Source organism: Melopsittacus undulatus, chromosome 7 (assembly GCF_012275295.1).
Source record: "Melopsittacus undulatus isolate bMelUnd1 chromosome 7, bMelUnd1.mat.Z, whole genome shotgun sequence".
NCBI classification, from domain to species: domain Eukaryota; kingdom Metazoa; phylum Chordata; class Aves; order Psittaciformes; family Psittaculidae; genus Melopsittacus; species Melopsittacus undulatus.
The window spans coordinates 67,720,219-67,792,307 of record NC_047533.1 but is presented as its reverse complement, the minus strand read 5'-3'; the positions used below and the strand labels follow the sequence as shown (position 1 = coordinate 67,792,307).

Genomic DNA, 72,089 nt, shown 5'->3' with positions numbered 1-72,089 from the left:
TCACCTAAGGACAACTGGAATTGTAAACCTATTAATACTTTCAAAAGGTAAGTTTTTTCTCTTTATTGAAGTCAAGAGGATTTAGTTGTCTACAATCACTCAGTGCAGTGCCTTATCTGTATATGGCCAAGAACAACCCTTTATAAAACAATCCTTTAACTTTAAAAGGAAGCTAGACATATTTAGTATAGTTCCAAGCAAGCCTTGCCAAGTGGCTGTCAGATCAGAATGCTGTGCAGAATGCTTGACAGAAAAGCTAATATAGTAACAGGAAACCAACCCAGGATTTAGTACTGGAATAATTCAAACACTGCCAGAAGAACCACACAATAAGTGTACCCTCTAACAGAGCTTTTGGGATTCTTACTCATGTGCATCTAGACTCTCACAATTATGATTGGTTATCCTGTTGTTTCAGGGGCTCCTAAAATTTAGCTTTAAGAGTTATACTTAGGCTGTTCCTCATAAAAAAATATGTGTTTTAGAATAGTGAGAAAAGGACTGAAAATATGGAAAAAATCCATCACCCCCAAATGCTTGAAACAATAGGACTGTAGGAGTATGACAGTCATACTATACAACTACTCTAATCCGTATGATTAGAACATTTTTCACAGATCCAAGCAGATTTTCCCATTTTTAATTCAAGGCTATTTACACTGCACTTAATGCACTTCCCTTTCCCACCTGGCCCTCTCCCTGCCTCTGCTGAAGTTGTGAACTAAGATATAGGCACATCATATTAGTGTGAAACCAGTCACATTACCTGGATTAGTCACTCTGATGCATATTCTGTTTTGCAGTGCATCTGTATTAGGCAAATGCATTTATATTAATGAAAACACCTTACTTAAAACATAAACTAAAAGGAAAATACAAATATCTCAGTGATTAGAACAAGAAAACATCTCAAGGTGAGGCATTAAATACAAGAGGACAGGAGTCATAAGTCAAGTTAGCTTCAGGGCTTAACTTCACCCCTGGAATGAAGTGGTTTTCACTGTTGGAAATACAAAGCAGACTCTGACAAGTCCAATTAACGAATAGAATTCTTGTGCCTTTTACAATAGACCTTTAAACCCTTCCTACTCAGCAGGCGCAAAATGATTTCACTGGGGGGTACAGGGGATATTGAGCTGAAATAGCAGCTGTTTTGCTCAGCTCCCCTCAAGTCATGCCGGAATCCCAATGAGTTTTGCATTGTATGCTAGCATCCATCTTGCCCCTCCCTGCCAAAAAGTAAACTTAATCATAATATCCAAATGAAAAACTCAGGAAACTGCTCACATCTGTGTGCTGTTTAACGAACTTCAAAGATACTAAAGCAGGCTTCAGGGTCTACTTTCCCCTCCCCGATCTTGCCCAGGCATGCACCAGTGAAATACAACCTTCGCATGTTCACAAATTCCCATATTCATAACTACTAAGATGGAAGGCTGTAACAAAGACTGTTTCATGTTTAGGTTTTCATGCAGGGATTAAACATTTTCTGAACCCTGTAAAGAGCACTAAACTAAGACAGGTCATCTAAAGCTTATTACAGCATCTGTGTGTTCCAGCATGGAGTTCACAAATCTTGAACGCAACATTATTCATCCAATTTAACAAGATCAGCAAGCCTGCTTTTTCCACTTTCTGTCATTTTTTTCTCCCATAACAAGCTCACTTGTAGCTAAGGGAAGCCAAGCCCTTTTAAAGCTTTATTCTTTCCCAGCTAGTAAAGTACAGCATTTACAATTGGGAGCCATCATGTCAGAAGCACAGTAGTTTCTCACGGGTCATTCAAAGTGTGCTACGCAAGCCTAAAACAAGAAAATAGAAAGGAGACCAGGAAGAAAGGAGACTAATTAACAGTTCTAAATTTTAGTTAAACTCTGTTCAACCTTCTGCTTCTGAGCTCCAGCTAGACAGCTAATAAGCCTTGTGGAATTCCGGCTCTTAATTAACACACAATTATTTTCCCAAAAGGATTAGAAGTTTCACCGAACGCTCAAGAAGTCAGTTTCTACAGCTGAAATTAGATTACTGCCTACATTTAGGAGCAAGGGTTACTGCTCTATATTCTGTTTGTAACAGACTTTTAATGCAATCACATCGTTAAAGGATGCCTGCATTTTCATTGCACAAAGCTTCCTTCTTCCTACATGAGCCAATAATCCAATCCCAGCCAATAATTCAGTCACTTGACATGAAAAGGTAACAGCCATTAATGTAAGCATCCTAGTTATACCTTAACAGCTTAAAAGCAGAACTATCTGTGAGCAAACACCTTTCTGAAAGCTAATCAAACAGTTTTTAGGACAAGGCCTGAGACTCTCTGCTCCCCACCAAGTCACAGATCATCACAGGCAAAATGCTAAGCAAAGCAAAACCAGTTGCACCAGCAGCTTACACAACTAACTTCCACCAATGCAAATGATGCATTATAAATATCACCCTTCCCAAGGCAGTTTACCTTCTTTGCTGGCAATTAGTCCTTCTTTGATTTCTGGCTAAGCACACACAGTGCATTTTAAAGCCCTGCCTCAGTTCTGTGAGAGCAGAAGGTGTGAATTTTAAATCACAATAGTGAAGCACCTGCCCTTAATGAGACCATCAGCCCCCAGACTTTATCTTACTCCCCTCCACCCCATCTACAGCTGTCTTCAAGCCAAAGCCAACCATCATAGTCTTCTGATGACACAGTTTTGTTTCCTTGGAGTAGAAGAGCACAACCATCTACTCTAAACATGCTAGCTTTCTTTTGTTCTTTCTGGCTGCAACTTTACTTTGTCAAGGAAAGCGGCTCTATGCTGCAAACTAATACATATTGTCTTAGAATATCACTTCGGATATTAGAGCACACTGTACTGCAAAGGCTTAGCAGACTGACATTTAAACTTTAAAACACAACTGGACTAAGCTCCCCCCATGGCAGCAACATGGAAACAGTTAGGCCCTACATCTTGTAGCTGCATGCAGAACCATCAGCCTTTCACACCTCTATTCTAAACCAGCTGCAAGTAGCACACAGCACCACAGAGCTAGTGGCCGTTCTTCATTGCAGAGGTGAATGTGATCAGGCTCTACAGGTAGGAAAGTTGTGACAGAGACAGACTTGACTTCACTTCTCTGCCTTTCCTCTTCGTTGAGGTTTCTGTGCAACTTGCTCCCTCAAAAGGGGAGCTCATGTGCCTCCAATAATGCTTGAATTTGCCACTTACCCCTGCACATTTTTAGGACACTTTGCACATTTTTCTTGCAAATTTTTGTTATTTGGATGTTTTCTGTGCTCAAACACACTCATTTTTATTGCCCCTTTTGTAACTACCTTAGTTATAAGTTGTATCTAGCCATACATCAGTTAAACCTTAGCATGCTCTATTTGGGTTGAAGGCAAAGTAACATTAATTATATCCTAAACAATGCACTTATAATTTGTAGGTGGCATAAGCTGTTGCTTTAGCTACTTCTAGATATACAACTCCCAGGGTAAACAGGTGCACTTCTACCTCTGGTAGTGAAGAATTTCTCCTACAACCTGTGCTATACATAGCTTATCTTCATACTGGCAGAGAAAGTTTAATATGATACAGGTAAAACTGATTATAGGACAAAAGTACAAAAAAGAGAAAAGCTATATCTTTTTCTTCTGAGAACTCAAAAAAAAGCCAACCTGAAGATCCTTTTGAAAGCAATGTGTTATTTCTGATACTGTAATCTAGAAAGAAGCACAAATTGACACTGTATTTACACTATTAATACTCAAGAGTTCCTCCTACCCAACGCTGATATGGTCTGCTATTTTGGAGTATTAGCATCCTTATTTCATCCATAGACTCATTCTTCAAACCCATGAAATACAGTAACACAGTAATAATGTTTTGTGTAGTATATTTTGTCTATGACTTACCTACTGTGATGAGTGACACCAACACTAAGCAAACAAAAAAAGTCTTTTCTACTATTCCTACTTTGGCATCAACTGTTTTATCTCTTTCTTATTTCCCCACATCCATAAGCATATTATAAACACAGCTCCTACTGCAGAAAAGGAACAAGTCTTTGGCCCACATTTTGAAGGCTCATTGTTTATTGTCACCCGCCACACACACAGCCCCGAAATACAGGCATGGAGTTTGGATAACTTTAAATGTTTAAAACAGAATAAGGAAAATCGATTCTTTGCAAGGAAATTAAACAGATACTGATTATCTTCAGTCTTTCTAATGCCATCTAATTAATTTAACACTACATACTTTTTATTTCCATTACACCAGTTTCAATGTGGCCTGCCAACAACACTTTCAAGCTTAAGGTCCTGGACCTTGTTGAGTTTGTCTTCAGAAACACACAAAGTTTGATGAAGAAACAGAAACAGGACCAGTCTTTGAACAGAGAATCTCTGGGACCAGTATTACAGTTGCTGAGGCCCCAGCAAAAACACAGAGAAAGAAAACTAAAAACTAAAACATGACTGCTTGGATGACAGCTTTCCAAATAAGCTGATACATAGAGTGCCCTTGTAAAGTGAGGACTTTGCTCCAAGCACAACTCAATACCTACTCAAGCCTCTAAACAGAAATAGTTGCTCATATAACTAACAAATATAAAAGCCAATGCACACAAACATCTAAGTTTGCCATAAAAAATGTACAGGGTAATTTGTACCCTCTAAGCCTGTCCCCAGAACCCTTTTTCACCCCTGCCCCGGCTAAGCCAGCCACTAATGCCACCAGAGGCTGCTGGCTATAGACCAACCACTGTGGGTATACTTGAGCCAGCTGAAGAGACACAAAACTCTATTTTGGGAATCCTGGGCACCTGAATGAGGCAGCTATAAAAGGTTTTTTGGCTGCTCAGTGCTTGGAGAAGTCCAGATCCTGAAGATTTATCTCCAAAACTGTCAGCATGACTCATGATCCCAAGACTGACATCTTGAGGAAGCACACCCACCTTGACATTCCTGGTGGTCAAGCCCTAAACCCTCACCACCCACCACAAGTGTCTGTATGTCAGTTCTGACACAGTCTCTAATGCTTGGCCATCTGCTAAAACCAGAAAACACATGTATCAAGCCAAGTCATCAACTAGAGGAAATACATGGATCCAGGCACACATTTCCAAGCTCTCTGAACCCTGTGGAATACAGGAGCTCCCCAACCACAACTGTGGCAAAAGGACCCGACTTTCTGCAGCCACAGCCTCACACTGGCCATGAGCAGAGCCTGTCACAATGGCCATGCAACCACTGGATCCTTGCCTGTGACCACGAGCACCCAGCTGCAGCATGGGCACAAGGGACCCGCACCGAGAGGCTACCTCAGCCTGTGTAACATACTGCACATTACAAGATTTGACATGACAGAATTCTGCTGTCCTGCATGACAGCTCTGTAGGCTTAGCAAGCATCTGAATTCAGCCCTGGGTTACACTTAGAAAGGCCAATTTTATCCTCCTTCACCTTCTGCTCAACTCACATGGCCAGCAACAAGGACCATTTTGGCTGAAAGCAGCACCCTCTGAGACAGTCACTGGCCCTGGATTCAAAGAGCCTGCACATACAGCAGAGACTTGTCATCGTCCAGCTGACAAAGGATCCAGCCATCCTTGGCACAACATGATGCTTGCAAAGAGCATGCTGGTGAGAATACATGCTGCCACTGCACCAGCTCTCTCTACAACTCTGTCTAGGGTGCTGTTAGCCCCTGTCTAACAGCACCAGGGTACCCTTAGCTTTCAACTCTGAAATAAAAACACCAATGTAGAAAGATATATAATCCTAAAACAAAGTCCCTAACAAACATACTAGGAAACCTAGCCTGGCTAGCCAGACATACCAAATGAGGTAAGCAGCACTAAAGTACCTGCTTCAGGAAGTCACCAAAACCTTTCCCCCTCAGCCAATGCCTACACAGAGAGCAAACTCTCCCAAGATGCCTTATCAAGCATGGTCATTAGTGCCCAAATACATTTCATGTGTGTTGATCAATAAATAATTGCTTTATACTCTCAAGTTGTGTATATCCCACTTGCAGAGCACCTCTGCACCTGGCTACAGGCACCCAAATAAATTAGCCCAGAAGGGAAGTGATAACTTGTAGTCAGGTGGTTAAAAAAAATCACCTTCTCTGAAACAACCATGTTTGGCCATGAATCTGCCATTGTCTTCATTAGGTATCGCTAAATAATTCATGTACACAGGACACAGCTGAAACCCATCACAGCATTTTCACTTATCTAAAAGACAAGCACCACCAGAGTGTGTCCTGGCATCACTTCCCATGTAAAAGTAGGGTGCCAAGCACCTCTTTGTCTGCCCAACCACTGATGCTACTGCAATGCTGGCCAGCCACAGAAATAAATGAAAAACCTACGTGCAGGCATGGGTCGCTCAGCCACTGAGTTTGGTGCATCAGGTGTGAAGGAACATAGACACTGTGGCTGTAGTTGTCACACCCGATAGAAATAACTACTGTGAGCTGATGGCTGCTCTAGATTATTGTTATTTTTAATGCATGTAGGCATATACTGAAAGTTCAACTTCTGGTTCTTCTTTATTTTTAAGCAGTGACCAGTACCTTTATTTAATTATAAGCACCTTCCGAATACTGTTTATGAAAACTTACTAATTTTCCATAGTACCTTGTGGGTACCTTCCCATTAGCATTTCTTAGGCTTTCCATAAAGGTGTGATTTATGGCCTTATTCTACAACCACCCAATGGAGGGATTTTGAATTCACTGAGACAATCTGCATGGGTAAATGTTACTCATGTATATTAGTGGTTTCCAAGTCAGGCAATTAACTCACAAATGTTTGCAGGCTCTTTCATACCATAGTCAGGCACAGTATTAATATCCAGTATAGACTCTAATAAGATTTCCATTACCTTCTGGGGTTAATAATGAACACAGCAGGGACAAAATCAGTATCACTGTATTAACTATCATTAAATAGGGTATCTAAACATCAGCATCATAGCAAGTGAAAATCTTAGCGTACACTAAAAATTTGTAATTGTCTACTTATCTCATTTGAATTCTAACTTCTACATTAAGCCTTGGCTTTTAAAATTAGTAATGTGCAAACACATTGTGCATGGTCAATTAAACTGTACTATTTCACATAATTGCAGAAACTGTGAAAGCCAGAAGTAAACTTCATTCAAGTCAGTTTCAAACAAGTATTTTGGTTTTTTTTCATGAATGAAAAAAAAATCATCTGAATCAATCAATTTTAAATATGGAATTCTCTTAAGAATCTGACTCTATGTAAGACTATTACACCCTAAAAAATGAATCTATACTACATACTACAAATTTAACTGTTTGTGTGGACAAGCAGGCTCCATGCAGCCTGCCAAGCCAGCAAAGAAATACAAACCTAAATCATGTAAGTCTGCAAATCACCTCCACTCATGATAAAATGATGGCAGAATCACATCTGGGGGGAAGAAAGAAAGGAAAAAGAGAAAAAGCCCCTTTGTTTAGGAGAAGGTCAATAAAACAGGAAAGGACACACAAGGGATCCCAGTTCCCCATGTGAAAGCGAGTACGGCAGACCTAACATCTGCAGCCTTCTCCCACTACAGACTCAGGATTCAGCCCACAGGTTGCACAGGGTAAACACAGCCCAAACTTCAATGATGCCTATGCATAGCTCTTCACTGTTAAAAGCTTGATGATGGAAGGAGAGGCACCACATGAGTGCTAATTAACCTCAAAATGTACAAATCTGCACAGTTCTGGTCTGAGAAAGTCTATTTGTGGTTGATCCTTACTTGGGAAGACCCACTTCCAGCTCATACTGTTGCTACAAACTGCAGCCACTCCAGTTTTAACGCTGTTCTTAATACGAAACACACACCAACGTACTAATTCATACTAGTTGGCATTTATTAGCAGTTTGAGATATAAGACAGTCTATGGGTTTAGAGTGTATCCTTACGTGTGGCCTCTTAAGGCAGGCCTCTTCAGAAAAAAATGAGGTAACACAGCAGAGAAATGCAATGAGACTTTGCTTACAGCTTCATAATCTGCTGTATTCAAAATTGGATCCACAGGTGAAATAACACAGAGCAATAAGATAAACTTTCCAGTATTAAATCAAGACCGTCCTTGAATACTAAACATCTTGTAAAATACACAATTAAAATGAAATAGTTTCTTAAGTATCACAATTTATCTTCCCACATAAATGAGAAGAAAATTAGTTTTAAATATCCCAGAAGCAGATTTTTCTCCTCCTTCAGAATCAAACGGGGCGGAGGACTTTCTGAACAAAGGGATTGACAGCAAATACCTCCAAGCATCTGTAGCCACCTGCATTTCTCATTTACAGCTTTATTTTTCTCCTTCCTCAAAGTAATTTAAATCCTCCTTTCGCTGGAAGGTCTTCAGGGAGGGAGTCATTGCAGGGAAGTTGCTTTGAGAGACAAGTCCTGAAGGTGAACAGACTTCCTCCAGGTTCCTGGTCAGCATCATCTCCACTGTACTGCTAGCAGTGCAGAGCTCCTGCTAAACCTTTCTTGGTGTTGCCTCAAAAGACACCAGTGGCATGTGGAAATAACATTTCCATTGCTTAGTGGACTGAATCCAGGTTTGTGCCTCTGCCCAAGGGCTTACTCACTCAACTGACTTCCACCCTGACTGACCCAGACCCATTTCGTCTGCAAGAGTCAAGCTGTACTTTAGGTAAGTGCAGCTAAATTTGGGAGATGATAACTTTATTTCTGCACGTCCACTTAAACAACCTGTCAGTGATAATAATTCTCCAAGAATTACCAATTAAATCATACACTTAAAATTGTTTTCTAAAACCTCCTGTTGTTATCCGGAACTCTGACAGTGAATCTTGTCATTACAGCCGGTTACCCTTCAGCATCATCGCATCCAAAACATGTATTTTGGTTTTCGTTGTTCATTTGCAGGAGTGTAAATGTAGTGAAGGTGTTCTTCATATTCTGTTACTTATTTGCTAGAACTTCCTTCACCTAATTTTCCCTCTTGGACCTTTGCAAACATATATTATTCTTTTAAGGTATTTTCTTCAATTCCTCCTCGCCTCCATTATTACTATGGAAATTATTCACTGCCTTTCCCTTTCTATTTTGTAAAACCCTAATTTCTCTCCCCACCCCAAACTGTGTAAGGGCTTTTACTTCTGGTTTATATCAGATAGGCTAAAGATCTAATTTTCTGTGTTGCTTAATCCTAATTAAACTTCTGGCCCACATACAAATGATGCCTTTTACCTCTGTGGCAGCTTTTGCTTTTGACTAACCTAGAAATACTCATTTTCCTATATATTTTGTACTAAAGGAAGCTGTCTTTAAAGATGAGCAACTTTGCTCTTCAAACACTTAATCAGTGAATACCATGCAGAGATGTAATCTGCCTTCATCCAGCCCTCCCTGCATCAATCCAAGATGAGGTGTTACGTACTACCTATGAGCCAGAAGACTATTTAAGACCATTCAACCACAACAGGACATAAGTATTCAGATTACAAAAAATAAGTGAATTGAGAAGATAAAAAAAAAGAAAAAGAAAAAAAACAACCAAGAGAGAAAATTAATCCTGATATAAAGCCAGCTAGTTAAACTGTATACTAGCTATATAGCCGCCATTAGCCAACCCCTGCAGTTTCCAGATGTTTATTACAGGATATGTCTGGACAAATCTTCTTTCACAAAAGCTCTTTGACACAAAGACATTAAACTTTAAGTACCTTAACACAAAAGCAGACCTTTTAAAGTGGATTTACTTGAATTTTTTATATACAAAAACAGCTGGAAAGGGAACAGAATGAATAGAATGACAATGAAGTAAAACAATACTTACAGACAACCAGTTAGTAAATCTCCACCTTCTTCACCTTTAGGCACAAAAGTGAACTCCATATACCATCAGCACCACGTATGCAGTAGTCCTGTTAAGCCCACCATTTTCTAGAAGATTAAGGGCCTGATAAAAAGAACACTGAAATTGCTGGAAATCTCACTATTTGCTAAAACAACTCTGGATCTAGTCCACATCAGCTCCATAAGAGTAACTGCTCATAACAACTCAGCTTAAACCTGTACAAAAGCAACTCTGGTTACAACCTCTATAAAAGTACAATAAAAAAGGAACACATGCTTCTGATCTATTTACTTTACTTTCCATAATTTTTAAAATGGAACTTCCAGCATTTTGCTCCACAATACAAACCAATTCATTTGGTCTGAGGAAACAGAAGGAAAATACAACAAGGCATAGAAGTTTGCTTCCCTATTCTGAGATGTACCATTATTCACAGTGAAAAGAACTACTAATTTATCGCTCAGTTTGATGCTGAAGCAAAATTATTTGCCAAAAGCTGGAGGGATGGTGGGACGTACTTTTTGTTTCTAGAAAATGCTCCATGTATTGATGGTTCTGGGGTCCCAGTTCTGCATTTCTTCCATGACCCAACTACGTATAGACTTTTCATCACAATTTCACATGTTCACTAAATGCAAGGTCAGACTTCTGTAACTGACAGTTTTAATTCCATTTCAATGTATGCATGTGTGTGCTTGCATATGTATTGTAGAGTAAGGCCAAAAAAAAATTTATATATTATGAAATGTTAAAAACAGGGAACTTGATTCCAAAACTAAAACTTAAGCTGGTTAGATACTGACCCTTCCTAATTTCAGACAAGGCTTCTACTGTCTGCAGTGAGTGCCAGGGAAAATGTGTTTCTATTATTCCTGTAAGAGAAAAAAAGGAAATCAAACCCCAAAGAACATAAAGAACGGTTGTCCACTGGCTAACAAACACACACAGGTTTTCAGGACAAATGAAGCCATGTCTGCAAGCAGGATCTCATCTTACCCCAAGTAAAAAAAATCTGTGTCAAAAACTCCACTGATTTAAGTGGGACTAGAACAGATGCCAAAGTTATGATGTTCTTATGGCCAGAAAGGGTAAAGTCTTTTATACATTTTTTTCTATCACTCTCACAGACTTAAAGCTATTACTGCTTAATGCCATCTTTGGCATCCAGATGGTGCTGAGGAAACCTCTATTCCAATTTTACAGGTATTTTAATAAATTCATGCTAATCTTTTTAGATCAGTAAGCTATGATTAGCATATTGTATACATGAGAAGATAGATCATACACATATACATATACATGTACATATACATATACATACACATACACATTCTATATGATCACCCAGCAATAACAAGCTGGATCAGGTTCAAGTTAATCAGACAACCACAACCCTAGCAGATTAAACAAATCAAGCAATATGGAACCTCTACCAACTTCTTCCGAGTTAAGACAGATGTTACCCATGATCCAGCATATAGGAGACAATCAGCAAACCTTGCCACTACAGAATTAACTTCTATATATATTCTGAAGACATTTGAATAAGACAAACATGTTTATAACAGGCTGTATTTTGGCCATGGCCACAGCATTTCTGATGCATCACTGGAAGCTCTAACACTGCATTTTTCATACTGCCAAACTACACCAAGCTCCTACAAAAAGTTCCCAAACTTCTGCTGGTCAGATGCCCAAGGCAGATATTTTTGTCTCATTTCAGTAGGCACGCTTACAGAAAACCCTTCTCAGATTGGACTCATGCACAGTGACGAAGTCCAGTTCCTGCAGAGGAACTTTTTTCTCATGGATTCAATTCATTCTTTTCATAGGGCAGAAACAATATTACACTTATTATGTATAAAGACTGAGGCATGGAAAAGTAAAGTTCTTTCAAATCAACACCACTAGCAAGGCAAGAGCACAGTCCTGTCTTCTAACTTTGGTACTACATCAAATGGCAATTTTCCCCTAACCCCATTTTTTATGATTTCTCAGAGTATTAATCAGGTATTATCCTCCCTCTTCTTCTTAACACAAAGTGGTTATTTATTGCCTATTGAAAATTCTTAAAGGGGCATTAAGATTTACAGTTTATATACACAGTTCTATAGATAAAGGACTTCTGATGATGCTGTAATTTTTTGAATTCTGGTCAAGGATATTCAGTTAATATCCTTCAATACTGCCCTGTAAACCCTTAGTTACACTGAGAAATCAATGTATACAACTATTATTTGGCCTTTCTATCTTTGCTTTTAACAAGAACCAGGTTTCTGAAGCTATTTATTCGCACTGTGGTAATGCCATGAAGGCTATTTCTTCCTTCTTAATTGTGCTCTTGTTCCTTTCTGTGCTGAGCAAAATAAGGCCAAGGGTCAAAAGTATATATCGTTTCTTTCCAGCAAATTGAACTTTATAAACTAGTTTCCTGGTCACCTCCAGATTCTTGGAAGCTACAGTCATGGAAACTGGGGGACACAAGTGCTCTCCAGATCCCTACCGCCCAACATTACAGCAGCATGGGACAGCGGCACAAAACTTCCTAACATTCTTCCAGAAGAGGCTTTCCCAGTTAAAGCCAATAGTAGGACACAACTAGTAATAGCAAGAAGTTGTTCCAAAATATTCCCACTCTGCTCTTGATGCTGCCTTTTAAGGGAGCAACAATCCCCTTTCACCAAGTTTTCCCCAATTACAGGGAAATCTGTGAGAATCACTGAAAGCCAGCAAGCTCTCGAATGCTTTTCAAAGCTAAGAAAATCCAAGCCTTCCTACAAGATTTCTATCAGCTTCCCACTCTGCCCTAGATCACATTTACATGGCTCATTCTTACATTTTACACCTCCCACAACTTCAGTCCTTCCTGCCTTCTCTTCCTTCTCCCTCCTTTTCCTTCAAGTCTCTTTACTTGCAAGCTTAGTTCACATAGAGTTATCAGTGCCAGTGTTATATTTTTTCCCCACTGAAATGATCGCTTCTCTAAGTCAGTTCTCTGCCTTCAGGACGGAGACACTCCGCTTGTGACCACACAGCAGTGCAGATTACTATGCAACAGCATGCTGCATCACTACTTCCACTTGTGAAAAGCGCAGCTCCTCTTTCTGCATGGGCACTACATTGCTTTCTCTGCAGTCCAGCTGCCTCCCACAGCTGTAGGATCTGCCGGACCATCCCTTGGAAGCAGCAGCTGCTGCAGCTGGCAGCTCTCTGGGAGCACCAAGCACAGCAGGGGTGCAGAAAGGCTGCTGCTGCAGAAAGGATGCTCTCCCTGCCTGCACAGCGGGGCCCTGCACTGGTACTTGGCAGCTGGGAAGAGCAGCCACCAAGGCCATCCAGCTGCTGTGCTGAGCTCCACCACTGCAGCATGACCCTGCCCGCCATGGGGGTAGCTTTTCACTGTCTCAAGCTTCAGAGGTGATCAGCTCTCCCGAGAGCTTGCAAGTGCATTGAATTCAAAGATGTTGCCCTTCACAGAGGCAGGATCAGGTTTGTATTGGCCCTTGCTCCTGCTGAACTCAATTGCAGCTGTGTTCCCCTCTCCCCCTGCCCACGCACATCTTGCAGTACTGTCATTCCTTTCCAAGCTCAACATCAAGGTTCATGTAATTATATATAAGCGTATGTATATGATTGTATATGCATGCGTTACTTCAAAAAGATTTGCATAGTAAAGCCTGAAAAATGAGAAAACGCTGGTATTAAAGGAAGCAGGTGTGATTCAGCAGCTTGTTGTGAGCATGTTAGAAGACAGACACATGTGGCTGCAGACTTCTTTATTGCGTATTGTGCCAGCCCTCCACTTCCTATGCAATTGTAATCACCTCCGGATTTCTCCTCATCATGCTCAATTGATTTGCAAGTATTCACCCATTCATGTCAAAATACATTCAGCAGTACTGTCATAGCCCTTCTTAAAGTGAAGGCGCTGGGGCATACGTTACATATGTTAACACACAATAGTATATAGCATTCAACGTATTTGTCTACAATATCTTTCCTTCCTCATGCATTGCATGCTCTAGCAGAAGTCCTGCAGGTACTAACCAGCTGTTTCCACATCAGCAGAGCTGCTCATTGTGTACCCTGATCAAACGACAAGAGCTTTCATGGAAAACATCTTGTCCCAGGATAAAAATCTGGTACCATTCGAGTCCCTCATTCCAAGGAATAAACTGCAGGACTGATGGGAAGCACAGAGTGACCTTTTAGTAACAGACCACCACAACACACAGGCTTATTAGAAGCATCATCATAAGTTTGAAATCAAACGTTTCTTAAGTCTGATTATGCAACCTGCATACTTTGTTAATAACTTTCCCCAAGTTCTGCTGAGTGAGGCATACCATCCCTGTCCCCCATAGCTGCAAGATCCTGCTGAGCAGAGCAACCTTGCAGCTACCTGAGGCAGTGGCTGTGGGGCCCTCACAGCCCCCCGGGGCCTGAGTTTAGCACAGACTTTTGTTGTGAGACAGTCCTTTGGTTTGGTTTCTTAATTGAAAAACTGTAATTGTAGCAACAGCAGGCCCCAACCTGCATACAAATAGAATGTGGACCATTGAGATCTATAGCACAGACTACCTCCTACTTCACCTAATTAACTAGTAGTTGTGAGCTTGTCCATATGCATATGTAAATCCTGCTGATAAAAGGGAAATGAGAACTGTAACTCCAGCTTTATTGTTGTTAGGCTGCAGGACCTTAAGAAGCTGCTGAAAGGTCTGGGATATTTAGCTTTGTGTTCATAGTCTGATTGCTTTTGCTTTCAAGTCTAAACACTCTTTCAATGTTTCTCTCTTCTTGTTTTGCTGCACTTATACTTTTAGTTTAATTTCTCCATGCTTTAGTACTTCTGACCTCCTTTTTCTGCTGTTCCGTGTTTTTTCTATATGTATGCTTTTCTTTTTTGACTTTCTCCTACTTCCCTACCACTGGTGGGAGTAGTAAGTGTATGGATGATAAGTGTACACATGCTTCAAATCTATATCCAGCTCTACAGAGGAGCTTGCAGTATCCTGGAAATAATTATTCTGAGAAAAATGGTGTTCATCCTCCACAGCAATTGTGTGGAACATATGAACTTGCACAGTTTCTGTCATGCAGTCCAGCCACTAAGCAGGAGCTGTGAGAGGAGGCATCTAGTACAGATTTGTCAAGGACCAACTTATAAATTTCTAGGACTGTGGAAGCTGAGGCTTTTCAAGGACTTATCACTTGGGAGCATCTTCCTGAGGCTGGCAAAAAGCACTTTTGAGACCTCCATCTGCTAAAGTCACTCTTCCAAAATGTGGAGGTGGTAAAATTTCTGAATTGAATTTTGCAATATTTTTAGTATAGGAAAAAAAAGTGTTTTCCTCGATTATTGCCTTATAAATTACTAAACTGCTTTCCAATTGGAACTTTCTCAGTTCTCAAATTGAGGTGGGTAACACTATGGGAAAGCTGGCACTATCCAGATGTTATTTGAGGAGAAAAAGCAATACCTGAGTGTAAGGTCTTAGCATGTGAAGACTCAAAGAGGTAAAACAGAGGTCTCACCTATTGGTAGTCTAAGTAGGTCCATCTAAACAGGTACAAAAATACAGATGTGTGCTCTCTTCCTAAGTGACTACATAACTATAACATCATTTTTCCCATATTTCTCCCTTCCCTTCCTAGTTGATGCTATTGTTATCAGCTGTGTAGTTGGTATGATGACTCAGATGATAGAATTATGCTGGAGATTATATAAACATGGAACACTGAGGCCCAAGAATGCAAACTGTTCTGGGCAAACAATCCAGGGGGTTTGTGGTATTTATTCTACCAAGCACTACACATACAGTATTGTAAGGCTCAGAATGAAATGTTTTATAGTTTTAACTATTGCTTTAAAGCTGAACCTCAAAACAAGCTATGCTTTAGTTTAAGGTTTGAACTTGCTGTTGAAAAGAAAGCGAACAGAGCAATTTTCTTTATAGTGAGTAACTACATCTACCTATGGCTTTGAGTGTATAATAAGAAGATTACAAAGTCTCAAGCAACTGGAGTTTTCCACTGCAGCTTTGTCCTCATTTGCTCTAGTAATCATTCAAGCTTAGCAGCATTTGTTGAATTCAGATACAGGTCAACCGTATTTCGATCAAGTTCAAAGAAATAGGTGCAGCTGATTGAGCCATATCATAAAAAAAGAAATGTATACAGAAAATAGTGTTTGGTTTACGCCTGTATTGATAAATGTGACACTATTTTGCCTCTCAGCTGATGAAATACTAGGTTTCTAACTATGGAGTAAACTATCTTTATGAAAATCCTAGTTAGATGGTAAGAAACTCACCTTATTGAAAAGTATTTTGTCAAGCAACATCTTCTGTAAGGTAAGTTAGATACAGTTGCCATCCCTCGTCTGCAAGTAAACTGATAAATTAAAAGGAATATGTATTTTTGAACTGATCACCTTGTGTAAGGTCATTTTGGTTGGTCTACAATGCATCTGTAGCACTACAATAAGCGTTAAGTTCAGGGTTGTCTAATTAATAGATTGAAAATGATGAGACATGAGAAAAACTTATAGGAATTTGGCTCAGTGTATGTTAGTGTAAAGCCATGCATACAGAAATAAGTGTTTTGAAGTGACCAGGACCTTGGCTGGACTGATCTGGACACTGTAAAAAGGCCTGATTGCTAGAAAATGATGACAGCTTAACTGTGGAAACAATAGATTTTTCCTATAATTATTTCAATACAGACTTATATCAGCTAAAACCACAAGTCATTAAAACAGGCTGGGATTACTGTTTTGTTTTTTAATAAACATTATGATAGACTCTGAAAGCTGAAGAAGGTGGGATAATAGCAATGAACTGCGTCAGTCTGGTGTTTCCGACTGAACAGCCTCTTGCTGCGTGAATGATTTCCCTGAAATCTGTATGAATTTGGGGGAGCAAGGGAAAGGAGACAGAAAGGTCCTACAGAAACCGCTATAGGATGCATCCACTGTAATTCTGCTCTGTTCTGTGGTGCATCCACAACAATTCTTATTCAGAAAGACTCCTGGCACCTTCTGGAGAGGTTCCATCGCATCTGATCACCAGCGCAGCAGCACAGAGCATGTAATGAAGTAATACTTCATCTTCATTTATTAAAACAGCTGTCTAAGGTCATAAATACAACGAGTTGTTTTTATCACCAGGAGTACTCCCATAAGCATGAGGATGATGATTAACATCATCTCCCCAGCTCTGCTTACATTTGCAACCTCGCGGCAGATGCTTGGCTCCAGTGTTGTTTAAAAGCCATCAGAAAATGTCTTAATCACTGGTGATCTCCGCAAAGAACTTTGGTGGCTGCTACATCGATCTGACCCAAGGAGTGCTCCTCAGGTCAACATGAAGGCAGGCTTCTTTCTTATTGATTAGCCAAATTGTCTAGCCTTCCTGTTTTGTCTCCTCATTGGCAATTAAGGGAGAAATCCATTGAGGGAGTGGTGGCAGTGAACCTTTCTCTCTGATACAAATAACTTTAATCAGGCCTCTTAGTTAATTTCTGTGTTGATCTCTGTTTGAAGCAGGATTTTCATCCTACAGGAGTCAGTAAAGCATACACATCTTACTGCTGGCAAAGCAAGCTTTTCCTGATGGTGACATCTTTCCCTTCTTATATAGAATCCTAATCACAGCACTGATTCCAGTAATCTTTTCTGCACTAAGAGCTGTTACTAATTCTCTCGAAGGAGAACCTGGGTGTTTTGTGTTGGGGCAGTTTAAAACCTAGATAATCAAAATTAAACCAAGTAATGATAATCCAGGGGTGGGGGTGGGGAGGTAGGGGAGTGGTGTGTGTCCAATTTTCAGTTTGATTTTAACATTCAGACAGTACAGAGGCCGTGATGTTCCTCAGCCTAAAACCAATACTGATACCTAAAACAGAACCAAAAGATCGTTTTGGTGGCTCAACTGAACAATGGGGATTAGCTTTCTACACCCAAATCCAAGTTAGAAAAGTGATTGCTTAATCCAAACCTCAGCATTTAGGCATTTCCTTACTTGTGTGACTCCTTTTCTGTCTGAACAATGACAATGTTACACTTTGGTAATGAGAAATGAAGCATTTCCTCACCTCTTCCCCAACAATCGCGGATTTAAACCCCACCCCACTCCCCCAAATGAATACATAAATCCTTTATCTCCACCTTCCCCATTTCTGTTTCATATGTTTCATGAAAGGGCAGGACCTGTTTTTCGTTCTTAAGGACAAGTGGTATTTTAGAGTAGGAACTACTGAAATAATTGGGGATGTTCACAGCTTATGTCACTATGACTTCATTGCTACTCTGTGATGAAGGGCAAAAGAACATGGTTATGGGAGCAGGAGACTGGTCTTGGGACACTAATGCAGTCTGAAATGGGGGTGAAGCCCCCTCCCTAGCCGACAGCTTTCCCTCCCCTTATGCACATGTACTCAGTCTGGCGTGCTGATTCCTTCTCCCAGCGTGTGCCAGTTACACACAGAGTTTTTTACTTTTAATCCGTGAAATCTGGTAAACGGAGATGCTAGGGAAGTTCTGTTTGAGCAGGAGTATTATCTGCCATACGTTCTCCTTGCTAGAAAATGCCCCTTTGCACTTGGGGTGCCAAAGACGTGCGTGAGGATTTTGGCAGGGAGGAAAAGTCTGACTTACCCAGGTGCTATCCCCAGCAGCGCAGTGGCTTTACAAACCTGATGTCATCTATTTACATTTGTAAATCACAGTATGGAGCAAAATGCAGCAATATGAAAGATTAGTCTTCATTTGGCAAAGTAACTGCCAAATTAAATGATGACAGATGGAAAAACTAAGTGCTGTGGTGTCAAGGGTCTGGTGACGGCCCTCTGCTTTAGTAAGAGGTAAATATATAAACCTCAGCTGGTGCCTGCAGAAGATACACGTCCAACCTAAAGACAGCACTCGGATCTTGTTTTATTTAATCAATACCCCCTATTGAAGAGAGCAGCGTACGGCATTAGAACTAAAACAGTGTTATTAGAAAATGATATACTGCACATTAGGATGTATAATTCATGTCGCCTTCATTTGCTCAGGCCGTCGTGAAAATCCATAAATCATTTTCTCGTTCATGCACCGCCGAAGTGCCATTTGTCATTCCGCGTTAGAGGGCTGCCTCAGAGCTCCGCCGCTCTGCGGAGCCAACCGCTCCCGCAGCAAAATGGAGGGGAGCGGAGCCGGGGGGGGGTAATCGCATCTCTGGGGCTGTGCCCGTGGGGAGGGAGGGAAGGAGGAGGGAGGCGGCTCCCCTGCACCTACATATGACTATATGCATATATACGTATGGCCCGCGCGGTTATTGCCCTCGGAATTGCGAAGCGCTGCGCGGGGATCGCCCCGACGCCGCCTCCGCGGGGTGGAATGGGAATTGGTGGATGTGCCGCGCCGGCAGCCCGGACCCCCGCCTCCCGCTTACCTCCGGTCCCCCCCCGGTGGGGAAAAGGGGTTCGGCCCCAAGCGGGCGGGCAGGGGCCCCTCTTCTGGCAAGGTCCCCCGGGCTCGGCTGGTCGCGCCCGGGCTGACCGCTTTCCTCGAAGTGGACAGACGTCGCCGCTGCCGGAGCCGGCAGCGGGGAGGGTTTAGAGCTAGGCTGCTTCGGGCCACGGCAAATCGCTGGAGGCGGCCGTGTCTCGAACGCACCAGCCCCTTGCACCGACGCGCAAGAAAGGCACGAATTCGGAGGGCCGTGTCTGAGGCTGGTGCGGGGGAAGCACACCCGGCTCCCTTACGCATCCACTGGACAGCGCCGGCCAGGCTTTTCCTGACGGAATCCGTTTTATCGGGAAGCCCTCACCGCAGCCGCCCCGCGGAGGTGCCTTGCCCCGCTATAAGCGCTGGGCAAGCCAGTGTACCAAGGGGGTATTTTTCCGCCTGCCGCGGCGGGCAACACCGGTGTCTCCCCCGCGCACACGCACGGCTGCCGCTGTCCTGCCTCTGTCACACTCCAGCGGCGCGGCAGCACCCGGTACGGCCAGGCCGAGCTTCTGAGCCGCGTAGCAGCGGCAACAGGGGAGCTGCGGGCGGCGGGGAACACACGGGGATGCTGGCGACGAGAGACGGGGACCCGGGTCCGGCGGGGACCCCGCGGAGCGGAGCCGGTGCCGCTGCCCGGGCGCAATGTGCCGCTGCCGCCGCTGGGGGGTGCCCGCAGCCCGTGATTACGGCCGCTGGCGGGGGGCGGGGCCGGTAGCAGGGAGCCCGTAGCAGCCGCAGGGCCGGACCGAGCAGCGGCCGTACCCTCGGGGCTGTGCCCCCGGTGCGCCGTGACCCGCTTCGTTCCACGAGCTGCTGGGCCGGGAGCGGCCCTTGAGTGATGCCGAGGTCGGTTTGGGTGCGGTGGCGTGAGCTTGGTTGTGCCCTCGCCGCCGGTGGCCCCGAGCTCCCCTCCCCGGGGTAGGAGCGCGGTGGCAGGGGTGGGAGCGCGGTGACAGGCGTGCGGCACGCACAAGTTTGGGGATGCGAGGAGCTGCGTTTCCGCGAGGGAAAACGCATCCGAGCGTACAGTTCATTGATATGTGTGGAAGGGAGCCGGTGCCTGCCGAGGGATTAGAGATGGGGTCAGAGCAGCAGCTGCTAGTACCTGCTTTGTGTTGCTCTTCATAAACAATAAAACAACATTTCTGAGGAAAAATACGAGTATTTCATCCTTTTTACTGTTACTTTCTCCATTTTGTGAAGTTTCGGACTTGGCTTCTCAGCTGTGCAGGGCCCATGGGCACCCCCCCCCATCTCGCCACCCCCGAGCACTGGCAGAGGTTTGGACTCCACCCGCGAACCCCCGCCTTGATCCCCCTCCCCCCGGGTGCGACGCTCTCCGCAGTGCCAGTGCGGCTTCGCAGCCAAAGGCATCGATCACAAACGTGTCAGCCGAGCACCTGACGTGCGATAGACACCATTGGTAGATGGACTTTATTTAGCACGGAGCTGCCTCCTCGCTGTCTGAGAAGGGGAAGCGGAGCCGGGCGGGAGGGTAGCCGGCTCGGGTTACCGACATCCGCAAGCCCAGAGCCCTCGGTGTAGGTTCGGAGCCTCCAGTGCCGTTAACAGCTTCGGCAGCGGGGAAAGCGGGTGTACAGTGAGCACCAACACTGGAAAACCACCAGACCAGGGGCCGTGAGCCCCCGCGGAGGCTCCCTGCCCGGCCCCGCCGCACCCGCGGGACCCAGTGACAGAATATATGACATGCCCGGCTTCCCTCTTCCGTTACGTTCGTGGAAGTTCCGAAGTGTAAATCAGGGGGAAAAAATAGGCGCAGGCTCATGGTACTTTAAATTGGCTGGAGCTGGAAACATTGCACTGATGGAAAGTTGCACTTTCTTCCATTGACTAATGAGCTAAGGCAGCCCGCTGCGGGTGTGTGTAAATAATCTCATGTTTCCCCTTGTTTATGCTCTAAAAACGTTAACAGCGCCCGACCTGGGGTAGGAGAGTTAGAACTGGTGGAAATTCCTTCTCCAAGGAGAGGGCTGTTAACGATTACCCGTGTGTCTGCGCTGACGACGTGCGGTGATCTCCCTGCCCAGCGGCTGCGGTGGGAGAACGAACGTTCTTGGAGGCGGAAAGAGCCTCGGGAGCTGCAGGGTTAGCGTCGCTCTGCCTGCCTGCCTGCCTGCCTGCCTGCCTGCCTGCCTGCCTGCCTGCCTGCCTGCCTGCCTGCCTGCCTCCCTGCCTGCCTGCCTTGCCCGTCTTCCCTGCCTGCGCGCTCGCCCGCTCTCCTATCTCTGACGCAAGATACTCGACGTGCTCCGCGGCCAATAGGGTGCCGCCCCCGGGGGCGTTGCTGCCGCCTGATTGGTTGGCAGGAGCAGAGCGCTGCGCAAAAACAGAAAAGCCGAGCGCTACCGGCTCAGAAACTGTCGGCAGAGATCAGAGGAGCTGGAGCCGGAGCGGGGGCCGGGACCGGGACCGGAGCCGGGACGGGAGGCGAGCGGCGGCAGCAGCAAGCAGAAAGACAGACACAGAGAGAGGGGCTAGACGCAAAAGCAGCAAGAGAGGAAAAAAAACTCATCAGCACGTCCATAAAAAGCAGAGTGATGATGAACATAATAATAAAAGAAGAAAATGAAAGACTATTAATAGAAGAAAGAAACAATTAAAATCTTTAAATAAATAAGAGGAAAGCCCTGAGAAATCGGGGAATGAAAGTTTTGGGTAGCAAAGCTGAGCTCTGCCTTTTTTTTACATGAAATCTTTTTGCGGGGTATAATTTTTATTTATTTTTTTTTTTTAATTTCGCGGGTTTCTGCATTTTCCTTGCATCTGAAGAGGGCATGTCCGCCGGCTCCTCCAGCAGCACCTACCCCTCCGGCTCCCATCAGGAAGACAAACCGAGGACAATCTTGAAATATATAACAATTTGCTCCTTGGGATTTGCTGCTGCTGCCTCCGCCGCTGCTGCTGCCGCGGTGCAGTGCCAAGACTCTCGGAATAAATAAAAGCGGGCTACTGTGTATCTCTAGATCCAACCAGCTAATAGCTATTATTAGTTGTCCATTTATTTCGAAGATCACAGATGAAGTGGGGACGCCTGTCTTCTTCATTGGGTCAGCGTGTGAAACAATAATACTCGTAACAAAAAGAAGGGAGATGGGGGAGAAAAAAAATCCTAACATGAATCAGAAGAAATAATATCTAGCATCCCCCCCCCTAAATCAACCACTTCCCCCCTCCCTTTCCTTCCCCCTCCCCCGATCCCTCTCTCCACACGCTCGCAGGCGCGGACACACACACACACACACACACACAGAGCTAGACACGCAGAGGCACACACGCTGTAGTGTGTATTTTCGGAGGAGGAGGTGGTGGTGGCTTTTGGAAAAAGAGGAAGAGGTGGTGTTGGGGAGGGGGGATCTCTTTCCCCGTTTGGAGATGATTGTGCTATTCCTCTTTGCCTTGCTCTGGATGGTGGAGGGGGCCCTTTGCCAGCTCCATTACACGGTGCAAGAAGAGCAGGAGCATGGCACGTTCGTGGGGAATATCGCCGAGGATCTGGGCTTGGACATTACAAAACTTTCGGCTCGCCGCTTCCAGACGGCGCCCAACTCCCGCAGCCCTTACCTGGAGCTCAACCTGGAGACCGGGGTGCTCTACGTGAACGAGAAGATAGACCGGGAGCAGATTTGCAAGCAGAGCCCCTCCTGCCTGCTGCATCTGGAGGTCTTCCTGGAGAACCCCCTCGAGCTGTTCCGGGTGGAGATCGAGGTGCTGGACATCAACGATAATCCTCCCTCTTTCCCGGAGCCCGACCTCACCGTGGAGATCTCAGAAAGCGCCACGCCGGGCACCCGCTTCCCGCTGGAGAGCGCATTCGACCCCGACGTGGGCACCAACTCGCTGCGCACCTACGAGATCACCCCCAACAGCTACTTCTCCCTCGACGTGCAGACGCAGGGCGACGGCAACCGCTTCGCCGAGCTGGTGCTGGACAAGCCCCTGGACCGGGAGCAGCAAGCAGTGCACCGCTACGTGCTGACAGCGGTGGACGGCGGGCAGCCCCAGCAGCGCACCGGCACCGCCCTGCTCACCATCAGGGTGCTGGACTCCAACGACAACGTCCCCGCCTTTGAGCAACCCGTTTACACCGTGTCGCTGCCGGAGAACTCGCCGCCGGGCACCCTGGTGCTGCAGCTCAACGCCACTGACCCCGACGAGGGTCAGAATGGCGAGGTGATCTACTCCTTCAGCAGCCACATCTCGGCCCGCGCCCGGGAGCTCTTCGGCATTGCGCCGCGCACAGGGCGGCTGGAGGTGAGCGGCGAGCTGGACTACGAGGAGAGCAGCGTGTACCAGGTGTACGTGCAAGCCAAAGACCTGGGGCCCAACGCCGTGCCGGCGCACTGCAAGGTGCTAGTACGGGTTCTGGACGCCAATGACAACGCGCCCGAAATCAGCTTCTCCACCGTCAAAGAGGCGGTGAGCGAGGCGGCGGCACCGGGCACCGTGGTGGCCCTCTTCAGCGTCTCGGACCGCGACTCGGAGGAGAATGGGCAAGTGCAGTGCGAGCTACTGCAGGGAGACGCTCCCTTCCGCCTCAAGAGCTCCTTCAAGAACTACTACACCATCGTCACCGAGGGGCCGCTGGACCGCGAGCAGCCGGGGGGCGACGCTTACACCCTCACCGTGGTGGCCCGGGACCGTGGCGAGCCGCCGCTGAGCACCAGCAAGTCCATTCAGGTGCGGGTGAGCGACGTGAACGACAACGCTCCGCGCTTCAGCCAGCCCGTCTACCAGGTCTACGTGAGTGAGAACAACGTGCCCGGCGCCTACATCTACGCCGTCAGCGCCACCGACCGGGACCAGGGCGCCAACGCCCAACTCGCCTACTCCATCCTGGAGAGTCAGATCCAGGGCATGTCCGTCTTCACCTACGTCTCCATCAACTCTGAGAACGGCTTTCTCTACGCCCTCCGCTCCTTCGACTACGAGCAGCTCAAGGAGTTCAGCTTCCAGGTGGAGGCCCGCGACGCCGGTGAGGAGCCTCAGCCTCTGGCCGGCAACGCCACCGTCAACATCATCGTGGTGGACCAGAACGACAACGCTCCGGCCATTGTCAGCCCCCTGCCCGGCCGGAACGGCACCCCGGCGAGGGAGGCGCTGCCCCGCGGCGCTGAGCCGGGCTACCTGGTGAGCCGGGTGACAGCGGTGGACGCCGACGACGGGGAGAACGCCCGCCTCACCTACAGCATCGTGCGGGGCAATGAGGCCAGCCTCTTCCGCATGGACTGGCGCACCGGGGAGCTGCGGACGGCGCGCAGGGTGCCGGCCAAGCGCGACCCCCAGCGCCCCTACGAGCTGGTCATCGAGGTGCGCGACCACGGGCAGCCGCCGCTCTCCTCCACCGCCGCCATCCAGGTGGTGCTGGTGGACGGCGCGGCCGAGCGGCCCGGCGGCGGTGGCGGCCTGGGAGTGGGAGCGGGAGCGGGCGCGGGGGGCGGCGGCGGCGGGTCCGGCGAGCATCGCCCCAGCCGCTCTGGGGGGGACAGCTCACTCGACCTCACCCTTATCCTTATCATAGCCCTGGGCTCCGTCTCCTTCATCTTCCTGCTGGCCATGATCGTGCTGGCAGTGCGCTGCCAGAAGGAGAAGAAGCTCAACATCTACACCTGCCTGGCCAGCGACTGCTGCCTGGGCTGCTGCTGCTGTTGCCCTTGCTGCAGCCGCCAGGCGCGGGCCCGCAAGAAGAAGCTCAGCAAGTCGGACATCATGTTGGTTCAGAGCTCCAACGTGCCCAGCAACCCGGCGCAGGTGCCGGTGGAGGAGTCGGGGAGCTTCGGATCCCACCACCACAACCAGAACTACTGCTACCAGGTCTGCCTCACCCCCGAGTCCGCCAAGACCGACCTGATGTTCCTCAAGCCCTGCAGCCCCTCCCGCAGCACCGATGCCGAGCACAACCCCTGCGGGGCAATCGTCACCGGCTACGCCGACCAGCAGCCCGACATCATCTCCAACGGCAGCATCTTGTCCAGCGAGGTAAGGCCCGGCCGTGCCCCCCCCTCCCCTCAGCCACCCACTTCCATGCGGGCCGATGAGGGACCCTTGCCGGCCGGCCGTGCCCCGCCGCTGCACCGTGGGCTTTCCCCCAGGCCCTCGGAGCTTCCTCGGAGCTCCCACCCCCCCTCTCCCTGCGCTTTGATTCCCACCTCGTCCTTCTTCCCCCCCCCCCTTTTATCCATTCCGCCGCCTCTCTCCTATTTTGCATCTGACACTTGGGAGGCTGCAGCGGCAGGAGGGGGGAGTGCGGCCCCCCGCTTATGGTTCCTTCTCCGTCGGGCTCTGGTACCGCTGCAGCCAAGCGCGTCCCCCCTCTCCGGTGGGTGTGAGGGAAGCTGGCCCCGGCCGGGCAGCGTCGGGTCGCGTCGTGGCACAGCGATCCTCCGGTACCCTTAGCTGCAAAGGGGTAGCCTCTGGGTTGGGCCAGGGGGGAGTGGGTTGCTGAGCTCAGAGGCGTAATCACAGGGGTTTCTGAAGCAACGCTTTAAACCTGTGTCTTTCTTTTCTTTTTCTTCTTGAAATCTTTGGATGTGCGATTAAGGCTTTGGGGGAACCCCCCTCTGGGACTGTGACAATCTCTACAGTTAGCAGCAACTTTAATTAATTTGTGGATTAGGGTTTACTAATTGACTTTTCTTTCCTCTATCTGAACAGCTCTTTATAACCCAAAGCTGAGTTCACAAAGGAAAGCATCAAGAGTTTCCGTGAAATTATATGCAGAGACTTAACATCCCCTCCCGTTAAACATGTTGCCTGTATTGTGTTACCTCGTGTGTAGAAAATTTCTATCAAAGCATACGCCATGCCATAATACTACTCTGCTAATCATTTTCTACTGGATTAGCTCATACAAGCTCTCAGTACCTCTCTGCCTGTGCACTAGTGAAAGCAACATGTTCCCTATCAACATGAATACTGAAACATGAATACTGCCCAGCTTGGCAAAAGTGGTTTGAGTGACAGTTTTTACAGTGTTAAGTTTTGCAGCAAAATTCCTAATATGGGCTTGTAAGATTGACCTTTCCTCAAAATATCTATGAAACTCTGTTTTCCGTTGCCTTTTTAAGGGCTTGAGGGTATGTCAATGTATTTTCTTTCTTAGGGTGCAGTAACTGTACTGTCTCCCTCTATTTTTATACCCTTGGAATTAAAACCAGGCTGAAAACTAGATGACAGTAAGTTTTCTCTCAGACTAAGTAGTACACAACTCTAGAAATAGTTCTGCTGGGTTTTGTGGGAGTCCTTGTGTTGCTCGACAACATGCACTGTGAGAAAACGTGTCAGAATCTCACCCCAGAAAAGCTCAGGAAAAAATCCTTCATGCCTTCCCATCTGTGCGAGTAAGAGCTGTGTTTTTCGCCCCCTTAACATCCTAGAAACAGCTTGTGTAGGCCTACCCACAGCTAAACATTACCATTTATAGTGAATATGGTGAGGCTCTCTGGTATATTTTCTGAGGTTGGTTATAGAAATATCAAAGAGTTAAAATACTTCCCAATATTTTCTTTTCCTAGACAAAACATCAGCGTGCTGAGCTCAGTTATCTAGTTGACAGACCCCGACGAGTAAACAGGTATGAGCCCCTTAGCTTTGTTTTCCTTGTGCATGCTTTAGCAAGTCTGAATGGGGTGCAGAATTGTGTTTACTGCAGATGTAAAATACCAGTAAAGCCATGGGAAATGGAGTGTGTAGTTGTACTAAATAAAACACTATCGACTAAAGGAGTTTGAATTACAGCTTTTCTGAACTGGTTTCAAAACCAGCTGAAAAGAGAACAAATCTCATATTGTATCAGTCTAAAATGTGCTTTAAATACTTAAGAATGGTTCTGTAGGGTCATCCAGAAAACATTGGGCTTCCTTGAGGTAAAGTGGAGCTATCCATATTGAGTAAAAGCTGCCAAATTCTTTATACCGATTACATGAAAACCAGGCAGAGTGATAACACTTGGTGTCCATTTCAGCTAGCCTGCCGAGGTCCAAAAAATGCCAGTTTTGTTAATGGTGGGCAGAGCATCTCTGCAGCAACAGTGCAGCAGGCAGGAGGGGGTGAATGCAGCACCGTGTTTGGCCATGTGATGGCAGAAGAATGTTTTATGAGTTCCTCTTTCATGATTCTAATGTGAAGATGTTTCTGTGTCTAGTTCTGCATTCCAGGAAGCAGACATAGTAAGCTCTAAGGACAGTGGTCATGGAGACAGTGAGCAAGGAGACAGTGATCATGATGCCACTAATCGAGGTCAATCCTCTGGTAAGTCTGAAAAGAGAATGGAAATAGTAGCTCTTTAGGTAGAGACCCTAGAAAGAACAGTTATTTATAGGAATATAATACAAGAGTGGCATAAATAATGTGGGCATATTGTATGGGAGGCTGGGTTTAAGTCAGCTTACTACTACACCTACTTGGGCAAGGAGATGATTTTCAACCCGTTTTATTCATGGGGCAGAGTTTATTTTACTCCTTTGGGGGGAAGAGGGGAAAGCTGGGGTTAGTGTGTTATTCTGAATCATTTGCTGTAGCAAAACTTCCTGCACATTAAAACAAAGTTGTTGCTACCTTTTGTAATGCATTTTTTTCCAGCAGCAGCCTTGCAGGAATTCAGAGCACTAGGCAATTTTGTTTAGTAGGCACTTCAGCTGGCATAGCAGTGTGAAGTGCAGGGGGAGTTCCCAAGGGAAAGAATGAACCCAGGGTTTGAATGACAGCCAGATTGTGAGGACTTTCGCTGGGGATCAGTGGAGACACATTGGGTGCTCTGAATGTGTAATACTGTAGCATTTTTGAGGATTGTTTTTTAATTCAAATTGAGGCGCCATATAGTGTAAGTGATCTCCATGTTAATAAGGCCAAGGTATTCCTAAGTACATCTGTCTCAGTCCTGAGAAAGGAAATAAGAGCTTTAAAAGATTGTGATTTGATTCACCTAGAAAATATATACATTGCTGTGTTATCTCCATGTGTGCAGCTTTCTGTCTTTGCTCTCATACTGTCAGCTTTCTGCTGAAAGGGACATTTGTTTAGAGCCTATGCATTAGAATTCATTCTCACCCTCACACTGCATTTTAGCCACCAATGCTTGTGCTTTCTTCCCTGCCGCAATCTCCAACGGTCTGGTGTGTCTTGATTCAATACAGTGATTTCTTTCCCTTGTTTGCTCTATCATGTATAAGGATCTGCTGCAAGTGTGTCATACAAAGTACTGCCAGAGTCTCTCCAGTCATGTTTTTTTTCCCCTGCCCCCCATCTTAGAAGACACCAGGAGAAGGACTCAGTGCTGTCACAGCAATGCTGTCTCACCCACATGCTCTGTTAACCTCCCCTATTTATTGCTTTTTGAGCAGAGCCTTGGGTGATATGGTTTAGTGTGAGGTGTCCCTTCCCATGGCAGGGGGGTTGGAACTTGATGATCTTAAGGTCCTTTCCAACCCTAACTATTCTATGATTTTGTGATTCTTTCTGCTGTAGTCACTGTGCCCTTAACGATGGGAAACACAGGCACCAGGGGAAGAGGGCCCCTTTATATTGCTGCAAGTCATTAATATGCAGACCTAATGAGACTTGAGAAGAGCCAAGAGTCTCCGGAGCTCCCTGCTTCTTGCAGGGCTTCATGCTAAGTGAACAGAGTGTCTATTTTGTGTCTGGGAACCTGACAACAGACCAGGTCTTGCCAGAAGTTTACATCCAAACACAGAGCCTCTTTCATTTTTGGCCTATATATGGCGTATGATTTATTGTTGTTTTAAAAAGCCGTGTATTTAGACTCCCCCCACCCCTTCTTTTGCACTGTTTCTGATGCAGCAATCAGTGCTACTGAGTTATAAAAAGCTCCCTCTTCTGCTGCCCTCCCTGCATTCCATTTTTTTTCCTTTACACATTTTACTGCAGCAGTCATCTCAATGAACATTTCAATCAGCTTAGTCCCTCAACATAATGAACCGTAATAACCAAACAGGAGAGAAAAGAATAAACATCTGCAGAAGGGGCTGGATTTGACTGATGGTGGAAATGTAATCATATAGTTGCACATCAACTGAAAGCTATTCTCTTTTAGATGCATTCAGTACTCATTGTTGTGCCTCTGCTCTTTATTCTCTCTCTCCATTTTAAAAGTAGTCTATATCTCAGATATGAGCACTGGCACTACAGTCAAACTTGGCATTAGTCTTTAGCTGGGTAAATACTTCACTTTCATCATCTCTGTTTTATCAAAATAGGAGAAAAAATCTATACTTTGAAAATAATCTCAAATCTTTAAGAATCTCATGCCATTTATGAACTTCTGTGTTTTCCATGGTGATTACATATGAAGAAATGAAAGGTGACAAGTTTGCTCTGCTCACAAGTCACTGTTTGAACTGAAACCTCAAATACACAGAACTTCCAATTTAACACATCAGTGCTGTGATTTGACAATAATTCGCATGCACAATTTTTAACTGCTAGTTCTAGATAAGTATTTAATTACAAAGACCTGTAAAACCTGCTTTAGTCTTCTACATACATATAATACAGTTTTCCTGTAAGTTTTGGGCTGAATCCTGCTGTCATGATGCAAAGACTGTGCCCCTTGACCTCAGCAATGACAAGATATTTTGATATAAAAACTTCACTCTTGCTATTAGGTTTTGGTGGTGAAATTTATGGGGGAAAATAGGAGCATAAATTTTACTTGATCTTGAATTGCTAAAGGGTACATCTGAGGGAATGCTTTCCCAGTTTTCCAGTTGTTCTGATGCTCTATGATCAATTTGTTCTAAATTATTGAAGGAAAACACAGTGGTGGATAACATGGCAGAAGTTTGGGCTGTTCTGGGTTTTGGTTTGTTTTGGTTTTGTTCTGTTTCCTGATAACAAAAAACATCCTATTTGTTTTCCAAAGCATTGTATTTTCATCCAAAAATATTCAGTAGGTAATCCACACTGACAAGTAGAACTTACTCCATACCAGTTTTAATCAGCAGTATGTTCTGCTTGCAAAACATCATTTTACTGTTCTGTACATGACTTTTGTTACTATCAACAGTGAACAGTCCTATGGCACATGAGTAGCTATTCTGTAGTAATCCATTGCTAGCCAAGCTGACTAGCCATGGCCACAGTCAGTTATTAATTGTGAAGGAAAACATGCAGGATGAAAATCTGTCACCATGTTGCAGATTTATCCTGCACGATTATTTAGTGACAATTATTTAGCTGTTCTATGTATCACTAAATGTTTTACTATGTTTTGAAATAAGATTCTAATTCACCTCTTCACAAAATGTATTTCCTTAATAGTGATTTAATCATGGTTTCAAACATGCTGGAGTGTATGTAAGAGATTCATATTGTTCCCTTTAAGGTACCACCTGAATGTCTCCTAATTATCCACATTCTTACCTATCTTAATGTCTATGAAGTATAAAAGTACTGTTGTCTGCATTTAGTGGGGAATGGCAAGTAGTGGGGTACTCAAGAGCCTAATTTTCACAGACTGAGTAGTCATTTCATTAACTGGGATAGGAATCTAAGCTTTTTGCAAAGCAACTTTCTGAAAGTGAAGAAGTGCAAGACGTTTTTGGCAAGCAGAGGAGGTGTTTCTCAAACCCAGAGTGTGTATTCTAATTACTTGTGCTCTTCTTTGAAAATTGTTGAAACAAAAGCTGCTATTTGTTGTAGAGCAAATACAGCTAATACAACACTACTACCTATTATTAACACACTATATTTCAATCATGTTCTGTAGGAGTGATTTCTAAGCGTGAGGTTAGTTTATTTCACATGGTTGATTAAATTCTTGGCCTCCCTTGTGAAACTGCCAGCTTGGGTGCCAGTTAATACTCTGCGTGCATGTATGTTTAAATTGTATGATTAGACACCTGTCCTGCGAGATCTGGACTCATGCCATCAACATTTTTCATATGGCTGCTCACTAGCTACTCAGCTTTCTCAAGCCACACATGCAGACTTCTTCAGAATGCTACCTTTGCTTCACCTTTTGCACTGCATTGGCATGATATGCACTTCAGGAGGGAATCTTCAAGGTGTGGAAGCTAAGTATGTGCTGTCATGTATATACCATAAAATGCATCAGATTTTTTTTTAATATATATAATCCCCTGAACAGTATATGTTGGCTGAGATCTAAAATCAGGCTTCCAGTACTTGACTTTATGAAGGGAATTGGTAAGGGTCTAATACAAAGGCACAGGGTGAAATATTGCCCCACACCTCTCCGGTAGAGATTAGGTAAACCCTAAGAGGGTTAGTATGCACTATTGGAGAATAGCTGTGATATTTCAGTGTTCATACAGAGAAGAATTTGAGAAGTCAGGAGAAGAATTTTAGTTATAAAGGGACAGAGAAAACCAGTATTCTTTCTGAGCCTGTACAGAGTGACAGCCCAATCCAGTTTTGAAGATCACTTCGGCTAAGAGTCTATCTCGGATAAAGTGAGAGCAAACATGAAAATGGCTTAGAAGAGTGCTTTGGCTCAAGTTGAAGGCAGTTTCTTTCTATTTTCTTTCCTTGGGCTACATGCTTAATAATGGTCCAGATAGGGCTTTGAAGTTGGAAGAGCTGAATATTGAAGACGTTGTGTCTTTATTCATCTTCTTATGCAGATGAAGTCAGTTTTATCCAAGGCAGCACACCAATTACGTGTCAAGAAAGAATGATAACAACTCTCTTTCATAAAGTCTAGTTCTTCAGTAGAGTCTTCAAGAAAGGAAGTTAACATCATTATCCTTATTTACTGACACAAAACATGAATCATAGGGAAATGAGTAACTTGCTCAAGGTTATACTAACCAAATAGTTGTTCTGGTAATGGAGCTCTGAAAAGAAGGCCTGATTCCTTACAACACGCATGTCTTGCATCTAACTAGCTTTTGCTAAGAAAAGGTACCATGGAAGAAACAGAAAATGCCATTTAATTGCAAGTAAAAGTTATGGAAAAAATTACACATGTGGGAGAAAAAAACACTTCTCAGTAACAATACTATGAAAATATTTTGCCAACATTTAATTTGTATCTTTTGTTTTTATTACGTTGTTTACTCAGTAATACATATGAGTGTGTTCATTTATTATGCTAAAGGCTTGGTATATGGCTCTTCTCCCTTAATTGAATTAAGAAAGAGCGCATTGTTTTTAAATTGTTTTAGGCCTAAACTGTCTTTCAAACCGTTTATAATTCAATAAAAATAGAAATTTTTATTTTCCCCTTTTACAATAGGAAAAAAGAAGTGAACTGGGGCTATGCTTCAGAAAGGCAACACTGCCAAGTATCTGATTCAAAGCACCTATGTTCAGGAAGTTCAGATGCAGATACCAGATACTTAACTCCTTTGCTAGTTTTGGATTTCATTGGAGGGAGGGCAGGGGCTCATTTTCCTTCAAAATCTGCAAAGTTAGAGTTGTGTGAGAGCTCATATTGCCACTGGCCTCTCTAGTAATAAAGACTTCAGCAAACAGGAATGAACTAGTGTCCTTTGCCATGAGCTTTTATATGTATACTGTATTTGAAACAGTGCGGTGCTTATCATTTTTCAGCAGTTCAAGTGCACTCTCTATTTGTATCCACAGAGGACATTTGAAATTCATAATTCAGAGTCACCTTTAAAATCTCAGTTTAACTGCGTGCAAGGTCTAATATGATAACTAAATGAAAAATATAAAGCATTTTTCTGTAATGTGGATTTGCAATTATGATAGTTTAGTTCTGAGGGATCATATATATAACCAGATTTATGAGGGAGATGAGATGGAAGTGTTATACTGCTGAACATTTCTTTTTGTTATAAATCAAGAACATGATTCTTAGCGTATGAAGGAGTTCCATGCTGAATGTCTTACTTTGTTAACCATGGTATATCCTTCCTTCTTGGAAAACAGCAAATAGCCTTGCCTGGTGTTCCTAATGCTTTTCAATTAGAAACAGAGAATTCTATACCATGACCCTCAGGAAACAGGTGGAGAAAGCATAGCCAGCATTCATATCAGAGTCAATGTAAATATACATGGGTGCCCAGAGATTTCAAATTCAGACTGCCAATCTTAATTTCTCCCCTGTCAAAATACTAAAACCAAGGGCTTGGATCTACATCCTTTGAACTCTTAGGGAATATTGCAAGTGATTCAAGTACGAGCAATACCCAGCCCAGGCTTCTCTGAACATTGTGTTCCCATCCTAAACAAGCATTTACATTCTGGCTGTGTGTTCCAGCAGTGTATATTAAAATTCAGATTTATATGTATATAATTTTTCTTATTTTACAAGTTCTTTCCTTCAACCGAGGGGGGGGAGGAGGGGAAGTTTGTCATGTAAGCTTGCATTTTATATCTCATACATTCATTACTTTGTTTATTCAAAATCCTGATTTATAGTGGCTGTAACATTTCTTTTATAATAAACTGTTATATAATGCTATTCAGTGCACTGCAGCAGACAAGCAGTATTCAAAAGGGAACTAGAAAAATAATATTTGGATAGAGACATTTTGCAGTTTAGCAGCTGATGTGAAAACAAAATAGTAAAATGGAAGGTAATTTTCCAGGGAAAATAAAAATCCATGATGGGAAAAGAAAGGGTTTATCTTTGACTATATATCTTAAATCCAATAATATTATAATATCTACCTCCTCACTGACTAAAGAATATAATTTAATACTTAGCAATAAGTTTTCCTTTCTCATACTGTCTTTCATAAAATGTTGAATGAATATGGTCACTAATACACTGTTAGAAAATGTAACTGTGATAATTTTCCTATTAAAAGTAGGAAAACATATATATGTGTTTGCATATAACTTTGCTAGGAAGTCTGAACCTTGAAATAACCATTTTGTGTTAATTTTCACTGAAATCTTCTGAATGAAAAAGGTCAGATTCATAAAATGTCTTGTCTTGCATAAGATATATTTTTGTGCAGACTTTTCATCACGACAGATACACACGTGTGGTTTTATAGATATTGTTATATATTAATTTCTTTCTGGGAAGCCCGCATCTAAATCTCTTTTCAGTCTTTGATAGCTACTACCACTATGGAATTTAGAACTATACAATTTGTACACCTTGCTTGATGATCTTCATCTGATTCCTTAATCATATCTGCAGTTCACATTTGCATTCTTCAACAGTTCACTGATCAGTAATTTATTTTCAGACTTCTGCATGCCAATTGTCAATGCAAAGTTCTAATCAAAACTGGACCTAGCATTGTGTATTACTTAATTTAAAATTAAAAACTCATTATAAAGTTAGATTAATCTGAGATGAAAAGCTTTCTTTCTTTCTTCATATCTTTTCTAAGTAACTGCCTTTAGTATTGAATCACTTGTTGATAGCTCAGAAGGATTTTTGCTTGCTGAAGAGATTGTTTCTTGTAGTGTGAGATAACCACATAAATATTACTAATATAAGTCAAATTATGGTTCAAAACAGTGGTAGAATTCTTAATACTAATCCTCTCATTGGAGATCAAGCTAATCCAGTTCTTCACAGTGTTGGCTGGTGGATGAGCTACATTGCATGAATCTCATTACAGCTGTTCAAACTTTTTGCCTTTTTCTCTTGCAAGTAGCATCATTTTTTGTAATTCTAATGCAATGCTTGTAAATGCAATGTTTATAACAGATTTAGTTCAGTTTTGACATACAGCTATTCTAAGACACTCAGTCCTCTTTATACCAGAAAAAGATATTTCTTTACTGTTCTGCTTTTCTGTGCGATGTTGAACATCAGCTTGGAGATGCTGGTGTTTATTTTACTCTATGCTTATGATTTCATACACCATTCCTCTCAAAACAATTATAATCTGGCATCTTAGTGACTCACAATCAGGAAAGACTCTTTTGGAAAGCTGATATGAAGGTAGTCAATAGAAGCATAACTTGTCATTTGAAATCTTAATAGCCTTAAAAGATTTGTAAGCAAACAGTTCTCTGTTGGCAGGGACAAATGGTTGCTTATATAGGGGAAGAATTAACTATTTTGTCAATAGTATCCACAGACATGTCACATCGGACTACAGCTACTTTTGTACCATTAATTACAGTAATTTATTATAGGATTCTGTCCCCGTACTTGGATGACTTTACAATAGTAAGGGCTGCTGCAGTAGCAATGAAAACTATCTCTGAATGATGTAACGATTAAATAAGCCATCCTGATCACTTGAAAGCTGTATTCCTACTTTGTAAGATCTGCTTTTAGTATCAGTAGGCTCTGTCTGGAGACTAACATATGCATAGATAGTTCCTTTATAGGACTCATTAATATTTCATTCTCATAAATGAAATATGTGGTTCCTTAATCAGGACATTTAATTTCTTTGGTCAGAGATACATTTATGTAGAAACAATTCCTTCGTGTTCTTAAACAAGTATTTTCAACTGCTGAATCATAGACATCAACTTACAAGTGGAACCGAACCTTATTTGAATGGGTTCTGAACAGTGAGATCTGCAAGTTGAGATAGACTTTCCAACACCTTTCTTCTCGTGATATTTTTGTGTGTGCGTGTGACATTCTGGAATTCAGTTACGCTTATTAAATGTTGTCTTTGAATCCTGAAGACTGGACCATCAGATGCTTTTTTGTTGAGGAGATGAAAGTAGTGGAAGAAGTTCTTACTTCCTTCCTCTTTCCACTTCTCTCTTGTCTTGGCATAATCTTTCTTATCTGTCAGCAGCTGTTCATGATGCTGAAGCTTATACGTGTAGTTTCTTTTTCTCTCATGCTTGCAGGCATGGATCTCTTCTCCAATTGCACGGAGGAATGTAAAGCACTGGGCCACTCAGATCGGTGCTGGATGCCTTCCTTTGTTCCATCCGATGGACGCCAAGCTGCAGATTACCGCAGCAATCTGCATGTACCTGGCATGGACTCCGTTCCAGACACTGAAGTGTTTGAAACACCAGAAGCCCAGCCGGGTGCAGAAAGGTCCTTCTCCACCTTCGGCAAAGAGAAGGCCCTTCACAACACTCTGGAAAGGAAGGAGTTGGATGGACTGCTGTCTAATACACGAGCGCCTTACAAACCACCATATTTGAGTAAGTACTATTCAAAAAGCCGCATGAAAGCGTTCCCTTTGCGGGAATAAAAATTAGCTCTTTCTGCTATTCATAGTAGGGATAATACAGACATCATTTTAGGAGCAGTGGGGAAAAATGGCTTCTCTTGGATTCAGGCACCGCTGAAGAAGGCATTGTTCAGTGCTTTTGAAAAAAGACAGAACCTTGGTTGTTTTTAGTATGACATGATAGTCAACAACAAAAGTATCAGCTGATATCAGTGTGGGAGTTGCTCAATTTTGTTTTCTGATGCTGGATTATTTCCAAAGTTTTCTTGGATAGATTGTTTAAACATTGACATTGCCAGGCTAACATTTTCTGAGACTAAAATTGAGAGAGCTGTCCTAGGAGCTTCTTTTTATGATGAACCAATATCTTGTGAATAAACAGTGTGTGTATTATTTTGAAGTAACTCTAAATGTAGTTAACATTAAGGGTTGGAAGGAAAAAGTCAAAACTTTACCTTCAGTCTGATCATCTTTCAGCCTACATAGTACTGACTCTTGTCAGTGCTCTTCTGTGCCTTCTGCTTGTTCCAAATTCTTGCCTCTTTCTTTAGTAACTCTTTGACTATGGTTGGGTGGTATGAAAGAGTGTGATACATCTCAAAAAGATCTTCATAATTCCTTTTGGAGTCTCAGCCAGTTGTACAACCCTTGAGTAACACTTTGATCTAATATGTCTTTTCATTCTACTCAGCAGCCTTCTGTATTTTATTAGAGACTTTAATCTCCTTGACTTCAAGAGTTTACGATGTTTATCTCATCCAAATAAGCCAAAGACATTAACACTGCAATACTTATCCTTTTTAAAGCAACAGAAGTCCTTTAGGACAGCAGATCAGGGTAAAAAAGAATCTCACTGAATCATATTAATTTCCTTATTTTTATAAAGTGTTTGGTTGTTTTGAGGGGTGCTGCACTGGCAGTCCTGGCATGTGAAGATCTTTGCTACAGCTCGTACTCAGAACAGACAGGTCAGTTCTCCCACCTTAATTAGTTCTCCAGGTATTTCAGTCTTTGAGACAGGTCTTTTTGCCACTTCACTCTTATTTAGTTTTGCTATATTGAAAACTTGTAAATTTGGAAACTAATTCTCATATGTGAATGCCATTCCTAAAAAACATGTCCTGATAGGATCAGCTTATTTTGTGTAGGCTGTCAGGTGTCAATCATCTGGTCGTACTCTAAAGACCAGTGTGAAATTTCACTTAAATATGACCTAACAACTCATAACCGTCTTTCCCAAGCTGATCTTCCATCATTTACGTCTAAGAATCTTAGTAGTAAGATGTAATCTAGCAGTACTAATTTAATCTCCATCACTTCATTTAAAAATGTGTGTTTTGTAGCACCGATGGTCTAATCAAAACAGAGTTCTGATGTAGCCTGTGAATTACAACAGTGATTTTATCTGGTGACACGACAAGGGTAGTTCTGTTGTGGTTTGTTCTAGGTCTGGGAGTTTTATTTCAAACAACAGTGAAATACCTATTTTATTGACAGTTTAGGGATTTTATATTTTGTTCAGCTAACATAAGCAGTATTATTGAACAACGTGCTTACATGTAGACACTGGTCTGCATTTTACACTTTTCTGGAGAAGGACCTAAAAATTGGAAGTAAAATGTGGGGAGTAAACAATATAAAGGAGCGATATTATATAATCCACACTTAATAATCCAGATTCAATTTTGCTTATTTTCTTTGAACCTCAAAGCTAAAACTGCTACAAAACAAGAGTTAATACTTCTGGTTTATTTTCTCTTGTTTAATATTTTCTTTAGTAAAATTTTATATTATAGTTGTATAGCAAATAACAGCAGCAAAGTGAAGAAAGCACAATAGTTGTAACATGAATAAATAATTATTGATATTTAATAAAGCAAGAGGAATTCTTAAGAGGAATTTGATTCAGAAGGAGCTTTAGTTGAGCCACTATGTAATTGCAGCTGTAATAAAATGAAATTCAAGTTCTTACTAAAGAAGATCATATCAAAATCAGTTTGTCAGTAAAATGATTTTTTTAAAAACATGCAATTAAAATGTACTAAACAGAACCTTCATATTCAGCAAAAATACTGTATAAAAAGTTGCAGCATGTATGAAAATAGCCATATAAAAAATCAGTAGCAAGGAAGAAAAAGTATATTGCAGAATACAAAGCCTATATGAACTAAAGTGGTCTCTTAAAAAAAAGAAATGTTCTTAAGGAAAACAACCACAAAAGAAGCATAAGTTCCAGCAGGTAAACTTTTGGATAGCAGTTAGTGGAGATAAGAGGGATTAGGGGAAAGAGACAAAGGCATGTGAATATAGACAATTTTTAAGATGTCAAGTGTAGTAAGGTAGGAGAGAGTTGGTGGGTCTCTTGAGCTGCAGTTAGTGAGGACAGGGACATTACAGAGACTCTAAACTGTTTCTTGCATTTATATTTACCAAGGGAGGGATGAAGGAAGAAAGCCATATTCAGGAAGCCACCCTCCCAGGTAGCCATATCAGATAAATGTGCATGCCTAAGTCATGGAAGAGGATGTTGTTAAAAAATTGACTAAAACAAATAAGTCAGTGGCTTTTGTGTTTCTTTGATTTTCAGTTTCTAACAAAAGCTAGTAACCAAAGAATGAGAGATAACAGATGACAAATAATGTGCTTATCGTTACAAAAGTGCTAGAAATTTTTATATGGTAGAAATCAGTGAGAAATCTTAGCATAGGACATAAAATGATAACTTTGGGGGCTCAGGAATAAAGTAGCTGGCAGGAGAACTGCACAGAAAGATTGTCAAGCTATTAGAATTTTGATAGAGTGGGTGGGAACTAATAAATATAGTGTGTTTGAACTGTCAAATAAAAGCCTTTAAAATAGTTTTTGTGTGATAGGAGAAGCTACAAAAGTAAGCAAGTGTTGACACAGGGCAGACTCTCTGTGCCCAAGAGAAAAATTCATAAGCTAAATAAAATATTCTAGCAGAAGCAGAGTTCCCCAAGTGTCTATGCAGAGATCCATGGGGTTAAAAGAATTAATCAGCTAGAAACAGAAATGAGAGAAATGATGCGGTATTTGCAGATAACAGAAAATGGTTTAAATCGATCAAGTTTCCAACAGACCAAGTATGCCCACATTGCACAGCAGCACATGGTCCAGAAAAAGCCAGTCTGCTTCTGACATAGCTTGCTCTGGAGCTGAAAGCTGCAGAGCAGTGTCAACACAGTGGAACAACTGGGTGAGCTTACTGTTTTAAGCTGTGCCATTAACACAATAGCTACAAATGTAAACCAGTATCTCTATGTGAAGCTTTTACTGCACCATATGAGTGTATCTGCTTAGGTTTGTGTCATGTTGGTGGTTTCTTCACTGTGTTCCAATGGACATGTTCAATGGAGAACCTTGGAAATTATAGATGAGGAAGGCGATGTATATTATGAGAAATTTTAACTTCTTGAGAAAAAAGACCATGGAATAATTCCTGGAAAAGTGTCCCCCAGTGTACAAATCCAGCAAGAAGCAAATAAAATGCTGGGTTGTAAAAAGGAATTGAATTAAAAATACAAAAAATATTACAAAACCAGAAGATATATCACTATATTGCTCTAGTTTATGTATTAATGCCATAAAATAGCATAAAAGCAAAAATACTAAACATATTTCTATGCAAAGTCATATCAGACTTAATTTAGACAATCTGTGATAGGGACAATCTGTGATAGGGACATGAAGTAAAAAGGAGACTGCATGAAAGCTGGGCACTTCCACTTGCTATTCTCAGTGATAAGAGTGCAACAAGGCAGCAAAAGTTGAAGGCCAAGCAGGTCATAAACCAGTAAGATCATTCACATTTGATAAGAAGGTAGTAATTTGGCATGTAATACAGTAATTGTAAAATTTATTGTTTTGGGGCATGATTGAAACCGAAGGCTCAGTATTGGGGATTTGGGTGTATGCTTCTGTGTTGCTTGAGGTCATTGTATGGATAAATGAAACCAGAAGCAGCTATGTTAAAAATGATATTGTAGAAAAGGATATAAATGCTCATACTGGAAAGGGTTTCTCTGTGTTTCATTGTCAAATTTTCACCTTACTGGTCTAACCCATTAGATGTATTCACACACCAATTTCTATGTAAACATACATGTTCTGTTCATTATTTGAGTAGAATACACCAAAAGTATTTTGCACTTAGAAGTATTTTGTACTTTTTGAACTCAAATAATATATTATGAAGAATATATTTTCACTCATGTTTTAAGCATTTATTATGAATACAAGTTATAAAATCATGATGGAATCAATAAATTATGGTGGGATTGAAAACATAGTGACTCCAGGATTCTTCCAACTTATATGCACTTCTTAGTGCATAATTTACACTTACTTTTCTTACTCATCCATGTGATTTGAATACTGCCTGTCTTCAAACAGTTAAGAAATTTTCATAATGACTTGAATGTTCACAAAATATGACTGGAGAAAATCAGTGAAATAACACTGATGAGGAAAAAACCCACAACTGTACCTTTTGAACAGTTCCTATATGTTTAAAATAGATTCTGAGCATTTCTATTTAATTTTTATGCAGTGGTGGTTATATTAACCATTATTTTTAGAAGTATTCTTATTGTAGTTACCAAAACCTAATGCGAAATTCAAACACTGTTGTGCTAGATTCTGCAAGATACCTAACAGAGACTATCTTCACAATGAATACCTAATCAGTCTGATTCTGATTCATTTCTAGTACTTAGGACCAGGTCCTGAGATGGTGACAGTGGGATCAGCATCATTACATCCATGTCAGTAGTGCTTTGGTCTATACTTTATGATTTTTTTTGTGTGTAATTATGGATCATTCTAGAAGTGCATTCTTTTTATAGTACTTGAGAATTTTCCTGGTGTTACATACTCACTTTAGCGATAGAATATTTTTTCCTTCCTATTAAAAGATTAGGAATCTTAATATATGAACACAGTTAAAAATTGACACAATACCTTAAGTTTGTATGTAGAAATACTTACTTTGCTCTAAAAAAAATTACTTTAACATATCTTAAGCTACTTAAAATAAACTACATAAAGGCAAAGTTTACTACGCAGATTAACAGTGTTTCTACAAGCAGATATTCTGAAATATAACAGGGTTCTAAAGTACCCCCCTAATTAGCTCTGCAATATTTTCTACATGCACACAAGCATTTTCATCTTCATTGATAAAACTATATCATTATCTTGGTAATTCTTGCCAACACCATCAACCATTGAGTGAGGATTTTATCATGTTAGGTATGACATAGATATATATAGGTAGAGAATAAAAAAGCTGGTCTCTTCTCCAAAAAGCTGGCCATTAAACAAAGCAAATTGGAAGGGAAAAAACAATCCCTTTTTGGGGGGATTTTTTGATTTGTGTGGCATAGTTACTAAACATCAACAACTACCTTTGAGAGATGCATATAGATTCAGGGTTGCAGAGTCAGATGACTCGCATGAGACTTGTTTATATCCAAAAACTTGAAAGGTGACCTTATCATTGTTCTGTATCCTCTGTTCTGTAGCCATCAACTCACCTTGCAGTAGAGGTACTGTGAAGTTCTGTGTGCAGTCGTGAAGATGTGGGTCTGAGCACAAGTCTCTATGTGAAAATATAGATATAGTCTGACATTCTTGTTCTACATAATATTTTTCCCATGCTCAACTTGACTTATACAAGTCAAGTAGGTGTGCAAATGAAATCAAAAAGTTTTAAAAAGTCTTTGCACAGTTCAGGGTTTAGGAACTGGACCATCAATTCATTTCAAATAATCTACCACAGAGCTAGCATAAAGAACAGCTTAACTTACTGCCATTATCCATCACCCTGATTAGATTAGAACAAATGACCTAGAGGAGAAGAATGTTCATGTGTTTATACCAGGACAAGAAGTGCCTCACGATCCTTTGATCATTTTTCAAAGGAATAAAAAAAAGTGCATGTAAATATTTTTGGGGTATTTTGATCTAGTTAGGATCATAAAGGCCTATTTCTGCATGGCAGGATATGTAACACAGCATTTTCTGCTGATGTTTAACATAAATATATGAAAGATATTTTAAGCAAGAAGTCTTTGCTGTTTTGGAGTTCTCAAAAAAAAGGGAAATTACAATTTTGTGCATCTACTAATGGAAGAATTTCTTTGGGGTTTTGGGGTGGTTTTTTTTCTGTTTAGTTACATCTCCTTTCTGGAGATTATTCGTGTAGTTTTGTCACAGCTGTGATAGACACTATAGCATTGCATTTGCATAAACATAAAGAATAGCTATTTTGAATGGGATACTTGCTAATTTTTAAAAAATTAAGCCTGTCTATATTTTTGCTTTTAAAATTAACCTATTTGGTTTCTGATACAAATCAGGTAAACTTGGGAGCTGTCTGATCCCTTCATTAATAACTTTTAACGTGAATTATGATTTTTACACATACTTGAAGTAGAAATGCAATATACTTTGAAATAAAAGCAAACAAATTGGCACCAATAAGTTGCATGTACAAATTACAGTTCTCGGGGTAAGAAGAAAGGAAACATTGTGATGCTGGATTAAAAAAAGAAAACAAAACCAAACTGAAGTGGCATTCAAATGCAATTTTTTTAGTATGAATAAACAAATGATATGTGCATAGTAAAAGAGCTGTTCCTTTTTGAATAGTACAGTTTTATACCCAAAAAGAATGTTAAAATTGTATCTTTCAACTTTACTCTGATCTGCATAGCTGAATATCCTGCATATCCTGCTACAGACAGTGAAACTCTTCAGTTATATTCAGGAATTTATCTCTGGGACAGGATAGAGCTCTCATTTCTGCACAAGTGAGAATGGCTTTGTACGTTCAAAATTGCTGAGCAAAAGTGGAGGCTGAGTTGAAAAGCTGACATCTAACAATGCTAGGAAAACTAATTAAATCCCTTTTCTAAAAAATTCAATGGAACATTCCCATTTTTTTTTGCTTTATCTGAAATGCGAAGAGATTTGCTCACCTATGCCTCAAGTTTGCCACTTCAGATCCATCATCTCTATTAAGTAAATAAAGCTTACAAAACTTGAAGTAAACAGGTAATACCAATTAAAATATAACAAGAGAAGAGCAAGGCTATGATGTGGTTTTACTTGTTATTGTTGGCACTCTGTGTTTTGAATAAACCACTTAGGATGATTCATTGTTCAGTGATTATTGCATAACTTCTGAAAGGTATTTTTATCTCGCGTTCATAACTGGTTTGCATTCTTCATCAGAACGTACTCATCTTGCAGCTATTGCTCAAAGGGAGGATCACTTACAGAGTATTACTGCAATAATAGAAAGGAAATGGATACTTCAGGTAGCAAAATTAGAAATGAATATATAAATACGCAAAGATAACTTGGCTGTACCCCCCAAACCCTATAAATGACATTATTTTAATCAATTTTAATGAAAACAATATAAAAAATAAGCATTCTTGTTTTACTTTGAAAGCACAGGTGTTAGCTGTTATATATAAATACAGTTTGCTTGAATCTCTTTACATAGCTTTCATCTTGGACAGAATTAACAGTATCCTCTACTGTACAAAATACTGGTGAAAACATGTACCCATTTTTAGGTTTACATAGCAGCTTTTACCTTAGACAACTCTAGAGCTCTTTGCAACTACAGTGCAGGGAAATAACTGTGCAATTTAAAACAACCTGAGTAATTGTTACTTGAAAGAAAATTATATTTTTAGTTTTCCTTTAAAATATGTCATTCCAACAGTTTCTTGTCCTCTGATAGCTGTAGAAGGCTATATTTGCCAGTTCTGACTGGAACACATAGAAGTCTTGTGTATTTGACTCAGACTGGTGCGATATTTATTCATTTATGCCACTTACAAAAAAGATCAGCCCAAAGATTGCTTGAAATTTGAGTATTAATTTTTGAGATTACTGTGTTCTGCTGGTTTATAATTCTAAAATGCCTCTTGTCCTACAAATCTGAATCCTGTGACAAAAGTAATGTAGCCACTTACCAACAGGAGTTTCTTTGGAAACCAATGAGATGTTTGCAGTTAAAATTTTCAAAAGGCACTAAAGTTATTTATTTTTGATAGGCAAATTCTATTCATTACAAATAAATGCTATTCTTAAATGTACAAACCTCCTTATTGTGACAGTCAGGAGCTGTAGAATTGAATGTGTGCCTAATCTTGGGTTTGTTCTCAGCAAAGTCTTTCTCTCTGCTTGTGTCTACCTGAGGAACTCCTTGGCCTGCACAGCAGAAGAAGTTATTCTTGTTTCTGGCCCTTTGGCTGCACACAATCACTCTGATTTTCCAATGTCATCCACTGTTCCTTTTTTTAATTTCTTAGCCAAAGGAGGAAAAATAGGGAAAGCCATTTAAAGAATGGAACAAATAGCCAGTAAAAGAACTGCATCTATTTATTGTGTTTGGACAAGCACGTTATAGGGATTGGTGTTGCTATTTATCTGACAAGCATGTAAACAGCTCTATTTGTACACTAGCCACTGAGAATCCACTGCTAGCAGTAGGATGGCTGCTGCTGGGAAGTACCTGTCAATATATTTAATTTGGTTTAGATACATAGTATGGTGATGTCAGAGGAGTGAAAAATGATGTATTTGGTACCTTCTTGTAAGACAGGATGTAGGAGATACAGACAATTAGAATATAATTTTGACTTCAGTACCTAATAAACTAAATGTAATGATAGCAATCAGTGTGGATTCACTGAAAATCCAAACTCTCATAAGGTACTTTCTTTGATAGGATAATGGTGTTTATTGGATGGAGAAACTATTACGGACATGGGGAAGCAAATCTTCAGAACTTGCTTCCTAAATTCTGCCTGAAAATTCTGTGCATATATGAGTTGCAAGAGTAAATCTGCATTTCTTGCATATGCATGAATTAATTTCATATGTGTAAATGATGTTATTTTACATGACATTTTCACAGGTAATCAGGAATAATGTGGATTAGAAAGGAAAAAAAATGGATGCAGAGTAGATTCACCAAAGAAGTTACGGGGATGACAGACTCCTGTTTTAGCAAGTGACCTGAGTCCTCTGACTTTATCTTTTCACCTCCAGCATCATGGCTGCATTCAGCACTGGAAAAGGATTCATTAAGGAAACTGCTTGAATGCAACCTTTCTTTATTCATAAGGAATTTTGTAGGTGTTGATACTGTGGATTTATCTCATGTTAGAGTAAAATTCTGTCACTTTGTGACTTCTTTAGTTGCCTGTTTGTGCTTTAATTTGACATCCATCTATTCTGAACTGGAATTCAGACGACAATTGAATGTCACTGCACACAGCTGTGGGTACTGGTAGGAACTGAGGTCTAAAGATCTTGCTTACAAATGAGATGCAGTAATAACTGTTTTTCCTGCTCTACCTGAGGTGAAGTGCTGTATGCTTTGTACTTGCAATATTCTTCATGTCCAATATGGCTCCACTGCTTCTAATTATTAAACAGGATCCTTCCCAGCACTGGAATGCTACTGTCTGTTCTCTTGCGCTCTGTGACTGCCTGTAGCCTGTGTCAGATAGCTTTCTTTCCTAACAAGTCCTAGACATGGTGCAGGTGTCAGAACACAGGCCAGGAACCATTCCTGAAAGCAGATTGAATATGATCACACTTTATGGCTCCCATATATTGCTTGATATGGCTGAGAAGTTTTAATAATGTGGATATAAATCATTTCATTCTCTTAGTCCTAAGTGACAAAGAACAGTCATGGGCAAACCTCATTCATGGATAGAAATGGAGCCAATATGTCTTTTTGAATAAGGGAAGTTTCAAAAGGATCGTTGGATGTTTATATGACACAATTAAGTATGTTGCCTTGGTAAACTGGGAAGGACTCTCTGAGATCTGAGTGTATGCTACTCATGAAAAATAATAAGTACTGTCCTTTATACATTGCAAATTAAAACGTTTACAAAAAGAGAGATGGCATACCTGCCAGATCCTGATGCCACCTAATTCCTGTTAGGAGAGGAAGGTGGTGGAGGAAAGATCAAGGCAATGACAAATTGTATAGGATTACACAGTGTGATGCTGGTGTAATACTATAATGCATGTTATCTTGTGTAAGAACAAGTAAATTTAATTATTTCAGGCCAAATCCATCATGACTAATTTAGGCATCTCTGAAGGCCACCAAATGGTGACTTGTACATGTCTTCTGCCTTGAATCTTTTGGGAAGTTAGGCACTTAGGAGTAATACAGGAGGAACAGCTTTTCTCCCCAGGGCACTGAAAATTTTAAGTCACATTGTAGCCAGCCTTAAGTGAATTCTGCATTGGTTAACTCTCAGACTGACATGTTCACTTTTAGGCTTGTCAGCTTAAAGAGATTTATATAGTAGATTTCAGAAGAGTGCAATAAAATGGTGAATTTTGAAACAGACAAAACCCAACCAAAAACCACGTGTAGGAAGAAGAGAAGAATATTGAGGAGAAGAAAGCATTGTTGCATGCAAATACATAAGCAAATTTTGTGAAAAGAAAAAAAAGCCAGGGGAATCCAATATCGATATTACTAAGGAAAATACCAAAGTTACTAGCTTAGAGTGAATCAGGAAAATTGGGAATACACTGCCAGAACATGCATGCAATTATAGAGCAACTAGTTGATGGAGAATTTGGAAGTATTCTTGGGGACTGTGATTGCTAATTTTGACATATATCAGGAATAATTTAGGAGTTATTTAATTGGTTTTAATATAGTACATAATTATAAGAACTCATGCAAAATTAAATATTCCATTATTCTCTGAATGTAATGGTAACATCATGTATTATCTTTAGTGTTTTCAGGTAGGTAGTATAGTTATAATAGTACAGAAGGACAAAAATGCTTTCTTCTGCTCACTGTGTCTTGTGGGAAAACTGTCTTTGGTATTTTTTATGGTACATTATAGAATATAGCTTAGCACTTTCTGTGCTGAATTGTAGTAGCTAAAGAGCATTGTTTCTGTAGTAAATAATGGCAACCAGAGATAAATCAAATCTGACGTGTACTATGCCACTAGGCTGTTGCTGCAGTGAAAAAAGGATGTCAACATTTAGAACAGAAAACCAAATGCACATGAAAGTATCTTATGTGCCCCAGAACATTAATTACAAAACCCAGGACCTGGTTCAAAACAAAAGCCTTCTTAATTGTATGTTTAATGTAAAGCACCTCTTGATTAAAGTCCGTGCTTAAAGTTTAGCCTATGCCTGAGGATAGGCCTAAACAAAGGGAAATTTTGTCACATGACCTGGGACTTGGGTTCTTATTCTTAAGAACTGAAATGTTTTGGTTTGGTTTGATTTTTTTTCCAGAGGATAAGCTAAGTCCAGGTAGAACATAAATCTTAGAGCACTCAATAGCACCAGAGAAACATTTCAGTGACTGTCGTTATGTGTCAACGCTGTATCAGGCATCCTTCTTGCAATATGAAAGTATTTACCAAGACATGTTCCAAACATCAAAAATACCTTTTTAAGTGTGCACTTTCCAATCTTGAAGTGAAGCTAATAGAAATGGCAATGTGTGTCAGTCAGAAATTTGGTCAATAAACTGTTTAAAAAAAATCTGTTTAAGTTGTTCAGATTTCAAAACTGGTGGTTTTGTATGTAAATGCAAAGGAAAAACCTCTTTCCCCTTTTTCATAGGTAACACTATAGTAGGTAACACTATTCATCATGTCCACTAAAATACAGTCAGTGCAGTGTTCACCAGTGACAAATTTTGACTTGGCTGGGAATCACTGTTTCTTGAATCGCTTTAAATGAATTTAGACATGGAAATGTATGCATTTAGTGCAGATAAAAGGGCAATATATGTGGTTGCATTTTTTACTTTATACAAAAGATAGCTTTTTGGCATAATCACCTGTGTTCCAGAAATAAAGATATCTTTGCAAAGGAAGGAAATATTTTAATGGTCTGTGGGGTTTATTTATTTAGCTAAAAGCAAGTCTATTTCCAGAATAGATTCAGTGCAATATTTGCAGATTTTTGCATTTTACCCTACTTCATTTATTCACAGCCTGAAGACGTAATGCTCACTTCTTTTCTTTCTTTGTTTCACGTGAAATCTGGGTAATTGTACCCATCAGTTCAGATGCTGTTTGTTTGGTTTAGAATCAAAGTTTATATTTGGGGTTTTGCAGATCCCAGAAAGAACTTTTCAGTCATACTGAATTCCCTATCTTTATTAGGTAGTCTGCCTTGGTGCAATGTACATGTTCGCCTGCAGGAGCTCTCCTTCCTTTCCTATCTTGTCACATACCAGACATGATCAGGCAGAATGTGATCTCGTTCTCACCTAACTCCATTGGTGGCTTTCAGGAGTCTTCAGACATATACATAAGTACATAAACAGTGGCCATCAGAGCCAGCTGACTCACTGACCTTAGGGAAGAGTTGACCTTTTTTTTTTTAAAGTACAAAAGTAAGTATGTTCCATCTTCCTTTTTTCAATTATTTGATATAATACCGAGTCAACAGGATCACATTCATTGTGTAAAATGTAACATGGGCATCTGGAACGTGAGCTATTTTGCTCAGGTTTGCTCTACAGAGTACATAGATTTGAAGCACAAAACCTCTTAAATAAAGCTATGGAAGAAAAGGGGGAAAAAAGTTCCCCTTAAATTAATTCGCGAGGACAAGGTGTAGGAGCAAAATGCTATTTTCATATTTGTGTACCAAAGTTTATTGGACTTGGTTAGATAATCTGTTTTTGTAACACCAGTAGTGGAATTTTCCTAAAATACTAGCAATGCTTTAAAAAATTTCTTTAAGTAATAACTCATTTAAAAAAAAAAAGACTATGGATTGCAAAAGATACTGAATTGACACCTGCAATGACTGGAATTTTTATCCACAGAACATGGGTGGCTGCAGAGTAATCCCCATCCTTCATCCCCCAGCCCAAGCCGTGTGTCTCACCCTTTACCTGGATGCACCACTTCAAAGGGTGAGGGAACTATAATAGTTTACTCTGCATTCCCATTCACTTGCTGACCTCTTTCCAAAAATGTAGTTGCTGATAACTGAACTAGAGCTCCACGTTATTTCATATAGATTATCTTTTACCACTACTTAAGTCCCAGTCTCTATTCAATTGGAGTAAGATTGCCAAATTTGCAGCCTGGTGGTTGTCACTAGAATAGTCCATTTCTCTGTCAAAGCTAATGGGACTTAGTGAAGGGCGATATTTCATCTGCTACATTTAACATATAGACTGTAAACCAAACCATAAAAATAGTGTTAAAACTAATAATGCTAATTAAAGAACAACATTGCCATAATGTACTTGAGGTAATGAACTCCTTTTTAAACTATTGTTCCCTACAAGAGAAAGGCATTCCTTGTAAAGCCTGAATACCTGGGATATTTCTGAATGCAGTGGAAGAGATGACAGCCTCCCAGTGATCTCTGTATCAATTGCAGGGTTGCATGGGGACCACTTGATCTGCAGAAATGTGACATAGGGAGGCACACATTTTTCACAGGAGGCTCATACAGAAAACATAATGCATTGAGTGCTTGCATAGAAGGCCATATCTGAAAGCCCACATGAAGACAAATATTCCTTAAATACTGTGCTAGCTTATAGCACTTGGATCTGAAATAGCAAGATGGCAGCTTACGTACTGGCTTTTCACCCTGTTCTCCTGTTGGTTAGCTTTCTTTGATTTAAAAGAGAGGGTTTTCAGTTCAAGTGTCTTCTTTCTCCTAAAATGAATGGGGATCAGCAATATTTCCGTAATAGCAGCAGCATTCCTGGCACTTGATATACTTTGGAGATTTTATTACCCAGGTGTTCATTTGGATCTTTAGACTGTTGGCTCCTGTGGGAGCTCAGCAGTCATTCTGTTACAGCACATATAATGCTGTGGGAGTTTATGGAGCTCTTAAATATAGTATAGAGCAAAAATGACAATTGTTATAGAAGGTATAGGATGGGTTTCCTACTGCTGCTTTGGTTGTCAGCTGTAGAAGAAAGCAGTAGGCCTTCTCTCTGCCCCAGTTAGATCAGCTAGCAGTACTAAGCAGGAGAAGGTTTTGATTCAGAGAGTTTGAAAATCTTCCAAGCGCAGGCGATCCCTTCTAGAGTTTGCCAAAAGAGGAAATGTATATGGCTGTATTCATGGCTGTAAAGTAGTAGTCTGACATCAACTTTGGATGCAATAGGATGATTCACAACAGGGGGAAAGGAAGATTTGAGACTAGGGCTATACAATGTTTTCTGTTCATTTCTGATTCAAAAACTAGGAATAATCATTGCATACTTAATTTTCTCTTTTCTGTTTCTTGTGTTAGTGTTTTTCATTTATTTTTCTGTTCATCTGCCACTGATGTCTTACATGTCTTTTCTCATCAGTCTACACAGACCTAGTCTGCTGAATTGGAGCCTTACAAATGTGTACTGAGGAACAAATGAATCTTAATGTATTTTTCCTAGGTTTTATTTCCAGTTTTTATTGCAATTCCATACAAATTTTGTGCAGTAAGTGCTCTTACTGTAACACTCAAAATTTTTGTTAAGGTCTTTGGGGAAGAATCAATAGTTAGTACAGCACAAATCATGTACCCTAAGAATTTTAACTGGAATACTTACGATTCTTTAATTGTCTTGTTCACCTCAAATACTATTAGAATATATGTACAAACGATATAATGTCATTAACAGAATTATGAACCTGCTTATTATTAAACCCCTTTCTAACTAGTACTCATATTTGCACAGACTTGAAGCTTCCCTGTGCAGTAGTTTTGAGAGTTCGGAACAGAAGATAAAATAGGGATGAGAGAGCTGTGATCTCAGAGGAGATATTAGGCACCAGAAATGATGGTGTTCTTGTTCCAGCTCTTACACTGACTCTGATACTTCCATTTCTATAGCACTTGCCATCTCTGGATCTCAAAGTGGATTATAAAGAATAGTGATTTAAACCTTCCTGCACCTCTAGGAGATAGGTAAGCAATATTATTCCCATTTTACAGATGGAGAAATTGTGATACAGAGAGGCTTAGTATTTCTTCTTAAAGCTTATTTATGAACACGCATGCATGCACACCCACACACAGAGCCAGAAGCAGATGTCAGAACTTTCATTGCCCTCTGTTTTAAGCTAAGTCCATCCTCCTTTCCATTTAACCTCTCTGGTTTATATTCCCCATCTGTAAAAAAGACAGACACTGGTGTAAAGGTAGAAAGATTTGCTTGCACATAAATTTCTGTGCAAATACCAAAAAAAAGACAAATTTGCCTTTGAAATCCAGTGCATTTTATGTGTTGGCAGAAGGTATTTTGGGATCTGGGACAAGGATTTTTGTTGGTGGGAAAAGTTGCAGGTGTTCTGCACCATCTTGTGTAATATTTAGTTAGTGTTATAAAATGGCCTGATATGTCATATAAGCACATTAACTGAAGTTTAGAAATGAAAAAATGCACTAATTTACAATGCAAAAGACTAGACACAGCCAGTATCTCAGTCTCTGTATTATCCGAAAGAATACTGTAATGAAGTTTTGCTGCACACCTCAAGTTCCACATCAACACCACCAATGCACAGCTTCAGACAGGAGCAGAAGGACAGTAGTGCTGCACGAAAGCAGCAATTGCCCTGGCTGCCTATCTGGATAGTTTTCTACCATGGAAGTCCTACTCTGTCTGTACTGCAGTGTGAGTTCCTCAGTATCAGGCATCAATCTAGACTACCACACTTACATATTTACAGGAGAAGTGAAGTTACTAGTGAACTTTAGTTTTAAGGATCAAATATAAGCCTTGTTATTGCTATTACTATTACTGGAATGATTGTGTCTTGTAACATTTAAAAAGATATTTTAAAAGACGTCTAGAAACTTGATTGGTCTGATCATATACTCCATCCAAACATCATAAAGATTCTGATCTCAACCTTAACTGCAATGTTAAAAAATATCCTGCAAAAGCTTTAAAAAGTCCTTTCTAATTGTGCTACTAATGTGCTACAAAATTGAAACATCCTGAGCATAATATATTAGATGTTTTAATGTTAATAACACGTCTGGCAATTGTCTGTGTGTTGAACAGATAGGTTATACAGAAATGTTTTCCCTATTTTTCTAGTACCTCCTGTGGCATAGGCAGACTAGATTAGACAAACATAAAACACTCAGGTTAACATGTTCCTATAAGTAATCTTAACTTCCCTGTGATACTGTAGATACATTTCGTATGTTTACTGGTGAATATATATCGTGAATGAGTATGGCTAATGTATATATTTATGTTAAATGGATCGGAGAATGGATGTGTTTGTGTGTCAGCATGCAAGCATCAATATGTATACATGGCTGGTTTGATTCAAGGATTCATTCTAAAGATTCCTTTCTGTTTTAGTTGTAACACTTCGTGCACAGAAATATACTGAATTTCAGGTAGGGGTTTAGCTGATTTGGAGCTAAGGTAAAACCTCATTTTATTATTACAAGCTTTATTAAACAATAACAAAGGTGATAATGATAGTAATACTTCAGTGTGAGCTAGCTGCTTGTCTCAACTTCATGTGTGACTGAGATCAGAATTTAACCCAGGGTCTTCCTGAATGCTAGTACAAATCATTTGTTACCTTTGCTCCCAATTACAGTTAAAATAGCCAGTGTCTTGAGGTAATAAAGCTACTGCAGCTGGTGGATTAGGATATGGGTTTGCTAATGCATTGACCTTCTTCATCTGTGTAACATGAGTTAATTTCCAGCCTGACAGTAAATGCTGAAATTTGAATTGTAGCACTAATGCACCATTTTTTTTGTCTGTCAAGCCAGACTAAAGGGTCATTTGGTGATGAGGATAATGGTTCAGTTTGAAAGAGAAGGAACACCGACTTTAGAATCTTTGGGGGTTTCTAGACCTGGCTTAAAGTAACAAGCTGATCTAGGAGAAAATAGGCTTGGAAGTTTCAGTAATATAGAACCTGCAAGTTTGGCTATTTGCCTTGTTTTCTTACTGAGTCTGTATAGGCACATTGGAATACTTGCCATGACATGCCAGACAGAATAATAAAGCAGCATGTGAAGTCTGATTTTCAGACTATCAAGCCTCCAAAAGACTTTTGTCTGAAAAGTGAATCAACATTAAACTGTTTGCTACCATGAGGATTTTAAGCAACAGTTTGTGACAAGTTTTGATTGTTTCTCTACTCTGTTAGGAAAAACTAAACCTAAGAACTGTTGGAGACTGATTTATATATTTATATATATTTTATTTTGTTTTTCTCTCAGAAGTGTCTGTCTTTCTTTCCCGCAGCACGGAAAAGGATATGCTAGTCACTTCTACAGGACTTACCTGAAGCAGCATGATTTGCACAAAAGTCGACCAACAAAAAGCATCAACTTTCAACTTCATTATCTTGGCCATCCAGTTCTGTGTAACTGAAGGATTTGTGTGCTGTTGGAGACATCATGGCCAACAATAGGACCTAATTGCTCTCAGCAGGCCTGAGAAATGAGTTGAAATGTGTAGAACTGTAGGAACTTCAGAGGCAACTGATCTTGCCTCTCTGATCAGTGTGTGCCTGTTTACAGCACTATATATCTTTCTCTCTCCAAAATGTCACTGAGCCCTTTAGATGTTTATATTCACCACAAGAAGCCAATCGTACAGATAAAAAAATGTGCATTATAAATGCAATATCACTGTTTTAAACTTGACTGTTTTATATTATTTTTGTGTGATCGAGTGTTCCCCAAACTATTCCAACTTTACAAGAGAGATTGTGATCATGTTCTTTTCACCCGTGGGTCAGAAAAATGTTGTTAATCTGAAGACCCACAAAATTATCAAAGACATTCTGTAGTTTATACACCGTGTTGCAAAGTGTTTACTGTACTATTTCAAAGCTTCTAAATAAATATAAAATATATATATTATATTATATATAATTTTCCGAAAAATGTGGTACAACCTAGTTGATTTTTAAATGGATTCATACAGTCTACACCATACACTAAAGTGAGAAGGTAATTCAGGGTTCCTAAGCTATCCTTGCTAAAACTGAAAATAAATTAAAACTTTAATAGTACTTCCCCCATATTCGTATTTTGGTCAATCCTGTTTTTTCTTGTTAGAAAAAAAAAGCTGTAAGCAACGACATTTTGTCTAAAAGTTGTAATGAATTTTCAATGCCAAAGATGCAGCTGTCAATATTACCAGAATGAGCGCTATGTACTATCAGAGTTATAAATCACTCTCCATTATTTTGATTATATTTCTATGGTTTTTAATTTGGAATCACAAAATCTTTTATAAGGCTCTATAAATTCACCTGTATATGTTGTTAAAAAAGAACACTGGGTGTCTGTACATTTTGCAATGTAAGATATAATGTAAGTGAAGTTAAGTATTTTAAGAAAACCATCCCAAACTCATAAGTATGCATATGTCCATACACACACACAAATACCCACACATCTCTCTTTGACATAGTTTTGTGAAACTATACAAATATATTGCCTAAAAATATTTCTCTTGTGGCTAGGAATAGTTGTTGATAGAATTCAAATTGCAAAGGTAAAGTATATGCCAAGCTATTGACTCTTTTATCACAAAGGAGATTTGAAATTAGGAACATGGCACATTCTCAGCTGACCTGTCTCCCATTGGAGTTAAATGGGGTTGGCTCTCATCTTTGTTGGGAAAAGGATGAAGCCCTTGCATATATTCCTTATGTTCTGTAATAATTCTGTGGTCTGGAACGGTATCTTAGAGCGTTTCTTTTCTATGAAATATTGAAAAAGGTAAAATTTCAAAGGTAAAATTTAAAATTACTTTCATGTCCATGGAGTTTAAGTACCATTTACTAAATGTAAAAATCTAGTAAAATGTTTTTTCTTTTTTTTTCTTTTTGTATTGTGGTTTTTTTCCCCCAGTGTATCTTAATATGTCTGATATCAAAAACAAATGAGAGAACACTGTGTTATCAACAAATGCCTGGTCAAACTTGAACAAATTCCTAGCAATGATTCAGGAGGACAAGAGGAAGCCTCTCACCAACTGCAGTGGAATTCAGATCATGCCATTATATAGAAATTGTGATATCCTCAACAGTGTTACAATAGGATGAACATGGGGGAAGTTATTCAGCCACTGCTATGTCATAAAAAAGCCTGGGTTTCTTCCTTTTGTTGCCGTTTTTTTGATTGTTTATAATGACAGTTTCTTTTAGATAGAAGTATATAAATGACCTGTATGGAACCATCCTCCTACTGACCCAAACAAGACTTCTGATCAGTTTGTGAGAGCTCTTTGTACAAACAGCAACTGGATCAAGACCTGAAGTTGTTAATTTAATACTCCAAACAAAAACAGTATGCTTGTTAAACACTTTTAATGTGTATATCTAGCACATTTGTATAACTACAAAATATTTTGTGGGATCCTTTTTAAAATGTATATATTATACAAAACATGATCATTTAAAAGCACCAGCAATAGCTATTGATTTGAGCAAACACAGCAGTGAAATAGTTCTTTAGCTGCAGGTAGCAGAACCTTGAGTCTCCTACAGGTTTTATTAATTTGATGAAGAAAAATGAAATTTGTGACAAATATTTCATTTAAAGGGGTTTGTTAAATTCTTGTTTCTGCTTTTACAGCAAGAAAGTCCTTGCCCTTCTTAAAATTGTTTTTCTCTTTATTTTGAAAGATCTCTTTAATATTCAGACATATACTGTAAATTAAGGTTGGTTTATGTCTTTGAGAGGGAAAGATTTTTCCTTTTGATTTCATGGACAGTTGAAGTGTTTTTACTTAATGAAACTGCCTTCACATTTGCATACCATTTTTTTTCTGACAAACTTCAACTATGTCATACGTTGTTCATTTCCATAGCTAAGCGCTGCCTGTGGACAGTGTATGTGATGCGCATAGCCATTTCTTTTCTTTCTTAAAAATGGTAAATGTAAACGTTGGTCCACTTATACACAGAAATTCTTCTGAGTTCATTGGACAGTCCCAGAGTGAATCACGAGAGATGCAGAACTCTTGAGGAAAACGAAGTTTTGAAGTACTACAGCTTGGGATCCCAGGGTATTTAAAGACAGAGCTTTTGCTGATTTCCCTAGCTCACTGTGACTTTCAGCATGATAGCATTTGACAGCATGAACTTTAGGACACATTACAAAACAGTACATAGCTGCTGTGTCCCAGGAGAAGTGCTGAGAAGAATATTGGACAGCACAGGCTCAATTTCTCCCATTTCTTTGTTTTAGTGGGAAGATATGTGTTGCACCCAGCCAACTCCCCCTGAATTTGGCTTGTTCAGCATCTCCCATAGATTTCATCATGCTACTAGGTGCCTATCTGCAGTGATAAACATGCCTTTAAACATTAGCTTTTGTATTTGCCTCTTCTTTCAGGCATATGCGATGCAAATGTCTAAGGACTCTGATTTGCATATTGGACAGAAAAGTAAACTGAAGTAATCAAAAAAAGTTTAGATTGGATATGAAAGGAAAATACCTATACCCATAAGGTGGGATAAGAAGGGTTCTGAAATCTTCATTAAAGGTTTTCAAAACAGTTCAGAAAATACCTGTCAGGGTTGATATAAGTGTACTTAAAGTTGCCTCAGAGAAAAAACATGGAATATCCTCTCAGCCCTGTTGTTCTATGTTGTCCCTACTGGGGCATGTGATCTGTAGACGGCTGTAGGGATAAGAATGTTGTATCCTTCAATTAGCTATCAGAAGCAATATATAATCTTTAAATTTACAGTTTATGAGCATAATAGAACAAGCTATCTGGGTGAAGAGCTGTCTTTGAAGTGAATTCCACCTCCAATTGAAATGAGTTCCAGCACAGAAGACAGAATCATATAAAGGATTTTAAAAAAAAAGGAATCAGATCTGTAAACACTCTTTTTTATTATTATTTTCAATTCCTGATTGAGATACATAACAATGGATTTCTAAGCAGCTTGCCTATTCAATCTCTTCAAAAACAGACTTTAGCTTCTTCCAAAGGGCTTCTTCCAAAACTTAGAAATAAATAAAACCATTTCACTACTTGAAATAAAATTCCAATTACTTAATGCAAGTTTTTACTAAGCTGCCTATTGAAAAGAAAGAGAAAAATAGGTATTTCCATTACTGTATTCTCAGCTGATTTGAACAAAGTGTAGTAATTTTTCATAAGTACTGTTGCAAAATAAAGTGGAACAACAATACACAGATAAATACAATTTGTAAAGATATGCTTCCTGCATTATAATCACTATATATGTGTGTGGGGAGAGATGTGTGTGTGTGTAAAGAATTATAGTTCAAAGTCTGGCAAGTAAGTTCCTACTGGACTTTTTCTTTCAGGAGTACGCTCCTGTCAGTAAATGCAGAGGGGTAGAAACATGTTTATGATATTACAAAGTTAGACTTGTTCTTTAGTGTAGAATGGAGTTTTACATTCAAGATTCTAATTCAGCCTGTTCTTCATGCGTTATACCCATAATCAAGCACACATTTCAGTATTTGACTTCCAAAATTTTACCTGCTCATAGTAGGCTTTTTTTTCATTATTTTTATTTTAAAGTACTGTCATTCCTCAGGGTAAAGGGTGGATAAATAGTCTTCCTAGGCTAAGACGTTTTCATTGCAATTTTGCAAGGCTGTTAAATATTTGTATGTCTTATATGGTGAAAGCTGATCATATCCTGCCACTATTCCATGTTCAAGTCTTGAGTTTCATGGCATTGGGACTTTTGAATTAAAATCTAGACAAAGGCATAGGGGCTAAAATAAGCATCTTTGATATACATTTAGTTATTGCAATTTGATTGCAAACCATTGGCATCAGTCATCTATGGAGAATAGAAAGTAGTTAATGCTATTTTCAGTAATGTAAAAGGCAGCCAGTAAGAATTTATTATTATATTAAGCTATGAGAAATTCTGAAACTATAAGTTAAATCCATTGCACTGATCCCTACAGTCAGAGCTCAGATTCTTGTTAGAGCTCTTTCATTTTATTTTGTCTCTAATCTGCTAATCTGTCTTGGTATGAAATGGATACATACATATAGAAAAATACACACATCCATTAAAATCCACTGTTGAGCATCTGTGTTTTTGTAGATACCCTTCTATGTAGGAAATGAGCAAGAACTAATTTGGACAGCTTTCCTGAAATTTTGAATTTGAATTTGTTAATAAAGATGATATTGATAGGCATCAGGAAAAATTAAATCTATGTGGGTGTAGTTCTTCAAAAGGCAAACGCTTCTTTAGGAAGCATCCTGTGAAAAATGTATAAATGAGAATGCTGGAAATCTTGCTGAGTCGAGATGAAACACACTGTGCAGAAGCTTTCTTGTTCACTGAGTCAGCACTGATTAAAGTGTCTTCTGGATGTTAACCAATTGAAAGGTATAAAAAATGGCAAACAGGATTCAGACAATGTTTAACATTCTGACTGAAGAGATCCAAAGACAATAGGTGAATATATATTAACATATTAATGTATATTATACAACATGAGAAATTCGGTTATGCCAAACAGTGAAACAGTATGCTTCCAAATACATGCATTTCAAAGACTGAAGTTCATCTGATGCTCAACTTAAAAGTGTATTTTGGATAGCTCAACTTTGAGTTGCACTAACAGCCAAATGTGTTGTATAACAAAGCCTTACAACGATATGATGAAGGGAATGTAACCAAGCCAACCTTAAGTTTTAGAAGTCTTGGATCCAAATAATCAGGTTGCAAAACTGAACTGTATTTTATATGCATCAGAGCCTAATTCCATTAAAGGCAGTGGCCCAAGCCACAGTGATTGGAAGGAGAGCAAAAAGCAGTCTTCATTTCTTTCTTTATGCACATGCATTTTTAAGCAAGAGCAGCCTACAATAAAATTATTTGACACCAGAAAACATAAACTTCACCAGCACTGCTTTCAACAAGCTGCACAATCAAGTTTGGAAATCTGGGCACGGTTATGTGTCAGTTTAAAACAGACGTGTTTCTAATAGCTTTGTCTGAGAGCAAAAAAAAGACAAGTAAAATGATACTGCTGTTCAGATTTTCTAAAAAGACAAAGACAGAAATGTAGTTCTGAAAAGACAGACACATTTTTACTATGCAGAAAGGCAGAGAATTAAAAATTCATTGGAGTATTCTTACATTGCCATAGCTGTTGGTTAAAAGTGTCAGTAAAGCAAGCAAAGAAAATACCAGCCTCAACAATGAATGTTTCGTAAAGTTTTGCTTTGGAAGATAACAAAGATCCTAAGCACAGCATCTCCTTTTGCAGCTAGACTGAAAAATGTTTCCTATCATATTTTCTGGTCTAACTTTGACTTGGAGTATAAAAGCAGTCTGAAGGGTTTGCATGTTCACCTCAGTGTGGGGGGAACGAGGGAGGGTATTCCCTTTTGATAATAACATTTAAGAAAAAGACCTCAGATCAGATGAAGTCTGATATCAAAATTACCTAGTAAATCCATTCCCATCACTACATCTTTTCCAGACAGGTATCAGAATAATTTAGGGCTGAAACTCTATGGGATGCTGACATAAGAGCTGTGATGTGGCACTGTTCCTCTGTGAAGAAAAAGAGAGGAAAGAGAACATTCTCTGCTTTTCCTAGTCTCACAGAGTACACTAATTGGTACTTAAATAGTGCTTGGTTCAGGAACATAAATATCATGAAAGAGAAAGATTGCACCATGAGAGCAATATATTTGTTGTGGCTTATGCTATCTGCAAAACAATTTATGAATGCAAGCAAACATTCTCCTGCTCAGTCTCTTGAAGATGAGGCTAAACGATGCCCTTGGAGCTCATGGCCATTCAGTTTTTGTAAGAGGCTTGGTTTGATTTATATTCTGACTGTCAACAAAGAAAGAGAGACAGTATACTGGAAGTAAACGTAAGTTGATTAATATAATCTAGGGAGAAAATGCAATATACCTTCTAATGATATCATTAAACCTCACTGAGTTTCTGGAAACGGTCTGTTAAAAATTAAACAAACAAATAAACCCACCCAAATAAAAATTAAATCCGCTCCTTGACATTCTAAGTACACATTACTATTAGATCAATCACAGCTGAGCTGAAAAATAGTGGCATGGGAAGTGTCATATTTTTCCTTACACCTATTTGCAGGGGACACCCAGCAGCTCGCTGGGGACCAGGGTGGCCATGGCCACCCCTGGCCTGTTGCGGAGCCTCTCCCCAGTAGGATGGGCAATCCTTGGCTGTGCTGGTGTTGAGCCCTGAGTCCCAAGCCCCAGAAATGCCCCAGGAGCATATCTCACCCTATTATGGAAACTAGACAATTTACAAACTCCCTTCCCAGATATATGATTATATCTGCTTCAAATACTACTTGTAATGGATGTTACTTCATCGTGCTTTTCACGCAAATGGTCAGCTGTATTTTGGGGCTTCCTGGCACTATGTATACTTAAGTAATAGACATGTTAGTCTAACTTTTAAATTGCACTACTATAATTATAGGTGGAGTTCAATTAGCCCTTATCGTATAGGAGCCAATATTAAAGTTTCCGGGTTTGATTTCGCTACTTTAATTCCTGTATTGTCACTTTCTGTGTGACAACACAGCAATTAATTTCATGTCATTATTAATGAAATAAAAATAAAATAAAATTTTGGGTTTTTTTAGTAAATAATTACCATTTATCCAGAAAAAAAACTCCAGGCAAAAGCAGATAGTTTACAGATTGTCATATTTATATAAATGATTTCTGGACTTGCCAGTGTTCAGGGGTAAGGACATGAAATGCAGTCACAGAAAATATTTGAAGCCTGCACAGTGCGTTACTGGACTGGGGAAATGCCTTTCCTGTTTGCATTCTATCATCTGGAGTAAACTGGAAACCACCATTTGCACACAGGCTTGTTAAGTCCTTAATTCTTCATATGCAGAGTGAAATCTACAACTTCACTGCACATGTTGCTAATATTCACAGGTCTAAAACTTCAGGGAAAAAAAAACACCAAAATTTTACTGTTCTCATCCAAAAATAACCTTGAGCACTGGAAAATCTACGCAGAGCTGGAAATTGAAAAAACATTTATTTTAAAGTCAGATTTCTATTGACTGCTGTTCTGCGTGCTTTATATCCTTTATTAGTAAGCAAAACATACGCCAGTGTTATGACAGATGCCTGTTTCACTATCCTTATTTTACTGAACCATAATTGAGGAATTTCATAATGCAGTGTATTGCAGAGGTGGGAATAAAACCTACTTACTAAATCAAAATAGTAAGAAAAAACCCGCCACAACAACAATGATTATGATATAAAATACTGTAAAAAACCACAGGAGTGCTACAATACTGAGCTCTCTCAACGTGCAGGTTAATGAGCTAACTAGTAGTCTAGAAAGCAATGTGTAATTTGGTGCCCTTGGTCTCTCTGTCTGAAGAATACATAATTATTCTTTGCAAAATGGGACAGCTTCAAAAAGAAAAATGAAGAGCTCTTCAGCTTTCCACTCAGAGCCTAAATCCTTTTGGATCTGATGACTAGGGAGGACTGGGGAAAAAAAAGACCCACAATCATATAAAAGAAGTATTTGTCCTCAGCAGCCCACATTACAGGTAAATATGATGACCATTATGCTGCAAAAAGGGCCTCTATCGGCATTTTTTTCTATGGTAGTTTTCTGTTCAATACATGTCTGCCCAGGACACTTAAAGGGCACTTGAAAATAGGATTCTGTTTTCTTAGGATGTTTGTTAAGATGTTAAAGAGTAAGTACATAAGATTTGCAGAGCAGATGGTATGACTTTTGGAATATTTTTTCAGCATGTGAGAAATCTGTACTGACTTCTCTCCATCACAGACAACTTCTTCCTCCCTATCCAGCTTAAAAGAATTTCTAAGCAGCAAGTTGGAGGATTATCTCCTGTTTCGCTTTCCAACCTAGAAAAGCATTTAAACATCTCTTGGTGCAGCAACTCGGCATGTGTGCCACCTTCTACAGCAAATCACTGATTAAATATAGACTCACTTGCTCTTCAGTGAGTATTTAGTACTGTGTAAGAAATTTTGCTCAGTAGGCATTGTACATGACACACAGAGTGACACTAGACATAAAACAAAACCGTTGAGAGAGCCTGCCTTCCTGCCAAAGTGAGAGATGAAGACAGCAAACCACACATGACATCTTAGTCATACAGATGAATGTATTATACCATTAATACAGGTTGGACAGGGCTTGGAGCAACCTGGTCTAGTGGAAGGTGTCCCTGCCCAAGGTGGGGGGTTGGAACTAGATGAGCTTTAAAGACCGTTCCAACCCAAAGAACTCTACGATTCTGTGATATGATTCTACAAGTATCAGAAAATACTTGGACATTATGCTGGTAAAAGCAGTCTGAAAGTCTTACACTAACAAAACACATTACTGGGAAGGACTACGTCTCACCCTGGTTCCCCTCACCAGGCCTGATACTGACCTGAACTCATGGGCCAGCATTACAGCCCTTCCCCATGGAGATACTCAATGCCCAGAGCCTTGGCTTTCCCTGGCTGCTCTCTGTCCTGCTCCTGGCTGGAGTGGTGAGCTGAGCTCTGTCCTGATGCCCCTGGGAGGCTTCAGTCCCGAGGGAGCCCCCAGCCCCTCAGCACCCTCACACTGGGAATTCAACATTCCCAATTCTCCTGCCTTGCTGCAGGATCATCATGTTGAATGCCATTGCCAATTTGTGTTTATCTCACCTGTTCTTACAGACTCTATTACTGTGGGCACAACATGCCTACGTTGTAGAAGACAGATTCCAAACAGGATGGAAAAAGGAATATTTAATTTTGAGATGGAGTTTTGTTTTGATAATTTTATTTCATTGATGTAATGTGACTGTGAAACACTAGAGTATTTAGATTGCAGTATAATAGCTGTTTCAAATAAAACAGACAAGAATATTTCCTGTGCATATGTTGCTATTAATGTTACTCAAGGTCCTTGGTTTATCTTCTTGGTCTTGGTTTGCTCTTAAAGAAAATCCTTGCACTTGTAACAGTTCTGTCTCTCCCTCTTTCCCCAAAGTCCTCACCCTCCAAGACACTTAAATTGGCATGGCAGTACCACAAGCAAGATAATGAGAGAAAGTAGGAGACAATAGGGAAAAAAAATAATTTGAAGAATTCTGTGCACTTTTTGGTGTACATGTAGAATCCTATTTCAATTCCAGTTTAGTCAAAATAAAACAAGCAGAATAAAGGCAGATTCTTAGCCTATGTGTACTTGTGTAATTCCAGCCAGGTCCATTGTAAAGAAGGTAAACTGACTCATTAACCAAAATACAAACATTAATGTAAAACTATCATGTTCTTGTTGAATGAATATACATAAATAACCAATGAATGCAAACTGAATTAAAAAGTGAGAAAAGGGGTTGTGCCTCTCAAAGCCATAGCAAAGAACTCACAACTTAGAGAAGAATAAATGAGGTGATCTAAAAGGTTATCTGAATTAATCACCCTGCACTCTTGAGATAAGCTGATTGTACCAGGGGTTTGTCTGTTTTTCAGCAGACATCCAGACTACACTGCTTCCAGATTATATTGCTAGAAGTGAATATCTCTCCCTTCTCCCATCCTATTCCCAGGATTTGTGTTGCCTTTGGGCCTTTGAAGAAGAAAAAAGAGAGAATCAGAGACTGCTCTGTCTTGCTGCTGGTGAGAATACCTCTCTGGATTGATCTTGTATTTTAATCCCCTGTTGTATTCCCCATCCACTTACTCAAAACACAGAAGCTAAATGGGGAGAAAATGGCCTTCTTAAAAAGATCAAAATCTCAGAAGGCTTTGAACCTTAAAGAATATGGAAGATCACAAGAAGCCCATTCAAGTTAGAAGAATCTGCTCATCACCTTGAATTATATCAGTACCATCCTTCTCTTTATTGCCCTTAGAGTCAAAGACAAAATGGCATAACAAATGACACTCTGTGGCCTGCTGATTTCTGCCTGCCATTTGTACATTAAATCACCAGCAGCTGTCAAGATCAGGAAGAGTGGTAGTCAGTGTTGGAGGGGATAAACATACAGATGAAAATGAGGGCTTGATTCCTTAGGGGAAGAAAGCAAAATGAAACAGAAGTGTAGCAGTACAGACAACACAGGTGCTAAATGAATAACTTGCAATATTGTAAAAGGAGGATGGGACAAGTACCTTATAAGGATCATTTATGTATCTCAGCACTTCTGTCTGAATTTGCATTGTGTATTGCCTCTCAAAGTGAATGGAAAATGCTTTTAAATGTCAAGCATTTTTATTAGGATTGTTTATGTGTACTTATGTTGTACAACAGTTGCTACAATAAGCAAAACTTTGGCGTTTCAGAAGGTCACAGATAACTCGATCTGCTTCTTAGTACTATGAGCTCACTATGGGTCTCCCCTGTGGAGCCATACATTGGTTACCTTTCTTTGACTGCAGTGGGGAGCAGGCCATTCCTATGGAACCATCGCTTGATCCGTATGCAGGCTGAAGAGCAGCTCCTTCACAACTCACAACCAAACAGAAATTAGCTGTTGAGTGTACTTTTCATCTAAAAATTCTCCATGTCTCCAAATAATGATTAAAAAGATTTCTGAGCAACCAGAGATCGAAGGGTGACAGGTAAACTCACTGTTTTCCAGAAGTAACGTAGTACATTAAAAAGAAGTTCCACTTCCTTTCTCCCACGATTACAGATGCAGTACTTTCATCATTTTTATTTCAATGTTAAGCTTTCTTGGTTCAACAAACACAAGATACATTTACAAATGCGTGCTGGGAAGGTACTGTGCATTTTTCTTCCTCCCTTAGCTGCATATTTAAGCAATCCATGCTGAGAGCTGTTTTGCAGGTAGGATCCTCTGCATGAAACAATGCTGAATTCCTCTTGTTTGTAGATTGGGTATCTTTCAACTGATTGAGCCTCACCTGCTACATCTGTTAGCACTTCACTGGGAAGTGTCTTTCCTTGATGGCCTGTCACTCTTCAAGAAGGATCCTTCCCTTTTGTTCCTAAACTCTGCACAGCATTGCTTTCCCTTTGTTAGATGGATCACTTCTCCAGAATTCACAATCTTTAATAAACACATTGACAAAATGCTTTCATCTATTCTGTAGATTTTGTAACATCTCTAAAAATTATTTTGCTCCTTCTACGTGTTTTGCATAAACTTGACAGCAAATCTGTTTACCTCACTCTCAGAGAACTAAAGTTTTTACTTTTTAATAAGTCTTTGTTCTTCTCCAAGCTCAGTAACTATTTGTCAGACGCTTGCACGCTTTCATGGCGGACTTTTAACCACTCACCTTGACAACTGAATTGATCATACACAAGACCACAGCTCAGATACCCCCTGGTACCAGCGTAAAAGAAAAATCTAATATCTGGATTTTTGTTATCTGTAAAATGCCTGCATCAGAGTCTTGACTTTTCAAGTTTGAGGGTTAGTGTGTGCTACAAATCAATATCATCCAGTGTCCCCACACAAATATACTTGACATTTTTTATTACATATAAAAATGTTACTTGCATGTATCATAAAAATCAGCTTCGTGTTTTATGCGATTTGCTGATGAATGAAATGGATGCAGTGCATCAGTGCAAAGACAGAATACCTGGTTTTACTCATACTTGAGTGTGGACATCAGATTTTTATTCTTTGGTAAAAAACTTTCGCAGGCAGAGATGCTTGTACTAATAATGCACAAACACACTACTAGGATATGCCCTCACCTCACTGATCTTAACAGTTTAATTACTAAAGTCAACAGCAGGCTTTAGACAAACAAATGGTGCACCACCATGAGAAGTGGGAACTTAATCTATACAGTACTGAAATTTGGTGGCACTGCATAAAAGATGTGTAGGAAAGATGGCCTGCTGGTAGAGAATGAGCAGGGATGAAAAAAGTTGAAGATCAGAGCTTTTCTCCACAGAAATATTAAGCCCAGAATTTCATGACTTGTGTAAGACCAGAGTTTTGCCCAGGGACTCACAGCCTTCAGAAGTAATGAAGACAAAATGGTGAAGTTAAGGTGTGGTTGAGTTAAGGCTGTGACCTTTTGGCAATTCACAAGTTTGAATTGTGGTTGCATGTCACAGCCCAGATCGATCCCATCCAAGTTTAGCCACTGACATTAGGTGACCTCGCTAGGATAAAGCAGTAAGGTGCTAAATAATACAGGGAAAAAGAGAAGTGTGAGAAATTGAAGCAGCACTGAAATGACTGCTGGTGCTGCTTGCTTGGTCAAAAGGCAGCTAGAGATAACTATGCTCCAAATTTTGATGCTTCTTTTAAGTGCCAAAACTTCAATACAATAAACTCAACTTTAGGAGCCCATCTTCTTAGGTACCAAGGCACAGAATCCTCTTCAGAAGCTGTACACTGACCAGAGGAAGCTGCATTTTTTAAATCTCAGCTAAACCAAGTAATTGCATTCGTACATATCATTCAGGTGTTGATGCCAAAGTTAGAGCCTGCACCTGAGGAGTGGCATGCCCATTGTCATCCACTATCTGGGCTGGTTTCTTTCATCTCACTGTCACATGCACAGGGCACCATAAGGTGAGGGTGGCTGCATGCTGGCCCATTTGGGGTATCAGTCAAGTACATTTAATCACTCTTTCCTCTTGGGACACACCATGTAATACAGGTCAAAGATACTAACTAGGCAGCCAGTAGTACTTGAAGGTATAATTTGTTGGGGGCCTATTAACAATGAAGATGGAGATTTTTCAGTTGTATTAAATTTACAAGTCATGGTTTAGCCCTTGACAGCAACTGAGGCCCACACAGCCACTTGCTCATTCCCACTCTGTGAAATAGGGGAGAGAATCAGAAGGGTAAAAGTGAGGAAACTCACAGGTTGAGATAAAGACAGTTTGTCAGGTAAAGCAAAAGCTGCACATGAAAGCAAAGCAAAACAAGGAATTCATTCAGTACTTACCATGGTCAGGCAGGTGTTCAGCCATCCCCAGGAATGCAGGGCTCCACACGCACGATGGTGACTTGGGAAGACAAATGCCATCGCTCAGAACATCTTCCACTTCCTTCTTCTCCCTAGTTTTGCATGCTGACCATTATGTTATATGGTGCAGGATATCTCTTGGGTCAGTTGGGGTCAGCTGTCCCAGCTGTGTCCCCTCCAACTTCCTGTGCACCCTCAGCCTACTCACTGGTAGAGTGGAGTGAGGAGCAGAAAAGGCCTTGACTCTGTGTGAGCACTGCTCAGCAGTAATGAAAACATCCTTGTGTTACCAGCACTGTTTCCAGCATAAATCCAAAACACAGCCCCATTCCAGCTACTGTGAAGAAAATGAACTACACCCCAGCCAAAAACAGCATTGAATTTTATTCTTTTTTACACTTTAATTGCTTCTAACCATTATTTTAAAATAGAAGATAGCAGCTAAAGTTTTAAATCAACAACAGAACTCAAAGAGTTACTGCAGTTCATTATTAGCTTGAAAGAAAACAGAGCAGTGATTATTTCCCTAATTGTCCTTAAAGTCATTATTACATATGCAAGTACAATTTGGCACTCTCCAGAGTCTTTCCCTCATTACACTGTGTGATTCACTAAATTACACGATTGTGATTAGTGCAGCAATCAGTGTCCAAGTGGTATCAGGCAACTACTGGGCTCCTTTTGCGGAGGTCAATTTAATTACATTGTGCATGACAGAAACCAGGCCAACTGAGTATTGCCTTTGCCACCAGCAATTGACACCTGAGTGTTAATGAGCTGGTAATTAAGAGCTGGCAGAGACAGGCACACTTTGGTGTTTGGGACTGGGATTACCATATGCTTCAATGCCTCTATGCTAAAAGCCTTAAGTTATCCATTTTCTAAAATATATGTGATTTTAAAATAAAAGCAGATTATGGCATTTGCAAATAACAAGCAGGAAAACACTTTAAATCAGGACTGAATGCTGACTCTCATGAACTTCTGAGAAATCCTCTCTTTCTCCTTGTAATCTTTTTTGCTAGCATTTAATTCTTTTCTGTACTACGTGTTTACCAGTACATGCTCACACTGGAATTGCCTATAATCAAAGAGATATCTCTAAGTTTTGTTTAAAAAGTAAACAATCATTGTTATTAATTTCACTACTGTCGCTTGGCCTAGAAAATTTAATCAGAGCTGAACTCGTACCAAAAGTTCTTTCTTACAATTTAGAAATCAATGCAATATCTTTCCCAAAGAGAGAGAAAACACATTTGGTAAATGTTAAAAGACATGCATTTGATTACCAAGAGGCTATAAATAGAGAAATGTTAGTAGTAAATTTCCTGGATTTTTCACTGATTTCCCTAAATTGTTCTAGTATCTTTGAGGGTCTGGACTATTGTCATCCGCTATTATTAAAATGGAATCTTGTGTGCAAGCCTCTACGCAACACAGCTGTATAGAAAAGTCATACATCTCTGCATTTCTAAATATCCATGATGCAAATTCTCTTTGGTATCATTGATAATATTGGTTTAACTTCTTGTGTGATTTTTTCTTTTTTTGGCCAATTATTACCATGCTTTTCCTAGAAAAACAGAAAGACATGGATTTGTCTGCAGTGTATCAGTTAGGGAGGGTGAAATGGCTGGCTGCTTTTGCAGAAGGTAGTGGGAGAGGCAAAAGTCAGCTCCACTGGAGTTGCTTTCCCAGTACCTTTATGCTCCTTTGAAAACAACCTCTACATGCTGTCGAAATTTATGAAGAAGAAAGAAGCTGATGAAGGAGACTGAGCTTAAGGAGAACTGAAAAGTAGCTAGCATGAAGGAGAGTGTGATGACAAGTCAGTGGGGGAGGTGGGGAGAGAGGCTGGAAAACTAGAGAGAAGGAAAAACGATATAGCAGGGAAACCATCTCTGAAACATAATCCCAGAAACTTAAACCCCAGAAAAGTAATTCCCAGAAAACATAGTCCCAGGAAAATTAGCAAGAGGGGAAAGGAGAAGTTGCATGGTATGGAAACCACCTCTGAAACATAATCCCAGAGAATCAGTATTACCAATATTCACGATTATGTTGCAAATATTATAGTTTTATTATCATGTTCCTCAAGTCCTGTGATTATATGCAGCTCAATTTTAAATTTAAGAAATATATGTATTTCTAGCTGTCAAAGAGATTTTAAGCCAAGTGCATAAAGCGAATAAGGTAAATTAAAAACACTCCAATGATTTTTAGCATTTTCATGACTTTCATGAGGTTAACTCTGAGTGTTCAGTGTAAGGAGTAGAGCGAGCGAACTGATTTCTGTGATGCAGCATGCATAGCGCTTGTGGGTACAATTTCTGTACCTCGATTTTGTCATATAACAGGGTGATATGGTACAGTCAAACCCACTATTATACTTTAATTTTCACAGTGATTTTTTTTGTGTGTGAGGACTACTTGATGCATGTACCTATTTAAAAGCCCTTTTCTGTACCTCTTTCATGATGTCTTAAGCAAGTAGTGTTGCTACAGACCCCTCCTTCCTCAACAGCCTGCAACAGTCCCCAGCAAGTAAGGTGCTGAAGGTAGGAAGGTCCTTCAGAACTTATTTCAACAAACCCATCTTGCAGGGCACCTTGAGATTAACGAGAGATGCTCTGAGCACCCCATCTGGCAGCAAGCTCTGAAACCATGGGACCCTCATAGCAGCTACATTTTCCTCCTTTTGTACACAGAGTGACTCAGTGCAGTGGCTTAGACAATTTTCTGGTGGCTTTATGAATCCAAAGATTGTTCACATCAGATGAAAAATGTATTAACTTTACTGGATCTTAGTTGTGGGATTTACTCCTAATTTTCTTGAGGAGTTTGCCATTTTTTCCTCTTTCTTTTTTTTTCCCTGAACCCTCTGTAGGACATATAGCCTTTTATATGCAGATTGCTATAATTATGCTTTGAAATAGGCTTTGAATTCCCAGTAGCTTAAATGAGAACATGAAAGGGCAAATGTTATGCTGAGCTGAAGGATATGAAAGTGGCACGTACATCCATCTAAAATGAGATACAGGGACGAACAGCTCTTTACACAGAGACGTCAGCTCCTGACAAGTTACTGAAGGATCTTTGCAGCCACAGAGTCTGTCTTGGACAGCACAGAAATGCTGCCTAGGGACAGCTGATCAGCCTACAGTTCTCTTTTTTAATAGGGAAAGGTGAGTAGGTGCTAAGTGAGGCAGGAGAAAAGGAATGCCAGGAAAGCTGCAATCCACAGGCTGGCCCCAGGCCCCAGGCTGGCTCTGGGCTCCTGGGCCAGGGGGGAACAGCCAGGCCACTGCTGCCCCAGGCAGTCCCCTGCTGTCATGGCTGTTACGCTATTTTTTGTACTATAAAAATACTGTGCTTCTAACAATAACGCTCCTCACCCCAGCCCTTGGGGCCACCCTCAATGTGGCTGGAGAAGCCTGTGTGTGTGTGGGGCTGAGGGCTGTCCCTGTGTGGTAGACAGGTGGGAAGCCATGAACCCACCCACCACCCTCTGGCTTGATTTATTTATTACTTTATCTTTTTGCTTACATGGAGAGCCTGCTCCCAGCCCTAACAGACAGGATCACCATGCTGGGCAAGCATGAGTGGGGCTGTGCCTCTTCCCTCATGGAGGAGCCTACTGCTGCCTCCCAAACATGGCGGACACCCCGGGCAGCAGTGCTGGAGAGATGGGGAAAGCACATTCCCTGTTCCATAGGATGCTATTTTAACAGTGTGAAAACATTACATTGGCAAAATAGCTACCTTCGCCATTATTGAAAGGAAACCTATGCAAATTCTTCACATGAATGGAAACACATCAGGTCCCTTTTGTATATAAAGTGTTTTGTGTCCATTTTAGACTGGTTTGGATTGTAAGGCAGCTTAAAGAACATCTAGTTACAATTTTAATTTAATGCAGCCTGCCATGTTATGTGCATATACATTCCATTTTTGTTCAAGATGTATTTTAAGTTAATGTATTTTAATCAAAATGTATGTTAAGCTGCAAAATGTTGAAGGCGGTGGGGTTTTTGTTCATGTCTGCACAGAAAAGGTTTTCATTCAGGCCCCCTAAAACACACTCTTTTTTAAACCCTTCAGTCACACATTAGTGAGAAGTTTTGGGTTTGGGGCTTTTGAAAAACTTATTTTAAGTTACTTTATTCCATTAGCACCTAAAGGTTTCAGGCTAAGCCCTCGTTTTGCTGGGAGCCGAGCGCCGGATGGACCACGCAGGATGGGAATGGGAAGGCAGGTGTGACCGGACTGATGGGTAGGTGCTGAGCAGCTGCGCCCTAGGGCCGGGCACGGGGCGGCCCCAGGTAGAGGGTGGAGCCGAGCGGAGGAGAGCCGTGCCCAGGCTCAGTGAGGTGAGATAAGGCGCTGTTGTCCACTGCTGAGTGGGCATCTCTGAGAGGTGGCGGTGTTCAGAGAGAATGCATATAGCTTATGCAGTAACAGTGTACAGTAACAGTAGGAAATCTGCCGTGGTCTGGGCTAGAATGGACGGATCTAGCTGGACGGGCTTCCTCTGCTTGAGCAGGAGGGGTCGGCTATGCCGCGGGGCTGCGAGCACTATGTGCTAATTAATGAACGTGCTTCAGAGACCTCTGCTCACACCTGCCCTTAGGTAAGCTTAAAACAAGCAATCAACCCACCAAACCCCC

General features: G+C 40.6%; 1 protein-coding gene across 6 annotated transcripts; it reads left to right on the top strand.

The window, feature by feature from the left end:
* The first annotated feature begins 21,670 nt into the window (after positions 1-21,670).
* On the top strand, positions 21,671-55,326 carry PCDH10 (protocadherin 10). 6 transcript variants are annotated; one of them, XM_034064646.1, is made up of 7 exons: positions 21,671-25,341; positions 26,877-26,935; positions 27,506-27,612; positions 36,094-36,399; positions 49,321-49,410; positions 51,342-51,416; positions 53,709-55,326. In XM_034064646.1, exons 1-6 carry the CDS (start codon positions 22,738-22,740, stop codon positions 51,374-51,376), a joined length of 3,201 nt encoding a protein of 1,066 aa, XP_033920537.1. In that variant the 5' UTR covers positions 21,671-22,737; the 3' UTR covers positions 51,377-51,416; positions 53,709-55,326. The 6 variants fall into 6 exon arrangements, with proteins under 6 accessions (XP_033920537.1, XP_030900837.2, XP_033920539.1 ...); XM_031044977.2 differs by having other exon boundaries at positions 21,672-25,341; positions 53,734-55,326; XM_034064648.1 differs by lacking the exon at positions 49,321-49,410 and having other exon boundaries at positions 21,672-25,341; positions 53,734-55,326.
* Positions 55,327-72,089: the final 16,763 nt, after the last annotated feature.

Coding starts and splice junctions, on each gene's coding strand:
- PCDH10 (XM_034064646.1), top strand. CDS start 22,738: ATGATTGTGCTATTCCTCTTTGCCTTGCTCTGGATGGTGGAGGGGGCC. Junction 27,613..36,093: donor TAATCGAGGTCAATCCTCTG/GTAAGTCTGAAA, acceptor TCATGCTTGCAG/GCATGGATCTCTTCTCCAAT. Junction 36,400..49,320: donor TTACAAACCACCATATTTGA/GTAAGTACTATT, acceptor TTTTATCCACAG/AACATGGGTGGCTGCAGAGT.